The sequence below is a fragment of the Pinus tabuliformis genome, chromosome X (assembly GCF_031772625.1).
Source record: "Pinus tabuliformis cultivar Carrire ecotype Pingquan chromosome X, CPIR1, whole genome shotgun sequence".
NCBI lineage: Eukaryota > Viridiplantae > Streptophyta > Pinopsida > Pinales > Pinaceae > Pinus > Pinus tabuliformis.
In genome coordinates this window covers 1,148,775,952-1,148,848,040 of record NC_142308.1, presented here as the reverse complement: position 1 = coordinate 1,148,848,040, position 72,089 = coordinate 1,148,775,952, and the positions used below count along the sequence as shown (strand labels likewise).

At 37.6% G+C, this 72,089-nt stretch overlaps 1 pseudogene; it reads right to left on the bottom strand.

Moving 5' to 3' along the window:
- Positions 1 to 41,116: 41,116 nt before the first annotated feature.
- LOC149143962 (26S proteasome non-ATPase regulatory subunit 8 homolog A-like) lies at positions 41,117 to 45,380 on the bottom strand (annotated as a pseudogene).
- Positions 45,381 to 72,089: the final 26,709 nt, after the last annotated feature.

The following is a 72,089-nucleotide window of genomic DNA, read 5'->3' as shown; positions in this document are numbered from 1 at the left end:
TATTGAGTTATCCCACCAATAATTAAATCGTCTTGTTCTTGATACTCAAAGTCAATCCATGGTCAATTTGAGGGATCTTCTTCTACTGATATCACTGCAACATATTTTCATCTTGAATCCCCAAAATTCCACTGTGATTGAAATTTTCAATAAAACAAGTTCATTCCAATTTTTTACTCTGACATTGTTTAGGTTCCTATTCTTTCTCATAGACTTGAAACTCTTTCACCTTCACAAATAGATGTCATTATCAATTCTGATTGCATTATCTCGGCTAATACTTATGAAAAGGACCTTATTTCAAATAAATATCAATTGTCATGTAAAACTATCTGTAACACTAATGTAAATGATGACGTAATTTTACTTTACATTCTTCATTTATTTTGGTTTGTTTCATATTTTTATCTATCTTTTATTTTTCAATTTTTGGATATCTTATGTCAACATATTGAGCAATTAAGTGTTGAACACTCACCAAGTGCATTAATGGGCAAATGTGTAAATGAATTTCAAAGCCTAAATCACGACCATCAAGATCTTCTAATATTTCAATTTTATTTGATGTTCTTGTCATATCAACTCATTCTTTCTTCCTAAATACATTTTCCATAAGAATCAACACTTGAGAGTGTGACATCACAATTTGACCAACTATCTTATCTATCTCAAAATCTTCTCACAAATTCATTAAATTTCCATCCCTATTTTCATGATCCATTTGAAAGTTGTTTGGAAGGTTCAATTACACAAAATATTGCTAATATTTTGCATCATGTACATCATACTAACATTTTTTCACAAGATACAAAATCTAAAGGCATATCATTTGAATTTATATCTTGCCCTGTTCTTCTTGGAATCCTCTCCAACCATTATCAAATGTTCATCCATATTTTTATGATCCCATAGAAACCTGGTTGGAGAATAAGTTTCAAGAGCAGTTTATTGTAAATAAGTTTTTTTTCTTTAACTTTTTAGAAATTCATGTACATAACATGTTGAAGTTTTCTTTCAAAAGTTTAATAATATTTTTCCTTTTGGTACTAATTTTCTATGTTCATTTTCTTTTAGAGCTTAAGCTCGTGGAATGGCTCCATTGGAAGTATGATTTTACTTAGTTTTAGTCCACTCTATAGATTAAGATTAGGAATATGATTAGTTTAATCTCGATTGTTTTTCTTTTAATAATATAGGTAGAAAAATAAGCGAGCAATGAGTCTTTACTTCTTCTTAGCAAAATAATTGATTCAAAGCTATTCTATTTTTTTTTTCTCATGCACATGTTCAACTGAATCTTTGAGAATCATTAGGAAAAAATTAATCACAAAGATGAAGACATCGCTCATTGCTTGATCATATATTAGTTGGCAATAATTATCCTTGTCCATTGCCATGCTCATGTGCTTTTTAAAATTTCTTATTTGCTAAGGTTGTGCTGAGCCAAACCTTTTAACAATAGTCCTTGTCTTGTTATGGAGGTAATCAACCCGTATCTTTTCTTTTAGTTGCGCTCTTTTTATAAACCCCGGGATAATTGAGTGTCTACATGACCATCCATTCCACATGTTTCATACACATGGGCACCTCTTTCGCTTACAAGCTTTGTGTTTTAATCGGGAAATCATTTCTCACCTTTCACATAATCTCATAACCACGTCACCTAGGTTGTCCCTTAGAGCGTACTCTTTGTATCTTCCGAGCTTTAGTTTTCAGGTTGATGTAACCACGATGCGTAGGCCTGTGTCCACATGGCTTCCCTTCATAATCTCTCTCTCGTATTTGAATTGGCCCACATGCCACATCCCCCTGCTTGATCTTCCCTGACAATGTCTTTTGTATCCCTCTTCTGTTTCTTTCGGGATTTCGTCCTTCCTGGATGACATGCACAGGCAGACCACTTTCCTTCACTATCCTCCTTGCGTGCGTTATAGGTCACCTGTCCTTGCTATAACCATTGCTTTACTCTGCCACATATGTCAGGATCTAACCTAGAGCTTCTTACTAAACCAAATGTGTTATTCAATTTAATTACAATAATAAGAAAATAAAGTTTTATAGCTCTACATTTACTTGATAAAAACATACAAATAAAAGTTTATCAACAACGTATTAAACATGTAAAAAAATTCATTTTGCAACAATTTTCATAAATAAAACAAATAATGAAAGAATACATGTTCCAATGGCTTGGTTGGATGCTCTTGAATCTATTGGAATGCTCCTCCTGGCTACCCGACTGAATTTACCTCCCAGCCAACTAGGAATGATTTCCTAGCCCAGGGAACCTCCATAGGTTCCCTAGCCCTCTGAGCCCAAGTCCAACCAGTTGTAGTGTGTCTAAGTTAAAACCAACACTCTCCAATAGATCCAAGTTTGAGTTCTCTCATTTTTCTCTCATTCTCTCCCTTCTCCTTCTCCACATTCTTCCCCAAAATAAAATCCTCCAATGCCAAAATAAAGAACAAGGATCTTTCCCCCCTTCTCCTCTCATCCTCCTTCCCTTTATGTCTCTTCCTCTCATCCACCTCAACCACTTACCATTAATGCCATGAATACCCCCTCATCCTTTTAATTTAATATCATTGACTTTCCTTACCATATCTTATCCAAAAGTAGATTTGAGAAGACACCTTGGGAATAAAAATATGGATATTTAATTTAGAAATAAATTGGAGAACACCATATCTTATCCAAAAGTAGATTTGAAAATACACCTTGGGAATAGAAATATAGATATTTGATTTAGAAATAAATTGTAGAAGACCATATTTTATCCAAAAGTATATCTGAGAAGACACATTGGGAATAGAAATATGGATATAAAGTTTAGAAATAAATTGGAGAAGACCATATCTTATCCAAAAGTAGATTTGAGAAGACACATTGGGAATAGAATAATAACAAATAATACAAGTAATATTAGTAAAATAAAAGTACAGATTCACAAGTGTAGGTATATACAATTATTACTTAATAATTATAAGTCAATATTGTAAGTTAATTAAACACTAATCAAAACGATCCTGATAGGATCAAGTAGGGAATTACAACATAGCCTAGAGGTTCTTCCCCAAAAATTTCACAAGCTTCTCCTTTCCATCCTCTCGGATATCACCTTCTGGGGTAACGCAAGCATCCCTTGTCACGCCCTATCCCATTCTGTCAAGCGTTTGATTTTTAGTACTGATTTTCTCACGCATCATCACCCTTCTACGTCTTCCCAGGACAAGTTTCCCTAAAGATTTCACACACCCTTCCATTCAAAAGGATTAAGGATAAACTCCTGTAGCATATCAACATAGAATCTCTACTTGTAGGTCCTGCTCATACTTATGCTCTAGTTATCCTATTGGGTGCTTGTACCTTTCACATTCCATGTAATACTAGAGCTTATTTCCCTTGAGATTTTAAACACGTGATTCAAATGTTTTGTCTAGGTTCGCATTCACGGGATGAATCAATCTATATACATAAAATTTATGTTCATTCAAAATGCTTTCCATTCGATCAAGTGTATTACCCTCCACATCATCTCGGATCTAGTCACCTTGGTCATCTTCTTAGTGTGCACTCCTTGTTCTTCAAGGATTTAGTTCTCGGGCTTACATGAGGGGCCACGATGAATTCCAAGTCACATATCACTCAAATAAAGTCTTGCCACTTGTCACCCCTATGAAACTATCATATTTACATAGAAAATTAGCAATCACCCCCACATTTTTTTTGAAATTTATCATCAAGGTGATGTGGTCATCCACTACAATTTTTATGTGGGTCCTCTCCATTTACACATCACCATGCCATTTCAAAGTCTCTTATCCGTCAGCATTGATGCAGAGGTGACATGGTTGGGTTTCAATTTGTATTGGATTAGGAAATTCTCTTGTGATTTTATTATATATATAATTTTTTGCATTCTATCGTACACTATGAAAAGGCCCAAGTATTCTCTCTATGTATATATATAAACCACTACATAGGTTTGGACTTTGGCCTAATTCCATTGGGTTTAAAGAAACTTTCAGGGCTAATCTAATATCAGAATGCTTTCATCTAGCCTGCACATACAAATAACATGGTTCCAATCAAAATAAGAAAAGAGAATATTCACAGTTGCAATACAAAGCGAAGTAGTTTTTGGAAATGTTCATTGTTTTCATTCTTATTTCTGATGATTTTTATTTATTCCTAATCCCTTGACATGAACTATTCATTTCTAGATTAGTTCTCTCTAGTTTAGATTCATTAAATTCGATGATCATAGGCATATGAACTTCGATAGAGTTGCAACTTATTTATGCTATTTGATCTTAATCATCAAATGAAGTTTCTTCTTGAAAAAATGAATTTGGAGGAAATCAACATCTCTAAGGTAAATTATAACGATATTCTTCAAGGTAATTTCATATGCTTATTTTCATATTTTACTTTTTTCATCTTAATTTTAGTTTCAGATTTGTTTTAGTATTTTCTAATTTAAGCTTTGTTTTCACGAGTCCTCATTGGTTACATTGAAGGTTTGATGTTGCTAGTGAAATTTCTTAAAAAATCCTTCAATTTGCTTAACATCCTTTCTGGATCAGAGAAGAAGTTGTGATGATGATTAAATTGCAAATAAGTGACATCAAGTAGTCTCTTTACTTTACCTTGATTTCATTTAGTATATTGTTCTCTATTTTTCATGATTTATTTTCAAACAAGATATTTGCAACAAAAATGACATCTTGTTGCAGCTATTCATAATTTCTCATCAATTTTAGGAATATCTTTTAATAAAAACCCAATCCATTTCAACTTTGTGAGACATAACTTGTTAAGGTCTCAACTTAATTAAATCTCATATTCCTTCTTTAGTTGAAACATATTTTCATAAGTGGTCTTGTTGAAGTGTTCTACCAATCATGTTTTTTTTTTATTTGCCTTTTCTTTTCTTTTTGCATTCTTCATAGAATTTGATTTCACTTTTGCTTTGGATTGGATATCTTGATATTTCCAAAATATATATGGGAAATATTTCCTACCCAACAAAAGTTGGTCTACATGGGGAAATATTTACTCTATATTCTCAATAGGATTTCATTTATCTTAAGGTCATCCATACTAAGTTTTCACTTTCTCATGCATCCACCATAATCTATGGGGAACCTTGAGATATTATTTAATGGTATAAGTTCAACTTTATAATGGAACAAGTTGTCTACATTATTTACTTTGAATCTCTCCCATTTCCCTCCACTTTTAAATATCTTATACTTTGGTAGATGAAGAGAAGTCTAGTGCGGTTAAACTTAAAAAGTATCACATATGTTTCTTTAAGTAAAAAAATTCTCATCCCAACCTGCTCTCTTTGCTCCATTTCTAAAAGAAATTCTCCAAATAAGCTTATCAAAAGGGTGTCATATGAGAGGGTTGAAAGCACATATGTATGGGAAGTGTATGCAAACCCATCGAGGAACTAAACAGGCTCCTTGGAAGCAGGTCAATGCATACATGGTATCATGATACCTTCATCGGGGTACTGAACAAACTTGTTGGAAGCAAATAAACGTCGAGATAAAAAGGTAATTTCATATCTAATAAATGCATACTAATCCTCAAACCTCCTAGCTAACTTTTTTGTCCAATTGTAGAGGAAATTTTTTAAAATAATAATTATCCCCTATAATTGGATTTACTGACTTAGAACTAGACATTAAAGTAATTTTACCTTTACAAGGTTATCTTATTTTGATTTTGTCTTATGACAGACCCTTACTAAATGGTGCAATGTGCAAGAATTTTTTGGAAACTTTTCTTTCAATGTTTCATAAATTGAAGCCTATTATTCTAAGCCGGAGATAATTGTTTTGTCCACATGTGTTGTCAATTGTTGTGGCCACAACAACCCCTTAATTTCTGAGAAATTATGGGGCCTTCCATGTAAATTTTGGTCAAATCACTTCTTTTATTATTTAATTTTGTTAATTTTGTGAGATTTTCACTTTTCTTACATTTTTGTTTTTATTGCTTCATTGTGTACATTTTGTCGTCTTACTTCCAACATGTAACACCATCCTCCCACACTTACCCCAAGTTATCCGGTTCGCTGGGGTAAACATGTGATGAGAGGCTACAACAATATGATTCAACTCCCCATGTACAATTAAGGAAGTGGAACCAACACAACATAACCAATCTAACCTTCTACACATGTCACAGAACCTACAAGAGCCAACCAACACTTCCAGAGGATGATCCCCTGAGACAAATTGACACTTCACTACCCTAGAGCATCAGTAGATCCCATGAAATGAGCATGCATGCGATTGGGGTCATTCAAGCCCTCTCACAGCATGGGCATGCAAGAAACTGGGATCTTTTTCATCTATATCTAAGCCTGCAACCCCGATTCCATGCCACCTTTTCAGGGCCATGACTCGGGCCACTGCTCAGAACTCCATGCAACCTTCAGGAATGAAAATTAACATCGAGACAACAATACAAATGAAAATATTGAACAAATATTTGAATGGACCCCTACTATCCATGACATAACTTTCGTCAAACATGTCACCAATATGCACTCTATTGGTCATAACAATAGATCTTAGCATAGATGTTTCATACTTATCTGAGAATCACTAAGAAGCATTGATGCCTTATCACATTAGCTACATTATCATCTATTAGGCCATATATTCATTGTTCATTCATTTACAAATCAAAACATGATGAAATCCATGTATCATTACCGTTATAAAACATACTCATAACCAACATATAAACAACATAAATAATAGGGATACATCAGCCATAAATGCTACATATGAAGCAATACATTTTCTCATAAAATACCAAGGAAAGGAACTCTTATTAATGTCAATGAAAAATCCAACTAGGTATGGGACTTCCATGAACCGCCAGACCATAGATTGGTTGAACCATTTCTTTCTTTCAACCAATCACCCTTGTGCCATATTCCAAGCATGAATGTGGGATTCATAACCAAAACTCAACCAGGGATTCTTGAGGCCACACCACCTCACCCTCATCAATATAACCTTGCTTTACCACAAACCTCATCGGATCACCAGGCCAAAACAAGCATGGATGCCATCAACGTTTCTCCACCTACACCGCGAGGAATTTTCATGTATCTTGGTCTCTAAGATTTATCGCAATCCACATCGGATCACTAGGCCCTAACCGAGACTCCAGTTTCTGGGATTACTGTATATCTCATCTTGGGATTCCTAGGCCCAATCGAGACTCCACCCTCCAAGATTTATTGTATATCCCATCCCAGGATTCCTAGGTCTGATGGAGAGCACCCACCTCTAGGCTTTACCGTATATCCTTTCATTCACTGGTCGAGGATTCCTAGGCCCACCGAGGTAACATAAAATCTATCTTTACCGCAACCCACAGTCCGCTTCAGGGATCACTAGGCCATGTGTTCTTTTTTTAGAGATCCACCTCACTTAGTTTTGAATCTATCTAACAATCTCGATCAACCAAAAACATGAGAAACCATCACACCATGGCTATCCAGAAATGGCAAGGCAAGATTGAAGAACACTATCACACCTAGAAACACCCATTCCCATGAAAACAAAGAGAATCAAGAACACACATGCATAACCATGCATGCCAAAACTAGCAAGTAAATCACACATGCAAATAATCCCACTATAGTTGCTTGATCCTGCTCTTCCTTGCTTGATATTTGCTTCCTCTTTCCTTCTTTGCTTTCCTTGATCCAATGCTAAAGTGCTCCATGAAAACTCTAAGTGTCTAAGAGTGTGCGAGAGATATAATAAAGAGAGAGCTCCAAAACTGAACTGACAAATGGTACCAACTGATCCTCATAAGCCTTTTTATTAATGAGGCCTCTATTTTCTTCAATTTTCCAGTATTTTCCTTCTCACATGCAACTTGTGACCTTTCACCTTCCTTTTCTCATATTTTCCTTTATTTTCATAAATACAATGCCAATTAATGCCTCATGCCTTTCCAAATTATTTTCCTTTGCCATTTCCATTTTCCTTGGCCATAATAAACCAAATGAACACCCACACTATTTTTTTTTTCCTGACATTCATCTTGGAATACATGTCCCATAACCGTGGTTATTATTTTTCCTTTATTAAATTTTATTACATGGAATTTTTACAAGGTTTGTTACATAACCCCCCCCTTGGTGGAACATCGTCCTCCGTGTTCAATGACACCTACAACCAACAAGTCTACTGCAAGCAAAACATTCTGCCCATGCAGGTTTATAACTTAGCTCATTGTAGTATTTACAATGGTCAACCTGCTGAAAAGTAAACCAACATGACAACCATAATGACATGACACCCATACCGCTTATTGGAGCTTTATAACACATCTCATGGTGGTATTTACACCCACATACATATGTACATCTACCAAAACATATACCAAAAGCATTCGCTCAACCAACAAATAGAGAAGGATACATAGCCTGCATATGATCTGCCATCTCCCATGTAGCTTCATTGGGCCCAATGTGCTTCCACTACACTTTAACCTGCTCGATTGCTCAGTTTTAGAGCATGAGCATTTTTCTCTGCAATATACACTGAGGTTATGACTGAAATTCTCCATCCGGCTCCACCTACAATACAGACCAGTCAATCACATGATAAAGATATTTAACATATTTCTTAAGAAATGACACATGGAAAACATCATGGACTTTCATTGTTGGAGGTAGTGCAATTCGATAGGCTACTTACTGGTCCAATCCTTTAAAGAATCGTGAAAGGTCCAAAAAATTGAGGTGCCATCTTGGCACATGATCCAATCCGTAAGGAGCTCTTCTTCGACTTGATGCGCAAGTACACCTGTTCCCCAACCTAAAACTCCTTAAACAACCTGTTCTAGTCTGCATATTTTTTCTATCTGTCCTATGCTGCCTATAGATTCTTCTTGATTACCTACATTTCGTGTTCCATTTCCACCAACATGTCTGATCCAATCAACACCTTGTTAACTAGATCACTCCAACTAATGGGAGTATTACAACTCCGCCCATACAATGCCTCAAACAGACTCATCCTTAGAGATTCTTGATACCCATTTTTGTAAGTGAACTCAACTAGTGGAAGATACTCTTCCCACCTCTACTGCAGATGCATCACATACATCCTCAACATATCTTCCAATATCCCGTTGTCCCTCTATGTATGACAATTTTTTTGTGAATGATAAGATGTACTAAAGGATAAATCTATCCCTAAATCTGCAAAGAACTCCTTCCAAAACTTGGAAGTGAACTTAGCAATCATGTCTGACACAATCTTCTTTGGAACACCATGCAATTTAACCACATCTCTGATGAAGACATGCGCTACATCACTAGATGAATAAGTATACTTCATAGGAATGAAGTGTGCTACATTTGTCAACCTATCTACCACAACCATGATAGAATCATGTTGTTTAGATGTCCTCGGAAAACTTGTGATGAAATCCATGGAAATGACCTTCCATTTCCATTATGGAATTGTAATCTGTTGTAGTAGTCCACTTGGATGTACATTCTACCTTTACCTGTTGACAACCTAAGCATCTAGCCACAAACTCGGCCACATCCTTTTTCATATTCGGCCAAAAATAAAACTTCTTCACTATTGTCAACGTCTTTTGATAGCCCAGGTGACCTGAATATGACTTAGCATGACATTCCCTCACGATGAGCTTCTTGAGTTCACTGTTGTCTGGCACATATATCCTGTCCCTAAATCTGACCAATACATATGCTATAATACGATAGTCCACATCTTGATCACATGTACCCACACTTGTACCTATACCTGTACTTTGTTGTAACATGTGCATAAGCTTTGTGTACTTGTCATCTTGCTAACCTGCCTGTAAGATCTGATCCTATAACTATGTCCCATAAGAACTCATAGCTTCTATATGATTCACCTGTATCTGTCTACTAAGAGAATTTGCAACCATGTTATCCTTACCCTTGATGTACCCGATCTCAAATTCAAACTCACTAATCGTGGCCAACCATCTAGCTTACTTGGAATTCAAGTTCAGGTGATCGAATAAGTGACTCAACCCACTATGATCGCTCATCACTACAAACTTTCTGTTAAGAAGATAATGCCTCCACATTTTCAAAGCATGAATGGCCGCTGCCAGCGCAAGATAATGTTTTGGATAATTCTGATCGTTCTCATTCTGTTTATGTGATTCATAGCATACCACTTGTCCTTCCTGCATAAGAACTCCACCAAGTCCTCTCTTATAAGAATTTGTGCATACAACAAATTCTTTGTCCGGTTCTGTAATATTTAACACTAGATCATTTGTCAAAAACTTCTTTAACTACTCAAAACTAGCTGCACATTCCTTTGTGCATTCAAATTTCTTACCTTGCTTCTGCAATGACATAATAGGATATGCAATCGAAGAGAAGTTGCTGATGAACCTCCTATAATAACCTGCTAACCCCATAAATTATCTTACCTCTTCCACATTTCTAGGAGTTTCCCACTCCATGATAACTTTTATATTCTCTAGATCCACTACTATACCTTCCTTGGAGACCACATTCCCCAAGTAATGTGCCTCTATCTGAAAGAAACTAAATTTGCTAAGCTTAGCATACAACTGATGATCTCTCAACAATCTCAACAATGTTTGAAAATGCTCGACATGCTCTTCCTCATTTTTAGAATGTATCAAGATGTCATCAATGAACACAATAAAAAACTTGTCCAGATAAGGACGCAACACACTCTTCATCAAGCACATAAAGGTAGCTGGAGCATTAGTCAAACCAGGTGGAACTACAAAAAACTCACAATCCTCATGCGTAGTCTGGAAAGTTGTCTTGTATATGTCATATTACTTAATGTGTACTTGATGATATCCAAATCTCAAATCAGTCTTTGAGAACACTGTTTCTCCCTTCAATGGATCGAACAAGGCATCAATCATCGACAATAGATACATGTTATTGATGGTTACCATGTTCAACTGCTTGTAATCAATGCATAGCCTAGGAGTACCATCCTTCTGCTTCACAAAAAATATCGGTGCACCCCAAGGTGATACACTTGGCCTAATGTATCCCTTGCCAAGCATCTCCTTCAACTTCAACTCCACCAACTCTAGAGTGCTCATCTTATATGGTGCCTTTGATTTTGGTGTTGCCCTTGGTACCAACTCAATAGAAAAATCTACTTCCCTGTGAGGCAACAACTTTAAAATCTCTGCTAGAGATACATCCTGAAACTGGTTCAAGATCGGGTAGCTGCTCAATACCTCTGCATACTCAACATCCTTACCTTTGTCACTAGAAATATGCACTGCAAATAATACACACCATTTTCTGCGACTGCACTTTGCCTGCATAGTTGTAACCATTCTAACTAATGTTTCCTTCTTCTTAACCTGTAAGATTATCTGTTCTCCATTGTCATCCAAGCACTCAATGGTTTTGTCATAACAATCCACTTTGGTCATATGAAGTATAGCCAGTCCATACCCAATAGCATACTATATGACCCCATCAAAAATACATTGAAATGTGCTGATGTAGGTGTACCATTCAAGTCAAATGCACAAGCTCTTACCTAGTGATATACTCTCTTCCTTGTACTTGTAGCCAACTGCACTAACCAAGATTTTATATGCACTTCTTTATTCAAACCACACTTATCCACTAGGTAAGGACTCACATAACTATAATAAGATCCAAGGTCAATCAAAATGGTAACAACTTAATCACAAAGCTTACCATCCATCTCGATAACAATTTCTTGGTGCTCTGCTTGCTTGTTATCTAGTGCTGCATAAATACGAGGAATGCTCTGCCCAACATACCCAATAGTTTGTGCCTCTTGTGCACTATAGATCTGAGGCCTACCACACTGATTATACAGACACTCTCTCTTAAAATGTTCCTTACCACACATCCAACACTCCAACCATCATGTACCATCACCTCTATTCTACTGTTGTGACCCATGTCCCTGTCTAGCTACATTGAACTTCTTGTATGGTGCAACATTTTCTTTCTCTTTTGCGTTCTAAGGCCTTGTTCTTTTCGACTACCATTTATCTTTACCTTTTTCTTTTCCTTTCCATCCTTGTTGAGATTCATTCTTACGCATTGAGTGCTCATAGCAATGCTTCAATTTCCCAATAACTTCCTCAAGTGATTGAGGCTCATCATACTCAATCCAATCTATAGAATCTAATGGAAATCCACTAACAATTATCTGAACTTTAGCCTTCCCATCCTTAAGATATGATACATACCTCAACAGATCCAGGAACTTAGTCGTATACTCCTCAGCTGTCATTGATCCCATCTTTAGCTCGTAAAATTATTTGGCCTTATTGTCATGGTACCTTTCTGATAAGTACCTAAAAAGTCTTTTGAATTCATGCTAACTCAACTCCTTCGTCCTGATGTCTCTAACCCTCCTTACATCTTCCCACCAGATATTCACTTTACCTTTAAGACTGAATGTCACTATTCCAGCCTTCATGTTTTTTGAGTAATCATGCAGTTCAAAGAACTTATTCATCCCCAGTAACTAAGCCTCTTCATCCTCCATCTTCTTCAAATTTCCATCAAAATTAGGTGGCTTAGCTTTCTTAAACTCATCAGGAAAATATCCTCTGTCACTCCTCTTGTAAGGATGATAACGATGACAATCATAGTGCCTGCTGGAACTAGAACTAGAATAGTACCTGTGTCCATCACCTCTCCGATCCAGAGTACCCATGAACTTGCCATCTCTAATCGTGTCATCCCTATCTAACTTGTGCCCACCATGATATCTACTTATATATGCCACATTAGTTATGTCCTCCTATCCATGGATGATCCGAAGTGGTCCCTGTCTCTGCAATTCTGAAAAACTATGAAGGATTACTGCATTGACTTCTGCTTGTTTCTTATGTGCCTGCATGATTTTGTCATTATCTTCCTTGAAAATTCTTAATTATTCCTTCAAGCTTCTCAATGTGTCTGCTAAGTCAAAAGAGTGCCCAACACCACGTTGCTCATCTGATCCATAGGGAGAGTCTTGTGAACTGTAGTCTACCATCTTGATAGTCATCTTTGATCTTTTTCCTGCCAAACATACCATGTCAGCTAAACCAAAATATAAACATAATCAACATACCTCAGTGTAGCTCAAGGAGGATATCTCGTCTACAAGATCAACCAGATTATCAAAATACATGTATAAACATAATCATAACAGCATATAGATATCACCCTAACCATAGTCCAATCATCAATGCATGACCATATCAACCACACATCATGACCTCATGCATGACAACTACAACCATGTCAATGTACACATAATCAACATATGTACAACATGCATGCACACACGATACATACAAACATTGTCATGCACAACCAATGCATAACCGACCTATACTCATGATAAACACATCCAACAACACACCATCAACTTCCACATGGCGACACAAATGAAACCATGACCAATACTATGCATACATAACAAGTACGTAGACCACAAGTATAAGGAACACATATGAAACCAACATGAATGTAAGACCAACACACTGTCCATCCAGTCGAAGGGGTGAACCATGCTCTGATACCACTATATAACACCCTTCTCCCACATTTACCCAAGTTAACTAGTCTATTGGGGTAAACATGTGATGAGAGGCTACTATAATTTGATTCAACTCCCCATGTACAGTTAAGGAAGTTGAACCAACACAACACAACCAATCTGACCTTCTACACATGTCATAGAACTTACAGGAGTCAACCTACCCTTCCAGATGATCAACCCCTGAGACAACTTGACACTGCACTTCCCTATAGCCTTAGTCGCTCCCATGCCATGGGCATCCATGTGACTGGGGCCCTCCAGTTTTTGTCATAACATGGACATGCAAGTGACTGGGGTTTTTTCAACTAGTTCTGAGCCCGTGACCCCAGATTTTGTGCCACATTTTGAGGGCCAAGAGTTAGGACACTACCTAGAACTCCATGAAACCTTAAGGAATGAAAATTAACATCGAGACAATGATATAAATGCAAACATTTGAATAAAGACTTGATTGGAACCCTACTAGCCATGACAGGAATTTCGTCAAACATGTCACGAATATGAAATCTATAGGTCATAACAACATATGTGAGCATAAGGGTCTCCTACTTATTTGAGAATCGCTAAGAAGCATTGATGCCCTATCACATTAATTTCATTATCATTTATTAGGTAATATATTCGTTGTTCGTTCATTTACAAATCAAAACATGATGAAAGCTATACATCATTACTGTCATAAAACATACTCACAACTAGCATATAAACAACATAAATAATGAGGATACATCAATCGTAAATGCCACATATGAACCAATACATTTTCTCATAAAATACCAAGGAAATGAACTTTTATTAATGGATGAAAAAGCAAACCGGGTATGGGACTTCCACAAACCACCCAACCATAGATTGGTTGAACCAAATCTTTCTTTCAGCTAACCACCCTCGTGCCATATTCCAAGAATGAATCTGGGACTCATAACCAAAACTCAACCAGGGATTCTCAAGGCTACACCACCTCACACTCATCAATAGAACTAGGCTTTACCGCAATCCTCACTAGATCACTAGGCCAAAAAAAACATGGATGCCACTGAAATTTCTCCACCTACACTGTGAGGAATTTACATGTATCTTAGTCTCTAGTATTTACCACAATCCACATCAGATCACTAGGCCCTAATCGAGACTCTAGTCTCTGGGATTTACCGTATATCCCATCTCGGGATTCCTAGGCCCAATCGAGACTCCGCCCTCCAATATTTACCCTATATCCCATCCCAGGATTCCTAGGCCTAATGAAGAGCACCCACCTCTAGGCTTTACCGTATATCCCACCATTCACCGGTTAAGGATTCCTAGGCCCACCGAGGTAACAAAAAATATGTATTTACCACAATCCACAGATTGGTTCAGTGGTCACTAGGCCATGTGTTATTTTTTAAGAGATCCACCTCACTCAGTTTCGAATCCATCCAACAATCCAGCTCAATCAAAAACATGAGAACCCCACAACATGTCTATCCAGAAATGGAAAGGAAACGCTGAAGAACATTGTCACACCTGGAAAAACCATGCCCATGGTAGCAAGAGAACCAAGAACACACATGCATAACCATGCATGCAAAAACTAGCAAGGGAATCACACATGTAAATAGATACCTACAAATAATTATGTTGTAACTACTTGATCCTTATCTTCCTTGCTTGATCTTTGATTCAACTGTCCTTCTTTGTTTTCCTTGATCCAATGTTGAAGTGCTCAATGAAAAATCTGTGTCCAAGAGTGTGAGAGGGAGAGAATAGAGAGAGAGCTCCAAAATTGAACTGACAAAAGGTAAAACTGATAAAAGGTACCAACTGATCCTCATAAGACTTTTTTTATTAATGAGGCCTCTATTTTCTTCAATTTTCCATTATTTTACTTCATTTTCCTCTTCACATGCAACCTATGACCTTTCACCTTCCTTTTCTCCTAATTTCATTTGTTTTCATAAATAGAATGCCAATTAATGCCTCATGCCTTTACAAAGCCTTTGCCATTTTATTTATCCATAATAAACCAAATGAACACCCACACTAACATGTTTATTCCCAACTTCAGCTTGGAATACGTGTCCCATAACCATGGTTATTATTTTTCCTTTATTAACTTGTATTACATGGAATTTCACCAAGGTTGTAATAGAACCCTCCCCCTTGGTGGAACACCGTCTACGATGTTTAATGAAACCTACAAGCAACAAGCATGTTGCAAGCAAAACATACTGCCCATGGATATTTATAACTTAGCTCGTTGCAGTATTTACAGTGGTCAACCTATTGAAAATAAGACCAACATGACAACATAGCAACATCACACCCATACCACTTATTGAAGCTTTATAACATAACTCATGGTGGTATTTACATCCACATACATATGTACATATACTAGAACATCACACCAAAACATATACCAAAAACACTTTCTCAACCAGTGATTAGAGAAGGATACATAGCCCACATCTCATCCTCCATCTCCCATGTAGCTTCATCGGGCCCAAAGTGCTTCCGCTGCACTTTAACCTGATCGGTTCCGGAGCATGAGAATTTTTCTCTGTAATATACATTGAGGTTTTGGCTGGAGTTATCCATCTTGTGCCACCTGTAATACAGACAAACCAATCACATGATCAACATCTTTAACATATTTCTTAAGAAATGACACATGGAAAACATCATGGAATTTCATTGTTGGAGGCAGTGAAAGTCGATAGGCTACTGGTCCAATCCTTTCAATAATATTGAAAGGTACACAAAACTGAGGTGCCAACTTGGCACATGATCCAATCTGCAAGGAGCTCTTCTTCTACTTGATGCACAAGTACACTTGTTCCCCAACCCGAAACCCCTTAAACAACATGTTCCAGTTTGCATAACTTTTTTGTTTGTCCTGTGTTGCCTTTAGATTCTTCTTGATTACCTGCATTTCCTATTCCATTTCTGCCAACATGTTGAATCCAATTAACACCCCGTTAACTAGATCACTCCAACTGATGGGATTAACACAACTCTGCCCATACAATGCCTCAAATGGACTCATCCTCGCAGATTCATGATACCCATTGTTGTAAGTGAACTCAACCAGTGGAAGATACTCTTCCCACCTTCTTTGTTGATGCATCACATACATCCTAAACATATATTCTAATATCTTGTTGACCCTCTCTACTTGCCAATCTGTCTATGAACGATAAGTTGTATTGACGGCCAACTCTATACCTAAACCTGCAAACAAATCCTTCCAAAACTTGGAAGTGAACTTAGCATCCTTGTCTAACACAATCTTCTTCAGAACACCATGCAATCTGGCCACCTCCCATTTCCATTCTGGAATCGCAATCGGCTGTAGTGGTCCACATGGATGCTTACAATTTGACTTTACTTGCTGACAATCCAAGCTTATAACCACAAACTCTGCCACATCCTTCTTCAGATTCAGCTAATAATAAAACTTCTTCACTATTGTTAATGTCTTTTGATATCCTGGGCGACCTGAATACGACTTAACATGAAATTCCCTCAAGATGAGCTTATTGAGTTCACTGTTGTTTGGCACATATATCCTATCCTTAAATACGACCAAGACATCTATTGTTAGACGATATTTCAAATCTTGTACCTATACATGTACTTTGTTGTAACTTGTGCATAAGATTTGTGTACCTGTTATCCTGCTGACCTGCTTGTAAGATCTGATCTTGTAACTCCATCCCATAAGAACTCATAGCTGCTATATCATTCATATGTATCCGCCCACTAAGAGCATTTGCAACCTTGTTCTCCTTACCCTTGATGTACCTGATCTCAAAATCAAACTCACTAATCATGGCCAACCATCTAGTTTTCCTAGAATTCAAGTTCGATTGATCAAATAAGTATCTCAACCCACTGTGATCACTCATGAATACAAATCTCTTGCCAAGAAGATAATGCCTCCACATTTTCAATACATGAATGATCGCTGCCAGCTCAATATTTTGTGTTGTATAATTATTCTTGTATTCATTCAGTTTTCGTGATTCATAGCATACTACCTGTCCTTTTTACATAAGAACTCCACCAGGTCCTCTCTTGCAAGAATTTGTGCATACCACAAATTCTTTGTCCTAATCGGCAATATTTAACCCTGGAGCATTTGTCAACAACAACTTTAACTGATCAAAACTAGATGCACATTCCTCTGTCCATTCAAATTTCTTACCTTGCCTCTACAATGATGTAATAGGATATGCAATCTGAGAGAAGTCCTCATGAACCTCCTATAGTAACCTTCTATCCCCATAAATGATCTTACCTCTTCCACATTTTTAGGAGCTCCCACTCCAGGATAGCCCTTATCTTCTCTGGATCCACTGTTATACCTTCCTTGGACACCACATGCCCCAAGTAATGTACCTATGTCTGAAAGAAACTGCATTTGCTAAGCTTACCATACAACTGATTCTCTCTTAGCAATATCAACACTGCTGCTAAATGCTCGACATGCTCTTTCTCATTTTTAGAATATATCAAGATGTCATCAATGAACACAATAACGGACTTGTCCAGATAAGGACGCATCACACTATTCATCAAGCACATAAAGGTATCTGGAGCATTAGTTAAACCAAATGGAACCACAACAAAATCATAATTCATGTACCTGGTCCGAAAAGTTGTCTTGTATATTTCCTATTCTTTAATGCATACCTGATGATATCTGGATCTCAAATCAATATTTGAGAACATTGTTTCTCTGTTCAACTGATCGAACAAGTCATCAATCCTTGGCAACTGATATATGTTCTTGATGGTTACCTTGTTAAACTGCTTGTAATCAATGCCTATCCTAAGAGTACCATACTTCTTCACAAAAAATATCGATGCACCCCAAGGAGATACACTTGGCCTAATGTATCCATTGTCAAGCATCTCCTTCAACTGCAACTTCAACTCCACCAACTCTGGAGTGTTCATCCTATACAGTGCCTTTGATGTTGGTGTTTCCCCTGGTACCAACTCAATAGAAAAGTCTACTTCTCTATGAGGTGGCAACATTGAAATCTTTGTTGGAAAAACATATTGAAACTAATGCAAGATCGGGTACCTGCTCAATACCTCTACATCCTCAGCATCCTTACCTTTATCACTAGAAATATGCACTGTAAATAACACACACTATTTTCTGCGACCACACTTTTACTACATAGTTGTAACAATTCTAACTGATGTTGCCTTCTTCTTGCCTTGTAAGATTCTTTGTTCTCCATTTTCATCCAAGCACTCAATGGATTTTTCATAACAATCCACTTTGGTCCTATGAAGATATAACCATTCCATACCCAATAGCATACTATATGACCCCAATGGAAATGCAATCAAATGTGTTGATGTAGGCATACCATTCAAATCAAATTCACAAGATCTTACCCAGTGATATACTCTCTTCTTTGTACATGTATCCAACTACACTAACCATGATTCTGCATACACTTCTTTATTCAAACCACACTTATCCGCCAAGTCAAGACTAACATAACTATAATTAGATCCATGGTCAATAAAAATGGAAACAACTTGATCACAAATCTTACCATCCATCTCGATAACAGTTTCTTGGTGCTCTACTTGCTTGTTATCCAACGCTGCATAAATACAAGGAATGCTCTGCCCAACATCCCCAATAGCCTATGCCTCTTGTGAACTATATATCTGAGGCCTACCACCCTTATTCAATGAACAATCTCTATTAATATGTTCCTTACCAGATGTCCAACACTCCAACCATCTTGTACCATCACCTCTATTATATTGTTGTGACCCATGTGCCTATCTAGCTACATTGAAATTCTTGTATGGTGCAACATTTTCTTTTATCTTTTGTATTCTAAGGCCTTATTCTTTTTAGCTGCCATTTACCTTTACCTTTATCTTTCCTTTCCCATCCTTGCTAAGATTCATTCTTATGCTTTGACTTCCCATAGAAATGCTTCAATTTCCCAATAATTTCCTCAAGTAATCGAGGCTCATCATACTCAATCTGATCTCTAAAATCTAATGGAAATCCACTAACAAATATCTGAACTTTAGCCTTCTCATCCTTAAGATACAATACATACCTCAATGGCTCCAAGAACTAGTTGTATACTCCTCATTTATCATCAATCCCATCTTTAGCTCGTAAAATTATTTGGCCTTACTATCGTGGTAACTTTCTGACAAGTACGTCTTCCTGAAAAGTCTTTTGAATTCATGCCAACTCAACTCCTTCATCCTGATGTCTTTAACCCGCCTTACATATTCCTATCAGATATCCGCTTTACTTTTAAGACTGAATGCCGCTATTTTGGCCTTCATTTTTTTTTTAGTAATCATGTAGTTCAAAGAACTTCTTCATCATAAGTAACCAAGCCTATGCATCCTTCGGCTTCTTAAAATCTCCATTAAAAGTAGGTGGATTATCTTTCTTAAACTCATCTAGAAAATATCCCATGTCAGTCCTCCTGTAAGGATGATTACAATGATGATCATAGTGTCTGTCAGAACCAGAACTAGAATAGTACCTGTATCCATCACCTCTCCGAGTATCCAAGAACCTTCCATCTTTAATTGTGTCATCCCTATCTGACTTGTGCCTACCATGAGATCTATTTCCATATTCCCTATTAGTTATGTCCTCTTGTCCATGGTTGATCCAAAGTGGTCCCTATCTCTGCAATTCTGACAACCTCTAAAGGATTACTGCATTGGATTCTGCTTGTTTCTCTTGTGCCTGCATGATTTTGTCATTATCTTCCTTGCAACTTCTTAATTCTTCCTTCAAGTTTCTCAATGTGTCTGCTAAGTCAAAAACGTATCCAACACCATGCTTCTCATCTAATCCATAGGGAGAGTCTTGTGAACTATATTCTACCATCTTGTTCTTCATCTTTTATATTTTTCCTGCCAAACATACCATGTCAGCTAAACCAAAATATAAACATAATCAACATACCTCAGTGTAGCTCAGGGAGGATATCTCATCTGCAAGATCAACTAGATTAGAAAAATACATGTATAAACATAATCATAACATCATATAGATATCACCCTAACCATAGTCCAGTCATCAATGCATGACCATATCAACCACACATCATGACCTCATGCATGAAAACTACAACCATGTCAATGTATGCATAATCAACATGCATATAACATGCATGCACACACAATACATACAAACATTGTCATGCATAACCAGTGAATAAACGACCTATACTCATGATAAACACATCCAAAAACACACCATCAACTTCCACATGACAACAAAACGCAACCATGACCAACACCATGCATACACAACAAGTACATAGACCACAAGTATAAGGAACACATATGCAACCAACATGAATGCATGACCAACACACCACCCATCTAGTCCAAGGGGTGAACCATGCTCTGATACCACTCTGTAACACCTTCCTCCCATATTTACCCAAGTTAACTAGTCTGTTGGGGTAAAAATGTGACGAGAGGCTACTACAATTTGATTCAACTCCCCATGTGTAGTTAATGAAATGGAACCAACACAACACAACCAATCTGATCTTTTACAAGTCATAGAACCTATAGGATCCAACCAACCCTTCCAAGTGTTCAACCCTTGAGACAACTTGACACTTCACTTCCCTAGAGCCTCAGTCACTCCCATGATATGGGCTTGCATGCGACTGGGCCCCTCCGTTCTCTCTCACAGCATGGGCATGCAAGTGACGGGAATCTTTTACAGCTAATTCTGAGCCTACAACACTGAATTATGTGCCACCTTTTCAGGTCCATGACTTAGGCCACAACGAAAAACTCCATGAAACCTTTAGAATGAAAAGTAACATCGAGACAATGATACAAATGCAAATATTTGAACAAAGACTTGAATGGACCCCTACTAGCCATGACAGGAATTCGCCAAACATGTCATGAATATGCAATCTACAAGTCATAACAATAGATCTGAGCATAGGGGTCTCATACTTATCTGAGAATCGCTAAGAAGCATTGATACCTTATCACATTAGTTTCATTATCATCTATTAGGTCATATATTCCTTGTTCATTTACAAATCAAAACTTGATGAAATCCATACATCATTATTGTCATAAAACATACCCATAACCAACATATAAACAACATAAATAATAGGGATACATCAACCATAAATGCCACATATGAACGAGTATTTTTTCTCATAAAATACCAAGGAAGTGAATTCTTAATAATGGATGCAAAATACAAATGGGTATGGGACTTCCATGAATCACCCACCATAGATTGGTTGAACCAAATCTTTCTTTCAGCCAATCACCCTCATGCCATATTCCAAGCATGAATGTGAGACTCATAACCAAAACTCAACCATGGCTTCCTTAGGCTACACCACCTCACCCTCATCAATAGAACTAGGATTTAGCGCAATCCTCACCAGATCACTAAGCCAAAAAAAGCATGGATTCCACTGGAGTTTCTCCACCTACACTGTGAGGAATTTGCCTGTCTCCTAGTCTCTAGGTTTTACCGCAATCCACACCGAATCACTAGGCCCTAACCAAGACTCTAGTCTCTAGGCTTTACCGTATATCCCATCCCTGGATTCCTAGGCCCAATCGAGACTTCACTCTCTAAGATTTACCGTATATCCCATCTTGGGATTCGTAGGCCTGATGGAGAGCACCCACCTTTAGGATTTATCGTACATCCCACCATTCATTGGTTGAGGATTCCTAATCCCACAGAGGTAACACAAAATCTGGCTTTACTGCAACCCACAGTGTGGTTCAGAGGTCACTAGGCCATGTGTTTTTTCCAGAGATCCACCTCACCCAGTTTCAAATGCATCCGACAATATAGCTCAACCAAAAACATGAGAACCCATCACACCATGGCTATTCGGAAATGTTAAGACAATGCTGAAGAACACTGTCACACCTGGAAAAACCCATGCTCATGACAGAAAGAGAACCAAGAACACACATGCATAACCATGCATGTCAAAACTAGCAAGGAAATCACACATGCAAATCGATACCTGCAAATAATCTCGTTGTAGTTGCTTGATCCTGCTCTTCCTTCTTGATCTTTGATTCCTCTTGTCTTCTTTGATTTCCTTGATCCAATGCTGAAGTGCTCCAAGAAAACTCTAAGTGTCAAAGAGTGTGAGAGAGAGATAATAGAGAGAGAGCTCCAAAACTAAACTGACAAAAGATACCAACTGATCCTCATAAGCCTTTTTATTAATGAGGCCTTTATTTTATTCAATTTTCCATTATTTTCCTCCTTACATGAAACTTGTGACCTTTCACTTTCATTTTCTCCTAATTTCCTTTATTTTCATAAATAAAATGTCAATTAATGTCTCATGCCTTTCCAAAGCCTTTTCCATTGCCTTTGTCATTTTCCTTAGCCTTAATAAACTAAATGAACACCTACACTATAATGTTTTTGCCCAACATTCAGCTTGGAATACATGTCCGATAACCATGGTTATTATTTTTCCCTTATTAACTTTTATTACATGGAATTTTCACGATAGATGTTACACAACAGTTCAAGTTTCACTTCATTCTAACTTACGATTTAGAAAATATCCTTAATCAAATTTTGTTATCCGAACCTTGAAATATATAAATTTGTATTTTATAAATCTGTACAATTTAAATATATAAATAAGATTTATTTATTTTTTAATTTAATTCATTAAAATTCAAGTTAAGCTAATTTATAAATATTTAATAATTTTTTTATTATTAAGTATCACTGGATTCATATATATATATATAATTTTAAAAACTATATATTAAAAAAACCTTATTGTAAATATTAATAAAATTAAATTATACTAAAAGAATTAATAATAAAAGATGGGCAGGGGATTATTTTTCCCCGGTTACCTAGCTCCTCAGTTTCCCGGAAGTATTGCAATTTCATTTTTTGGAGCTTACTCGGGTTGACCTATGCCACCGGGTGACGTGAAGAAGCACGAAGGGTCCCACTCTCCACTTAGCCCCCTCTCCCATACGCTGTTGTCTCCATAAGCTTACCTACACTATGAAATGTTTAAAGTCCCTCTTTTTAATTTGGATTGTATAGGGTTAATTTTATGTATTTTACTTTTATTATATTTAATTTGTTTTTTCTTTTCTTTTTTTTTTTTTTTTTCGAAGGTGGCAAAACCTATCAAACTCAGGTGTCAAACCAACAGTGAGGACAACCATCTCGGGCTGCTATCCGCGAATGTCGGTTTGACTCATCACTGTTATCAAGGAAAACCACGCCACCTGTAATAACCCGCTGGTGGTCCGTAAGGGAGCAGGCTTTCACTCCTGCCAGATGCCTCTGGGTCTTGGGCCGTTAACCTGTTTCCTTACGTCCGAGGAAGACGAGCTCTTAGCCAAGCAGAAGCAGTTTTACGGCATACTCCAGGCCGATTCTTTTCTTTTATTTTATTTTAAACATTATGTAATTTAATTATAATTTATTCTAAATTTTAAAATTTTGAATTTATTTATAAAAAAAAACAAAAACAAAAAAAAGTTAAATAAAATAAAAACTTTAATAAAAGACTTACCACCGTCAATTTTCTAACTTGCAAACATTTTTTTGATGATTCAACTTTGACTAGTAATATCTTGAGTTTTACTCCACGAAATTGAGTAAATGAGATCTCGTTGGAAAGATGATTCCGTGGAGAAATATATGGAAGTCGTTTCATGACCATATTTGGGAATTTACCACTCAAAAAAACTCGCAGAATTGAAGGCTATGAAATTGCAACAAAAACAAATTACTTGAGTTTGAATTGGAAAAAATTATTTGGCTAGAAAGATTTGTTATAGCTAACTCATTAAAAAATTATTCGATTTCCAATATTCTCTTCATAGGAAAGCAAGGGAAAGCTTGGATCTAGTTTTATTAATTTATCAAATTAGATTTGAATTTGTTAATTTGTTTTTCATAATTTTAAAAATCTAAGTTTTTCTTTTGAATTTTAATTGATTTTAAATTTTATTTTTGATTGGTTTTTTGCAGAGTTGGTTGGAGAAGATAAGACCAGGAATCTTGGAGCAATAGAATGGCACCAACAAAAGGAAAAAAGGGATTTGTTTTCCATCTCTAAAATCATATATCAAATATGCCTTTCAACGTCTCTCTTTATTGAAATTTTTGTAAATTATAAATAAGATTTTGAGAGAAGGATTAGAGGTTCCTCTTTTCTACAAATTATAGACTCTTAGCACTTTTGTGAGGAATATTTTTGTTGTAGGTTGAAAGGAACAATTAGATATGAGCTTTGGGGGTTTTCCTTTCAAGATCCATTTTTTGTTAGAGAAACAGATCTTGCACTTTTGCAGCTCTTTCCTTCCTAGCAGAGCTGATGATTTTGGGAGGATTATTGGAAATTCCTTGTAAACATAGAAAGATATCCATGTTTAAATATTGTATTTTTAAATACTTTTATTTTTTAATAAAAATCATATTCATTTAATGACATATTCGCATCAATAGTTCCATGTTTTGCACTTTTGTTTAATATGTGAATTTTTGTCTACTAGATTAGCTATATGATCTAATAGTTTTACAGATTTTTTATTTACTCACGATTTTATCTTGCATTCTAATAAATTTATGAGTAACTATTTTCTCTAAAAAATTTAATTATAAATGATTTAATTATCGTTGAATTGTGTGAACTTTTTCCAAGTTTTAATGGATCATCTTTCATTGTTCTAAATCTCTAAATAAAGCAGGTACTTCAATTATAATATCAATTGTTAGAACTTCTTCAATAGTTTGATCTTTATTGTAAAAATCATGTTAATTCCCCACCATATTTAATCTTTTCACTTGGTATTTAGGAGATACCTCCTATTGTACCGAGTTAGATTGGTTCTTTTTTTTTTTTTTGCTTTAGTAAGTAGTCCTGCATTTAGATTTAGCTTTAAATTCAATTGCCATTTTTAAAGGTCTCCTTAAACAGAAGAAACCTCATTGGTGGCTTGGTTGAGCCCTTGTGTTAGCGTAAGGACGGCTTTCTTGCAAGCTAGCTACAAGAGGGTAAGTTTGATTTCCTCTTTTTGTTGATAAGTATTCAAAAACATCACAAACCAGCAAGGAGAGAGAGGGTAATTGGACCCATTTTAACCAATCAGAATCACGATCCCAATTGGATAAGGGCTTAACTGGGACCCTGACCGGGTGATCTCCCTATTGTTAATTTTGGTTATTTTTTGCCATCAACATGTATATTTCAAGGGTTGTTGATGTTTGGTGGGAGAAACACTCTATGGGAAGTTAGGGATTTTAGAGGTGTTATGGTGGTAGATGACATTTACTATAACAAAGGTCCCCAATAGTTAGACTAGAGGGATATTATGAGTTGGTACCCTATCAAATGGAAAACTTATGGGATATTACTTCTAACTAGGGGTACAACACAATTGGAGTGTTCGTTCATTGGGGATGCTACATTCCCTCTTTGGAAATGAGATTCAAGAATTGGTCCTAGCATACAGATTATGGTTTCCATCTCAATAATACAACAGGGGTTCTTCAGACTTGTTTGGGACCCTAGTATAGGTGTATTGCTTGAGGACAAGCAATTTTGGGAAGGGAGGACTGTAATGTCTATTTTTTCGAACATTGGGAAAGGAGAGTATCTCAGTAACTTGGATTAAAAATTAAAATTAATTGTTGCCTATGAGAGAATTATTTAACTAAAAAGTGATTAAAGAAAAAGAAATATTACAAGTCACTTTAATAAAAGAAGAAAAGATCCACAATATTCACATGATCAATAGTATTTATCCATGGTATTTTGATAGTCCAAGATTCTTAAAGGAGATGGGAGCTCACTCCTTAGGCACGCATTTGGAATTATTTGTTTGTTCATTGTTGAGTTGATCTCTTGGATATTTTCTAGGTGAGGGCCCACATAATGTAGAGGGTTAATTTTGCAGGTTGGTGGTCCACCCTAGCTGATCTATTGAGGAGGAGTTTCGGTATTGAAAGATATACCCTATCCACTTAGAAAAGGAGGGATCAAATCAGATCCGCTCATTGGTCCTAACATACATATCGTGGGGGAGAGGTCAACAATATCTCTAACACGTGTATAATGTTGGAGGTGTCATTTCAGCCATACAGATATTTGTTAGTGTTTTTTTCATGTTCATAGAACCTGTTGGTGAGGGAAAATGTACCATAAAAAGTAAGGGGATCTCCCTGGTGTGAGATCCTAATTATACCTCACACGTTTGAGATAAGAGTCCCATCTGGTATGTGGACCTGATTGCCACCATGTTTTTGAATTTTATCTTAGGTCTTAAATGAAGCTATCTTAGTGTGAGGCGAGTGTGAAATACCCAAAGAGTAAGGACGAATCAACCCACAAATTATAAACTCACAAAACAAGGTACAAGAACATGACAACATAACAATAAGATAAATTATATCTCAAGAGGAGTTAGTTAGCTAAAACCATCCAAGACACACAAGAATAAGGAGGGATCCAACAACTAATTTCAAAGTAGTTCACAACTAATAACTAGTGTAATGTGTGGAATGAAAGAGCAAATATCCATTAGTAAGCATACGAGTTATAAGCCATGAATTAGTTCATCAACATACCTCTCATGTGAAATCAAACATGCACACACAATAGAAGTATTGTATATCCATTACAACCACCATGAAAGTGCACGAGAATCTATTCCAAGAGTGAATAAGTTATTCATTCTTCTCATTGATAATGCTACAATTTCATATACACCACAAGCCTATAAAAATCCAATAGTGGAAAGCAGATTGCTCATATCATATCCAAAGTAAATCTTTTGCCTCACCACAACTCAATGTTAGTTTTTGTAGCATCGGATGGTGTTCTAGCCTCAATAGTTATCAAAGGCTAAGAAACACTAGGACTCTAGAACCCAAAAAAAGTTTGAGGAAAATCCACCAAGAAATGCCTTAATTAAGTTAATTAGTAAGTAATTAAATTATTCCTAAGTCTAACTCAAGGAAATTGATTAATTAACAACAATTAATTAAGGAAGGTAACATTTCTCTAGAAACTCACACAGATCAACTCAAAAATGATCTCAGCCATCAATAAGGATTTAATCATGGTTGTTGGTGATCCAAATAGAGATTATAAGAGGAGGTCAGAAAGGTTGGATCAAAATACACAGGAAGAGTGAGTTCCTTGGCAGATCGAGCTATCTAGTAGTTGCAGGAAGAAGAGTTCGAGCTAGAAAGGAATGTGGGAGTAAGAGGGAGCAGAGACAACAAATCCATAGGATATTTCCAGTTTCTGAGAGTCAACAACAGGAGGTCAAGTTATTCCTCAGTGAAGTTACACATGGCCTACGTAGGTAGCTTCATAGGAGGAGTTTGGTTTAGCTGCAACAAAGGTTGATTTAGGTGCTAATGTCTCAGAGAGATTCCAAGAGGCCAAGTGAGTCGCCTCCAATGGATGAGTTGAGACGAATGATAATATCATATCAGTTCTCAAGGTAGTGAAAATTGGCCTGCATAGGGGCAGCACAGAGGCTCATGCAGTAGCAGAATGAGAAGCCATTTTTTCCAAATTCGGATCTAAGATCAGTGTCGAGTGAGACAAATTATCTCACTAATAATTTTAGACATATAATCTTGTTAAGGATAGCCAATTTAGCATCAAAATTTGTACTCAAAATTTTGTTTTTGCTATAATAATAAAACCCTCATTTGTTGTATTGGTTTTCCCACATTTAGTTTTTCGGGGGACAATTCTCCAAAAATAATTGTGTCATTTTTATGTGTGTGTGATAGCATTTTCTCAGTTTCTAATTTATTTTCCGCAATGTTTTATTGGTTAAAATTGTAGTTGTGATTTACTCGTTATTTGTCGTAGCAAATAAACTGCATCATTAAATTTACAGTTAGAAGATTAAATTTCCAGTTGCTGCAATTAGACTTGTAAAATTTCACACTCAACCCAAAATTGCCAAGATAAAGAGTTCTCACAACTATCTAAGTGCTAAAAACTATCTCAACGCTAAAAGACTCAGGTGCTAAAAGCCCCTCCCTTAGAGACATGAGGATATATTTATAAAAATGAGAGGTGAATCTTCACCTTTCCATGACCTTTCAATTTTCTCACAACTAAATTTCCATATTCTTATAAACTCCTACATGACTTTTAGCATTTACTACTTTAAGAATTATGTCAAAAAAATATTTAAAACAAGACAAATGAGAAATTATGAGGAGAAATAAAGATTGATGTTGGAGATTCTGAGATGGTCATTGGTTGTGTTGTTGCTATTGCAATTTCATGGAAGTTTGTATGGGATGCTAAATAAGGATTTTTCCATCGAGTTTTTGTAACGGATGTCCATTTTCTTTTTGTTGCATTGGTTGTTGAGTAGATTGATCCTTGATCACCATCTGCACCCCACATCTTAGCTGATATGGTGAGCTATGTAAAACTTCCCTGTCAAATCCTACCCAACTATTTCATAAATAGGCTAGTCGTCGTTGTGAACTCATTTGGAAAACGAACAATAAATTATTGCTTTATTTTCAAGATCATGTTATTACAGGCAATTTAAATAGTAAACAAGAGAGGTTTTACAAATACTTGTTTCTAAGGCTTTAATTTCCTTCTTGATTGTAACCTCAATCCTTCAACATGAAACAAGAAATCACCTCTGCAAGTAACACCCTTGATATTTCCATAATTGTAGCCTTAGTCACTCCATCAAACATTACATTAAAATTAAAGTATTTGTCTTTGTATTGCTAATGAATATCAATGAAAGCCATGACTTCTTCATTCTCGATCCAATACTCATCCCTTCCAATTGGTTCAATTTTTGGTAATCCAAGAAATAATTAATGATAAAGGGAGCTAAGGAGAAGGTATGGTGCTTGAAAAGCTCCAAATTCAATTTTTTTGTAACAACCCCATGTTAAATTTCATGTAATAAAGTTAATACATGCAAACTAAGACCAAGGTCATGTGACACGTATTCCAAGTTGAATGTTGGGAAAAACATCCTAGTGGGTGTTCATTTGGTTATTATGGCTAAGGGAAATTGGAAAAGGCTTTGAAAAGGAAAATAGGCATTAATTGGTATTTTATTTATGAAAATAAAGGAAAATAGGAGAAAAGAGAGATGAAAGGTCACAGATTTGCATGAGAAGGAAATTGAAGGAAAATTAGGGGAAATTGAAGAAAATGGAGGCCTCAATGATAAAAAGGCTTCTGAGGATCAGTTCACAACCTTTTGACATTTTTGGGTTGGAGCTCTCTTTATTCTCTCATACTCTTTTACACATAGAGTATTCTTGGAGCGCTCTAGCATTGGAGAAATGAAGGAAAAGGAAAGACAAGGAAGCAAAGGAAAGTAAAGGACAAGCAAGGAAAAGTTGGATCAAGCAGCTTTAGTAGGAAAACTTGCAGGTAACAGGTTGCATGTATGATTTCCTAACTAGTTTGTGAATGCATGGTACATGCACGTATGTATTTGTTTCTCTTGTTTTCATTGGCATAAGTTTTTCTAGGTGTGATAGTGGTTTCAGCCTTGCCTTTCCATTTCTGGATAGCCATGGTGTGATGGGGTTCTTTGATTTGGTTGAGCTTTGGATTGTCAAAGGGTTTTGGAACCGGGTGAGGTGGTCTTGGAAAAATTCTCAAGGGCATAGGAATTCCTTGACCTGTTTTGTTGGGATTGCGTTAAATCTTGAGGGTGGAGATGGTAAAATTCCTCAAGGTATGGGTAAATAAATTATGAGGCATCCAAGCTTGTTTTAGGCCTAGTGATCCCTTGATCAATTTTGGCAGGATTGTGGGAAATCCTGATGTTGGAGGTGGTTCAATCTCCAGGAAGCCCTGGTTATTTATGTTCTTGTTTTGGGCCTAGTGATCCCTTGACCAGTTTTTGTGGGATTGCGGTAAAGCCTTAGGGTGGAGGTGGTTTAATCTCATGGAAGCCCTGGTTGTTTTTTCTTGAGTCCCACATTCATGCTTGGAATATGGCATGGGGGTGATTGGCTGACGGAAATATTTGATTCAGCCCAATCTATGGTCATGTGGTACATGGAAGTCCCTGACTTGGGTAGTTTTTGCATATGTTAATAAGAGATATTTCCTTTTGTGTTTCATGAGTATTTGTATTTTTTATTATATGGCTTTGATGGTTGTTATATCATGGTTATTATTATGGTTATATGTTGGTTATAAGCATGGTTTCATAACAAGTTCTAGTTATGTCTCTTGACATGTTTTCATCAGTTGATGAATGGTTGATGAATGCATGAGCTAAAAAAATGTTATTGAAGCTATTGTGAGAGGTAGTTAGACCTTATTGATGATTCTAAGATAAGTATCATACCCCTATGTTTATATATGCATTCATGACCTATAGATTACATGTTCTCAATATGTTTGACGAAATGTTTGTCATGTTCTAGGAAGTCTAGGTCAAGTTCTGCCTTCAAATTTGTATCTCTAGCATTGTTGTCATGTCATTATTGAATCTGAGAAGTTATAGGAAGTTTTGGGCAGTTGTCTAGAGGCTGACCTGGAATTTAGGCTCATAATTCGGGATTGCTTTCTCCTAACTGTAAAGTTTGGGTTGCAATTGCATGGATATAATTTTGTGCATGTGGTTGGAGGCTTCCAACCACATGGAGGCCTTGTTATGGGTGTGGTTGAGGACCCAAGGAAGAGAAGGAGGGGTTTAGCTCAGGGTTTGGCCACCTGGGATAGTTTCTCATCCCCTCAGTGTCATGTATCCCCTGTAGGATGTTGTTAAAGGTCAATTTGTCATTAGTAGTCGTCCCCACTTCCTTAATGGGACATAGGAGGTCGGGTCATGTCATAGTAGCCATCAACTCATGTTTACCTTGGAAGGTTGATGAAAGTGAGTAAATGTGGGAGGGGTGGTTACATATTGGTATCAAAGCATGGTTGAAAGACTTGGAATGGATGGGAAGAATGTGTTTGTCAAGCATGAATGTAAGTGTCTATATGGTTGATTATGCATGCATTTTCATGGTTATGGTTGTCGTGCATGAGGTCATGGTATGCAGTTCGTTTTATCATGCATGATGTCGGTATATTGATATGAATATGTATATGCATGTATCATGCTAATATGGACTGATTTTGCGGACGAGAGAGCCTCCCTTGAAATTCACTGAGGTATGTTGATTATGTTTACATTTGGTTATCTGACATGGTATGCTTAAAGGAAGAAGGGGATCAAATATGACTAGAAAAATGGTGGATTACAGTTCATGAGACTCACCTTACAGATCAGATGAGTACTCTCTATACATAGCAGACACTTTGAGAAGTTTAAAGGCAGAAATCAAAAGTTGCAAAGCAGATAACGATAGGATCATTCAATCACAGGAAATACTTTACAGGGCGTAGGAAAAAAAACAGAGGTCAATGCAATCATCCTTCATAGTTTTCCATACTTGCAGAGGCATGGATACCCACGGATTAGGTATGGACAGGAAGATAGAACTAATGGGGCATATGGTAGTAGGTCTCATGGTGGGAACATGTCAAACAGGGATGGCACAATAAGAGATGGTAGGTTTTTTGATACACTTGATAGGAGATGCAGTGGATATGGGTTCTACTCTAGTTTTCGTTTAGACAGGTATCAGGGTCACCATTTCTATCATCCTTACAGGAGGAGTGATAGGGGATATTTATCAAATCAGTTCAATAAATACAAGCCACCTACATTCAGTGGAGAGTTGAAGAAACCAAAGAATGCATAGGAATGGTTACTTGGAATGAAGAAGTTCTTTGAATTGCATGATTACACAAAGAACATGAAGGCCAAGATAGTTGTTTGTAGTCTCAAAGGGAAAGCATACATCTGGTGGGAAGATGTAAAGAGTGTCAAAGATATCAGGACAGAGGAGTTGAGTTGGCATGAATTTAAGAGACCCTTTAGGAAGAAGTATGTGTTAGAGAGGTACTATGACAATAAGACCAAGGATTTCTATGAGTTGAATACAGGATCGATGATAGATGAGGAGTACATGACTAAGTTCCTGGAGTTGTTGAGGTATGTGGCATATCTTAAGGATAAGAAAACCAAAGTTAAGATATTTATTTCCATTAGCATTTAAGGATCATATTGATTATGATGAGACTTTTCCGTTGGAGGAAGTCATTGGGAATTTGAAGCATTGTTATGAGAAATTGAAGTGTATGACTAAGTCTAACCAGGGTTGGAAAGGGAATGACAAGACTAAAGGTAAATGGAAACTAAAGTGAACAAGACCTCAGGATGCAAGTGAGGAGGAAAATGTTGCTCCTTACAAGAAGTTTAATGAAGTTGAGAAGGGACATGGATCTCAGCTTGGATAGAAGAAAAATAGAGGTGATGGTAGGAGACAATTGTAGTGTTGGATATGCACCAAGGAGCATATCAAGAAGGATTGTTTGTCATATCAAGGTGGTAGGCCTCATATCTACAATGCTCAAGAGGCACAGACAATTGGGGATGTTGGACAGATCATTCCTCGAATTTATGTAGCATTGGATAATAGGCAGGCATATCACCAAGCATCCATCATTGAGATGGAAGGTAAGCTCTATGATTGAGTTTTTTCTATTTTTATTGACCTTGGATATAATTATAGTTATGTTAACCTTAACCTGGTGGATAAGTGTGGTTTGAGAAGATAAATGCATGCAGAGCCTTGGTTGGTGTAATTGGATACAGGTACTAAGAAAATAGTTCATCAATGGGTAAGAGCTTATGCATTTGAGTAGAATGGTATGCCTACATCAGCGCCTCTGAATGTGCTTCCTTTGGGTTCATATTATATGCTTCTAGGTATGGATTGGTTGTACCTTCATAGGACTAAGGTGGATTGTTATGAAAAGGCTATTGAGTGCTTGGATGACAATTGAGAACAAAGAATCTTGTGGGGTAAGAAGAAGCCTACATCAATGAGAATGGTTACATATATGCAGGCAAAGCGCAGTTGTAGGAAAGGGTGTGTGTTGTTTGCAATGCATTTTTCTAGTGATAAAGGTAAGGATGTTGAGGATGCAAAAGTCTTGAAGAGGTATCTGGTTTTGTAGTAGTTTTAGGATGTATTTCTAGCATATATTTCAGATACACCACCTCATAGGGAAGTGGACTTTTCTATTGAGTTGGTGCTAGGAGAAACACCAGCATCAAAGGAACCATATAGGATGAGCATGCCAGAGTTAGTGGAACTGAAGTTGTTGTTGAAGGAAATGCTTGACAAATGATATATTAGGCCAAGTGTATTGCCTTGAGGTGCACCAATATTTTTTGTGAAGAAGAAGGATGGTACTCTTAGGTTGTGTATTCATTACAAGCAGATCAACAAGGTAACCATCAAGAATAGGTATATGTTGTTGAGGATCGGTGACTTGTTTGATCAATTGAAGGGAGCAATAGTGTTCTTGAAGATTGGTTTGAGATCTGGATATCATCGGGTATGTATCAAATAAGAGGACATCTACAAGATTGATTTCTGGACCAGGTATGGGCATTATGACTTTGTTTTGGTTCCTTTTGGTTTAACTAATGCTCCAACTACTTTCATGTGCTTGATGAATAGTGTGTTGTGTCCTTATCTAAACAAGTTTGTTATTGTATTCATTGATAATATATTCATATATTATAAGAATGATGAAGAACATGTCGAGCACTTAGCAACAGTATTGATATTACTAAGAAAGCATCATCTGTATTCCAATCTTAGTAAGTGCAGTTTCTTTTAGACATAGGTACATTACTTAGGGCATGTTGCCCCCAAGAAAGGCATAGCAGTGAATCTGGAAAATATAAGAGCTATAATGGAATGGGCAACCCCTAGGAATTTTGATGAGGTCAAATCACTCATGGGTTAGAAGGTTACTACAAGAGATTCATCAGTAACTTCTCATGGATTTCCTATCCTATTACATCATTGCAAAGGAAAGGAAAGAAATTCCAATGGACAAAGGAATGTGTCGTGAGTTTTGAGCAGTTGAAGCAATTGCTTACAAATGCTCCAGTTCTAAAGACTACAGATCCAGATAAAGAGTTTGTGGTGTGTACAGATGCTTGCAATAGAGTACTTGGTTGATTCCTGATGCAGGAGGGACAAGTGGTATGCTACGAGTCAAGGAAAATTAATGAGCTCGAGCAGAACTATGTGATGCATGATCTTGAGTTGGAAATGATCATTCATGTATTGAATATATGGAGGCACTATCTTCTTGGCAGGATATTTGTATTAATGAATGATCATAGTGGGTTGAGATACTTGTTTGACCAACCTAATATGAATGTCAAGCAAGCTATATGGTTGGCCACGCCTAGTGAGATTAACTTCGAGATCAAGTACATTAAGGAAAGGAGAACAAGGTTGTATATGCTCTTAGTGGAAGAGTGTAGGTAAATCACATAGAAATTATGAGTTCATATGGGATAGATTTACAGTATTGGATCTTACAGGAAGGAAAACAGGATGACAGTTACCAACAACTTAAGCACAGGTTACAGCAATAGGGTACAAGTGATCATGATGTGGATTATCATCTCACGGTAGATGGTTTGGTAATATTTAGGGACATGATCTATGTGTTGGATAACAGTGAGCTCAAGAAGCTTATCTTGAGGGAATTTCATGTCAAGTTGTATTCAAGTCATTCAAGATATCGGAAGACTCTAACAGTTGAGGAAATTCTACTATTGGAAAAATATAAAGAAAAATTTAGTTGAGTTCGTTGTAAGGTGTTTGGATTGTCAACAGGGAAAAGCAAAATGTAAGCATATAGGTGGGTTATTACAGCCAATTTTGATTCCAAATTGGAAATGGGAGATCATTTCTATGGATTTCATTACAAGTTTTCTGAGGACATCTAGAAAACATGATTCCATTATCATTTTGGTTGACAGGTTGACAAAGATAGATCTCTGCATTCTAAGGAAGTCTACTAATTCAGTTAGTGAGGTAGCATAGGTCTTCATCAGGGATATAGAGAGATTGCATGGTCTTCCTAAGAAGATCATATTAGACAAAGATGCCAAGTTCACTTCCAAGTTTTGGAAGGAGTTGTTTGCAGGTTTGGGTATAGAGTTGGATTTCATTATAGCTTACCATCCACAGACAGATGGATGGATAGAGACGGTTAACAAGATTATAGAGGACATGCTAAGGATGCATGTTATGCACCAACAGAGGAAGAGGGAGGAGTATCTTCCACTGGTTGATTTTTCTTACAACCATGGGTATCAGGAATCATTGAGGATGAGTTAGTTTGAGGCACTTTATGGGCGGATTTGTAATACTCCCATTAGCTGAAGTGATCCAGTGAATAGGGTACTGATCAGATCGGACATGTTGGCAGAGATGGAATAAGAAATTTAGGTTATCAAGAAGAATTTAAAGGCAGCACAAGACAGGCAGAATATTTATGGAGATCAGCATAGGTCATTTAAAGAGTTTCGGGATGGGGAGCATGTGTACTTATGCATCAAGCCTAAGAAGAGCTCCTTGAGGATTAGACAATGTGACAAGTTTGCATCTCGGTATTACGGGCCTTTTGAGATCCCTGAGAGGATTGGACCAGTGGATTACATACTTGCACTGCAGCCAACAGTGAAATTCCATGATGTTTTCCATGTTTCATTACTTAAAAGATATGTGAAGGATGTTGGTCATGTGTGGTCGGTATTGTAGGTGGAGTTAAATGGAAAATTTCATCCAGAACCTCAGTGCATATTGCAGTGGAAACAACTCATGCTTCAGAACCTTGCAATCGAGCAAGTTAAAGTGCAGTGGAAGCACTTTGGGCTCGATGAAGCTACATGGGAGATGGTTGATCAGATGTGGGTTATGTATCCTTCATTTTTTTGGTTGAGGCAAAGGATTTTTGGTATATGTACATATTTATGTATGGTTGTTATTATAAATACCACAATGAGTTGTGTTATAAAGCTCTAATAAGCAGTATGGTTGTCATGTTGTCATGTTTGTCATGTTGGTTTTGCTTTTCAGTAGGTTGTTCATTGTAAATATTGCATCGAGCTAAGTTATAAAGCTCCATGGGCAGTATGTTTTGGTTTTCAGTGGGTTTTCTAGTTATAGGTGTCATAGAACATTGAGGACGATGCTCCCCTAAGGGGGATGGGTTTGTAACAACCCCAGGTTAAATTTCATGTAATAAAGTTAATAAAGGAAAACTAATACCAAGGTCATAGGATACGTATTCCAAGCTGAATGTTGAGAAAAACATCCTAATGGGTGTTCATTTGGTTATTATGGCTAAGGGAAATTAGAAAAGTCATTAGCAAAGGCTTTAAAAAGGAAAAGAGGAATTAATTAGTATTTATTTATGAAAATAAAAGAAAATAGGACAAAAAGGATATGAAAGGTCACATATTTGCATGAGAAGGAAATTGAAGAAAATAGAAGCCTCAATGATAAAAAGGCTTCCAAGGATTAGTTCACATCCTTTTGACATTTTTGGGTTGGAGCTCTCTTTATTCTCTCATACTCTTGCAACCCTAGAGCATTCTTGAAGCACTCTAGCCTTAGAGAAATGAAGGCAAAGGAAGGACAAGGAATCAAATGAAAGTAAAGGATAAGCAAGGAAAAGTTGGATCAAGAAGCTTCAGCAGGAATACTTGTAGGTAATAGGCTACATGTGTGATTTCCTAGCTGGTTTGTGAATTCATGGTACATGCATGTATGTATTTAGTTCTCTTGTTGTCATTGGCATGGGTTTTTCCAGGTATGACAGTGGTTTCATCCTTTCCTTCCCATTTCTGGATCACCATGGTGTGATGGGGTTCTTTGATTTAGTTGAGCTTTAGATTTTCAAATGGTTTTGGAACTGGATGAGGTGGTCTCGGGAAAATTCCCAAGGGCCTATGAATCCCTTGATTGGTTTTGGCAGGATTGTTGTAAAGCCTCAGGGTGGAGATGGGAAAATTCCTCAAGGTATCGGTGAATAAATTTTGAGGCATCCAAGCTTGTTTTGGGCCTAGTGATCCATTGACCAGTTTTGGCGGGATTGTGGTAAATCCTAAGGTTGGAGTTGGTTCAATCTCAAGTAAGCCCTGGTTATTTATGTTCTTGTTTTGGGCCTAGTGATCCCTTGACCGGTTTTGGTGGGATTGTTGTAAAGCCTAAGGGTGGAGGTGGTTTAATCTCCAAGAAGCATTGGTTGTTTTTTCTTAAGTCCAACATTCATGCCTGGAATATGGCACAGGGGTGATTGGTTGAAAGAAAGATTTGGTTCAACCTAATCTATGGTCGGGTGGTACGTGGAAGTCCCTGACTTTGTTGGTTTTTGCATATGTTAATAAGATCTCTTTCCTCTTGTGTTACATGAGTATTTTTACTTATTATTATATGACTTTGATGGTTTTTCTATCATGGGTATTGTTTTTTTATATGTTGGTTATAAGCATGGCTTCATAACAGGTTCTAATTATGGCTCTTGACATGTTTTGATTAGTTGATGAATGCATGAGCTAACAAATGTTATTGCAACTATTGTGAGAGGGAATTAGACCTTCTTGATGATTCGCAAATAAGTATCAGACCCCTATGTTCAGGTATGCATTCATGACCTATAGATTACATGTTCTCAATATGTTTGACGAAATGTCTATCATGTTCTAGGTAAGCTAGGTCAAGTTCTACCTTCAAATTTATATCTCTAGCATTGTTGTCATGTCATTATTGAATCTGAGAAATTATAGGAAGCTTTGGGTAGTGGTCTGGAGCCTAACCTGGAATTTAGGCTCAAAATTTGGGACTGCTTGCTCCTAACTGGAAAGTTTGGGTTGCAACTGCATGGATGTAAGCTTGTGCATGTGGTTGGAGACTTCCAACCACATGAAGGCCTTGTTGTGGTGTAATTGAGGGCCAAAGGAAAAGAAGGAGGGGCCCAGCTCAAGGTTTGGTCACCTGGGATGGTTCTCATCCCCTGAGTGTCATGTATCCTCTGTAGGAAGTTGTGAAAGGTCAGTTTGTTGTCAATAGTCGGCCCCACTTCCTTAATGGGACCTATCAAGCTAGGTCATCTCATAGTAGCCCTCATCTCATGTTTACCCCAGCTGAATGGTGAAAGTTGGTAACCGTAGGAGAGGTGGTTACATTTTCCACTCTTTGCAAGATTAATGTAAATTTCATCAAGTTGTTGCTACAGAATATTGCACATATTGTAAAGAAACCAGTCCATGTTGAATCCCAAAAATGTTCTAGCCTATCACTATATTACAGTGGTCGAAGCCTCCTTAAACAGAACTACCAAATTGTGTCCCATGCATTTCTCTTGCGAGGCCACTAAAACCTGGGAGATACAATACCATATTTTATCCTCACAAATTGTCTAACTACGAAAAATTCATCCATTTGGACATCAAAAAAACTTCTCGTACAAAGAGTCTCATGCCAGGCGAAAAACACTTCAGCTTTCTCATCATGGCTAATTGAATTTGAAATACCGACATTGGATTGTTTTTGCCCGTAATTCAAACATGAACTTTATCCATGCAGTTGAACCCAATCTCCATTAGAAAAGCTTAGAGGAACTCTCTCTAAATTAGAAGAATGTATCCTTAATGAGTCATGCAAGCCATGTACCCTCACAAGTGCATACATATCACTATTTGTTCCCACTATTTATCCCTCCACGACACTCATATTCTTCATATTATTCAAAGTTGGAACTTTACATGACCACACATAATCCCCAACTTGAAGTTGATCCTTCAAAATCAATCAATTCCATTTAAAAGCATCATTTTCTTCAATCTTGTCTATAAAACAAACCCAACCACTTTCTCCAAAAATTGCATGTGGGTTTTGAAGTGCAAACAGTATATATACAAATGAGGGGTGATTTCTAAAACAATATTCAAAGCATCCTTTTATGATACTTTCAACAACACAAGGAAATCAACTTGGAACTTTAGGCTATTCATGCCTAATAACAACTGCGTTATAAATTTTAACTGTCGATTTACCATACCAAGGGTTTATTATTGTAAGAGTTTATATAATGCTACAACAAAATCCCCAACTATTTATTTCATATAAATTTGGACCTATAACATCTTCCCCCCATTATTCAGGTGTCATGTAACTTGGTGTGCCCAATCTTAATATCAAATTAGAACTTCACAATGGGATTCCTAGTAAGAACATTGGTATACCACAGTCTCTTATAAATTATACATCATGTTCATAAAGTAGGAAATTAAAAGGTTTACAATTAAGAACTAGGATTCCTTTATACTGCATCTCCATTACATGAGGAATTTGAAGTGCTTCACTTTCCCGTTAATCTGTCATCCTGTGATGTAGCGCAAGAAATTTGTTCAGCTAGTTTTGCGACGCAAGTAATGCGATGATTCAACGTTGTAGCACAAAGATTATGATTAGTGTTGTGGCGAAGTTTATAATAGTTTGAAAGGGGATACTACAATCCCTTGTGTCACTGATACAGTGTGAGGATGGTGATTAGTCAACACTGAGGCAGAAAGTAAATGGTTAGCCAATGTCGTGACAGAAAGATCATGAGTAGTTAGCATTGTCTTGGTCGATTCCAGATCCTATTGAAGAACATAAAGCATGTATCCCTCTATGGAAATGAAATATAATCATGTGTCTCTCCATGAGGTCAAAAGAGTTTTGGAATTGCAGTTCGTCCATAGATTGGGACCTCTAGCATGGTTGTAAAACGTTTTATGTGGTCTTCAAAAAACTATAAAGGGTGTTGTTTCCAAGTCATTATGCCTTGACTCATGTCCTTCAACTTGAAGTATTCCCACCACAAATACATTCTTTTATCGTCTTCCACTTTCATCTTTAACCAAATTTGTGTCATCGTGACCAATCCTCTTTTGATAATTGTATTTGAAGTGTTTTGGAATTAGATAGAACATGGAACCTCATTGATAGTTCTAGAATATGGGTGTGGATTTCCACTAGATGGAAAACTAGTTGTTACAACATCTGGCAAGTTTTCCTTTGATCCTGAAAATGATGAGAGCCCCAAACTAGATTCAATCATCTCATGTTGATGTGGGGAAGATTGAATCCATCACCATCTGATTCATTACATCTCTGGCCAATGTTAAGCTCATTCTCATTACTTGGAAAACTTTGCCTTGCTCTTGAAGAGGAAAAATATTTAAATAAAAAAAATCCAAACTCCTTTTCACAATTTCTTCTCTTCTGGATCAACAAAACAAAATTTATGCCCCTCAAATAATTAACACCATTAGCTTGAAATACAAAATCTAACTCATTAGCAAAGAATAAATATTTCTTAGATGGTTACATGGCATTGGTATTGGAAAAATTAAAATATTTTAAAATCAAAATTAAAACTTCATTTTGACACCAAGCACAAGTTCAGGTACACATTTCCCAGGGAGAAAGATAAAATCTAAGGTAAGAACCATTCCAATCTTTACACAATGTGTTCCAATTCACATACATACTCCAATGTTTGATTAATGATTTGCAATGAAGGAATCTCTTTACTTGGAGCAGACTCTTTCACTTTTTGGAAATACATAGCCATTCCTTATCTTCTGATGTAGATGCTCCTCATAGATGTATTCTTCTAATTCCAAATTAGAGGAGAACATCAATATTTTCATAGCATCTTGAAGTGACAAATAATCATATGCCTTCTCATTATAAAATGAAATTTTGTCTCTAACAATTTTTTGCAACAAGGTCCATAAAATAAACATAAGTTTCATGTGGTATTGCATGTCGAGCACTAAGAACATGGTTACAGGCATCTTCCATGAATGATTTATCTAACTCCACAGCATTCTTAATGCATGAATTCTAAATTACCTCGAGTGAAAGGAGCTCCAGCTCTATGTGAAATTCTACAATTATATTTTTCACCAAAATACGATGTAAATTGAACCCTAGGTTTGGATATTCCTAAGAAGATGGTCAAATAAGATCCCTTGCATATGTGTAATATGGATTCAACTGCAATAAATCCCTCTCAAAGGCATCTTGATCTTTAGTTTTTACACTGAGAACAACAACATTCTCAAAAATATCCCTTTCTAGCATCAGTTCATTAATTTTTGTAGGTGATTCACAATATAAGGGAGGAAGGCTTGGAAATCCTGCCAACATAACCTCTGAATCAAGGCGATACTTTTGTGCGAGATCATCTGATGAAGGAATCATTTGAGCATATGTTGTAATAGGTGTAACTTCACTAATAAAAAACTTCACATATTGAAGAAATGTGCCATGTCACCTATCAAACTACTTGCTAACCATATTTATATGTGATGCATTAGCCTCGATGACAACAATTGATCGATGCTAAGATATAAGACATAATAGAGGCAGTGGAAATTTTGGCTCATCTTTTGGGAGTATAGCATCTCTTAATCTACTCGTTGAATTGATTAGGGCCTTGTTATTTCTCGTAAGACCAAAAGATGTGGCTTGATATTGAAGAGTTTCACCACCAACCATTGCGTCTAATTGTTCATGTATCATTTTATTTGTCTACTAGCCATTTTCCATTTGTTGGATTATTTCTTGTGAGAGAACAATCTCGATACCTTCTCCTCTCTTAAGTTGATTAACCAGATATTGCAATGGACTCTCAACTCCATTGATGGACATTTCTTCTGCCACGATGTCAATATTATCATTGTGTCCAGTTGATACAAATTATTGTTTGCATATGCACTTGGAGATGATGATTTGCTAAATTCCTATTGATACAGAAGTATCAACATTCCTTTAAGGACAATGCCTAATAATGGAAAGATTTCTAGTCCAATTGCAACATTTCCCAAACCATGGACATATAAAGACGTGAATAAGTACAAGGTGAATGTGTACTATATGTTCTCACTAACTTCCTAAATTACAGTACTTGCATTGAAATGGATGTCCAATGATGAATAAGAGTTCTATATTTTATATAGGTTCGAGAATACAAGAACGAAGCATCAAAAGATAATGCACACAAATCGGACAAACAAAAGAACCTATTATGACCATGGTTAATTCGTGAATAGCATTCAATGATGATTAGGACATTTTGAAGAGTATGTCTAAAAAATTCAATTGAAATATCCATGAAGATTTGTAAAAGCAAAAGGGACCCAAAATTTTGAATGAACGGGGTGAAAATCTTGTGGGGGGGTTGTAGTTGCTACAACAGAACCATATTTGGCATGTATCTCCATATTTAAATTTAATATACTAAAGCTGAGATTTGTTGCATATGTCTCATGTTTATTTTGAGTTGTTGCATTTTTGGGTTTTCATATTGCCAAAATTTACTTGTTGCGTCGATAATTGAATGGTGTAAAATGTGCAATTTAATTGGGTTTTAAATAAAAAAGTGTTGAAAATAGCAACAAGAAATGCTAAAAATAGAATTACTAAAAATAGCACTGCTATAAATAGCATTTCGGGATACATTCCAATTTTAGTTAGTCCCTGAACTAAAATTGAGAATTAAAATTCGAATTTGATCTTAGCAGCTTTTTGAAAAATAATTAATTAATTCATATTGAGTTAATTAGTTGTAGGAAATCAAACATGAAGTCTATGTGAAGACATGCAACAATTTCTCTACTGATTGAGGAAGTTATCCCTTGATTAAGGAGATCAGGATGAGTTGTACTTTGAGTTGTAATTAGTTGGCTCAATTAACTGAGTTAAGTCCAATTAGATTAGTTCCAACAGTTTGTGGAACTGATTGTGAGTTCAGTTAGTTAATGCATGCATGCATATAACTGTTGCACTTCAGATAACTGAATATTCTCTCATAAATAACTCATGCATGTCAGTTTAGTCAAAGACCCAGTTGAGATTAGGTGATGGGACAGTGTACTATTAGTTGCAGGAATATTCCATTGAGGATATCTCTTGCATGCAGAAGGAATTCATTCCTTGGAGATTGTGCAGTTACTTTTGAGTTTGATGATTGTGTGATGAGGCCAATTCACACACGTGTCAGCATTGGACCCCAGGAGAAACTGCGGAAGGAAATAGGAGGCTTGAAGGGCTAAGGGAAGGCATATGTTGTGTCTATTCAGTCTGTGAGCTGCATTGTAGTATTGTATTGAGAGCTGGATAGCTTGTGAGCTAAAGCTTTGTGTAATTCAGACATATTTCCACTTGTATGATATTACAGAGATCGGGGTTTTTAGCTAAGGATTTCCCCAGAGTATTCTTCTGTGTTCATGTGTGATTGATTTCTCATTCTGAGTTATATGTGTTCTAATTGATCTTGCTCAAAATTGATTAAGCTTCCGCAAGTTTGTTGTAGAAGTAGATCTTGTATTTTGCTTTAGTATATTGCATAATCTGTTGATCTACAGTGGGAAATTCCACATGGTATCAGAGGAAAGGTGATCAAAGGAGAGACCAGTATACAAAGAAGGGAGAAGTTCGAAGTTTGAATTTCCTGATTGTAGAATTCAAATTCTTATCACGTCTCAAATTTCACCAATGGTGTTCAACGGTTTAAGACTCGAGTATGCCCTTGATGGCAACTCGAATTATATAGCCTGGAAGGATCGCATGGAAGCAGTATTAGAGGACAACAGTTTGAAGGACTTCATTGATCAAGAAGTCCCCAAGCCAGCAGCAGCTAATGCTACAGAATTGGCAGAATGGAAGAAATGTGTGGCTAGAGCAAGGAGAATCCTTCTGGAGGGAGTTCAGGACCGCATAATCTCGAGTCTCCATGGGAAGGAGACACCGTTTTCAATGTGGAAAACATTGAAAGATCTATATCAGAACAACAACGATCAGAGGAAGTTGGCGCTGAAAGACAAGCTTCGGAAAATCAAGTGTGAAAAGGGTGACACAATCTCTACATATCTGAACAAGCTCACCACCTGCAGGGATGAGCTTGGAAATGTAGGGATCATGACAGACGATGATGACATGGTGAGTCTTTCTCTCCTCGGTCTTCCTAAGAGTTGGCATAGCTACCAAGACTCGGTAAATGGAAGAGAGAAACTGCCAAATTGGGAATGACTTTGCTCGAATCTGATGCAGGAGGAGATAAGAAGAAGCACCAAAGATGGATCTTCATCAAAGCAAGATGATGAAGAAAATCTAGCCTTAGCGAGTAAGGCGAGGAAAGGGAAAGGGAAGGCATCCCATTCCAAATCCAGTTCTTCCCATGGTGGGAAGAAGATTGACAAATCGAAAGTGCAATGCTTTCATTGTCATGAGGTGGACCATTATGCTACGAATTGTCCACAAAAGAAATCCTCGAAGGGATCAGATGGTGAGGCACTAGCCTCATAGTTTGAGTTGGATTTCTCTCTCATCACATGCATGGTTTCATCCATGGTGGGATATGTTTGGTACCTGGATAGTGGAGCTTCATTCCACATGACCAGCGACAAGAATCTTTTTAGTACCTTGGAGGAGAAGGATCTCTAGATGCGGATCGAGATGGGCGATGATGGAAAGTACCATGTTTCAGGTGACCGTCCTCGTACAAACAAGGAATCACCATTCTGGCTCTCCATATTTTTTCGTCTCATTTCCTTCGTCAGCAAGGATGATACTATTTCATCAAACTGCAAGGCAGTTGCATTGCTACCTATTGAAATAACCAGACTATCCCACGAATCTAGTAGAGAACGCAACAAACTGATGCACTTATCTTCATCTGAAATTTTAATATCAACAGATGATAACTGACTTACCATAGTATTAAACGTGTTTAGATGCTCAGTCACCGAGTCACCATCTTTCATCCTCAGGTTATACAAATTTTTATGTAGGAACAGTTTATTCACCAGAGACTTATATTGGTACAAAGTCCCTAACTTGTCCCACAAAGCCTTCATCGTAGCTTCCCCTGATACATTCAGCAATACAAAACCTGAGACACACAATCGTATTATGCTCTTTGCCTTCCGATCCAACTTCTTCCATTCTTCATCGGACACCTCCATTGGTTTAGTTCCCGGATCTACCACAATCCACTAATCCTTATCCACCAACAGATCCTCCATCTTGAGTTTCCACAACTCAAAACTCTAACCATTAAATTTCTCGATCTCTATCTTTCCATTGCTCGCCATCTTCTTACATCACTAGAATCGATCCCGTAGATCTTCCACTGAACAGGGTCTACCGTAGGCCCGAGCGAAACCCTTCAGCAACAAAGGCATCCCCTTGAAGCCAAAACAACTCTGATACCAAATGTAAGTTTCAACCCGGTACAGAAATTACCTGCATACGGAATTCTAAAACACAGAAAATAAACAATGTGAGAGCATAACACATAAAACACATATACATAGAGATTTTCCCCTGGATCCCAAAACCGGGACTGCCAGCTTGATTTTTCATTATATTCCTTTCAGTGTTACAATACATATTTATACATGCCGAAGAATCCAATACCATGTACAGAAAAACTATCACATCCAAAACCATGGACCGAAAACCATCGCGTCCAAAACCATGGACCGAAAACCATAGGTAGGTCCGCCAAACCTAATATAGGGTCCAAAAAAAAATTTTCCCGGGGCGCTGCCTCTAACCCCGTAGAGGGGGGCTACCCGCCCCCCTCAAACCCCCCAGACAGGGGGGGTTGCCACCCACCCACTGCATAATCGGTGCAACGAAGGGGGGGCTTTGCCCCCCCTCTAACCCCCTGGTTCACTACATGGGCTAGTCGTGGAAAGAATATAACACAACCCAACATTCTCCCACTTGTTGTTTTCTTTCCACAAGGGGCCACAGGAGAGCTTAGTCATTTATCCAGCCCTGAAACACCCATTGTTTCTCTACACCAAGAGAAATTCTTAGAGCTCACAAAGTTTGTCAATGCATCTGCAGTATTCTTCAAAGTGTCCACCTTTACCAGCAACACCTTTCTATCTTCTATAATATCCCTCACAAAGTGATACTGAACATCAATGTGCTTTGTCTTTGAATGATAAGAAGGGTTCTTTGCCAGGAAAATTGCACTTTGGCTGCCACAGTCTATCCTTATAGCTCCCTGTACTAACCCCATACTTGAGCACAATCTCTGCAACCAAACTGCTTCTTTGCTTGCATGAGTGGCTACCATGTATTCTGCCTCTGTAGTTGATAGTTCCACTATAGATTGTTTCTTACTCATCCAAATGACTGCACCTCCAAACAGGTTAAAAACATACCCACTTGTAGATCTTCTCTGATGCAAATCTCCAGCCCAGTCCGCATCAACAAAGCCACGAATATCCAACACTCTGTCCAATCCTGGTCTTCCTTGGTAGCACAAACCATCACTAGTGCCATGCAAATACTTGAAAACCCACTTCACTGTTGTCCAATGCTCCTTCCCTGGTTTTGACATAATCCTGCTCAATACTCCCATTGCATGTGCAATTTCTGGTCTAGTACAGACCATTGCATACATTAGGCTACCGACTGCACTTGCATATGGAACACGAGACATGTCCTCTTCCTCTTCTTGTGTCTTGGGACATTGTTTAGTAGATAACTTTACACCTACAGGAATAGGAACCTTCACTGGTTTACTATCCTGCATATTAAACCCCTGCAATATTGTCTCGACATACTTCCTCTGGTTTAACCAGAGCTTCCCCTTTGTTTGATCTCTTTTAATTTCCATGCCCAAAATATAGTTTGTAGCACCAAGATCTTTCATGTCAAATTTGGAAGACAAATGGGTCTTCAAATCCTGGATAATTTCTTTGTCATTTCCAACCAAAAACATATCATCCACATACAAGACCAGATAAATAACACAGTCACCAATTAATTTAAAATACACACAGTGATCTGCTTTGCTTCTTGTGAAGCCAAGTCCCCGTATAAATGTATCAAATTTCTGATACCACATCCTTGGTGACTGTTTTAACCCATACATAGACTTCTTTAACTTGCATACCAGTTCTTTCTTACCCTTCACCGTAAAGCCTTCAGGTTGCCTCATGTAGATATCCTCTTCTAGATCCCCATGAAGAAATGTTGTCTTCACATCCATCTATTCTACCTCAAAATCAAAAGCAACAACAACAGATAAAAGTAATCTAATAGAAGCTACCTTCGCAGCAGGAGAAAAAATATCACCAAAATCAATTCCCGGCACCTGGAATGAAGCTTTGTATTTCTCTACCTTTCCTTCTGCATTTGTCTTCTTCTTGAACACCCATTTGCTGCCAATGGGTTTCCTTCTAGCTGGCAACTCCACCAAATCCCAAGCCTCATTTTTGTGCAAAGATGCCATTTCATCAACCATGGCCTCTTTCCAGAGTTTTCCATCCTCTGAATCTACTACTTCCTTCACAGTTCTGGGATCATCATTAGTAATCGATAAAGAAAAATTTGAACAGAAAGCAGATGGACTATACCTTTCTGGTTGCCTTCTTTCTCGAACTGATCTTCTCACACCCGGAGTTTGTGGCTCTTCATCTTCTGATTCTTCCTCTGCTGTAGAGTCTGATTCTTCCTCCTTAAGCTCAAACTCTATCTTCTCAGGTTCCTTTGGTTGGACTTCATGTTTAATAACATCTTTCACCTCTCTGAACACCACGTATCGGTTGTACACAACCTTCCTTGTTACCGGGTTCCAAAGCTTATAACCCTTTAAACCATCCTTATACCCAATAAAGACGCACTTTTCAGATTTACTATCAAACTTTGTTCTTTTCTCCTTTGGAACATGTACATATGCATCACATCCAAATACCCTCATATGTCAAAGAGAGGGTTTCTTACCAGTCCATACCTCTTGTGGATTCTTATCCTCCAACGCTGATGAAGGTGATCTGTTGACCAAGTAACATGCAGTCTTCACCTCCTCTGCCCAAAATTCTTGTCCTAACCCAGCACCACTGAGCATGCTTCTTGCCCTTTCCATCAACGTCTTGTTCATTCTTTCTAAAACTCCATTTTGCTGAGGTGTGTATGGAGTAGTCTTCTGTCGTGTTATACCACACTTCTTACAGAATTCTTCAAATTCCTTACTGCAAAACTCTCCACCTTTATCTGTCCTCAACACCTTTATCTTCTCCTTTATCTGGTTTTCCACCAGAGCCTTAAATTCTTAAAACTTGTCAAAGACTTCAGATTTCTTCTTAAGGAAATATATCCATGTATTCCTTGAGAAGTCATCTATAAATGATACATAGTACACAGACTTACCCAGTGATGGAACCTTCACAGGGCCAAACACATCACTGTGCACAATTTCTAATATCTGTTTCGCCCTCTTACCACCAAAGGTGAAACTCACCTGATTCTACTTTCCATACACACAATTTTCATAGAAATCAAAATCCAAAGAACTATTACTCATACCTTCTACCATACCTTTACCATGAAGTATTCGAAGGCCCTTCTCTCCAATATGTCCAAGCCTTTGATGCCACAGCATGGTCTTCTCTCTAAAGACCACTATATTTTCTGCTCCACTTTCAAGAACCATAGAACTGTTGTACCCATCAATAACAGTGCTACCTTGCAGCTTGTATAGAGTTCCAATCTGAACTCCCCGCACCAATACCAGTGCTCCCCGAACCATTTTGTAGGTATCCCTCTCGAACACTGTTTTTACACCTGCATCATCTAGCTTGCTTACAAAAATCAGATTTCTGGCTAATGCAAGAATATGCAGAACACCTAGAACTGTTCTAACCCTTCCACCTTGCAACTTCAACTTTACTTTTCCACGACCAACGATTCTAGCTTTCCTGTCATCCCCCAAGAAGATATCACCACCATCATATTTCTCATACTCGCAGAACCACTCTCTATGGGGAGTGAAGTGAAAGGATGCACCTGAGTTAATCAACCATGCCATATGATCTACATGTGTACTTGAAGAAGCCAAGTATACATCCCCACCTTCACTTGAGGTGGTTTTCGCCTCTGCAGAAGGACCATCATCAGATCCCTTTCCTTTATCAGGAGCTTTAGATTTACAGTCCCTTTTGTAGTGCCCTTCCTTTCCGCATTTCCAGCACACCACCTTTACAAGATTTCCTAGAGATTTCGATCTCCCTCTAGATTTAGACCTCCCACTTGATGACTTATTTTTGTTTCTGTTCTGGGGCCATCCTCGTACAGACAAGGCATCACCATTCTAGCTCTCCATATTTTTCTGTCTCATTTCCTCCGTTAGCAAGGATGAGACTATTGCATCAAACTGCAAGGCAGTTGCATTGCTACCTATTGCAATAACCAGACTATCCCACGAATCTGGTAGAGAACACAACAAATTGATGCACTTATCTTCATCTGAAATTTTAATATCAACAGATGATAACTGACTTACCATAGTATTAAATGCGTTCAAATGCTCTATCACCGAGTCTCCATCTTTCATTCTCAGGTTATACAACTTTTTCCGTAGGAACAGTTTATTCACCAGAGACTTAGATTGGTACAAAGTCCCTAACTTGTCCCACAAAGCCTTTGCCATAGCTTCCCTTGATACATTCAGCAATACTGAATCTGAGACACATAATCATATTATGCTCTTTTCCCTCCGATCCAACTTCTTCCATTCTTCATCGGACACTCCCGTTGGTTTAGTACCCGGATCTAATGCAATCCACTGATCTTTATCCACCAACAGATCCTCCATATTGAGTTTCCACAACTCAAAACTCTGACCATTAAATTTCTCGATCTCTATCTTTCCACTGCTCGCCATCTTCTTTCACTACCAGAATCGATCCTTCAGATCTCCCACTAAATGGGGTCTACCACAGGCCCGAGCGAAACCCCTCAGCAACAAAGGCATCCCCTTGAAGCCAAAACAGCTCTGATACCAAATGTAGGTTTTAACCCCATACATAAATTACCTACATACGAATTCTAAAACACAGAAAATAAACAATGCGAGAGCATAACACATAAAACACATATACACAGAGATTTTCTCCTGGATCCCAAAACTGGGACTACCAGCTTGATTTTTCATTATATTCCTTTCAATGTTACAATACATATTTATACATGCCGAAGCATCCAATACCATGGACCGAAAAACCATCGCGTCCAAAACCATGGACCGAAAACCATAGGTAGGTCCGCCCAACCTAATATAGGGTCCAAAAAAAAATTTCTCGGGGCGCTGCCCTGAACCCCATAGAGGGGGGCTACCCACCCCCCGCTACGCAATCAGCGCAACAAAGGGGGGCTCCGCCCCCCCTCTAACCCCCCGGTTCACTACATGGGCTAGTCGTGGAAAGAATATAACACAACCCAATAGGAAGAAGTTTGACAAATCGAAAGTGCGATGCTTTCATTGTCATGAGGTGGGCCATTATGCTACAAATTGTCCACAGAAGAAATCCAAGAAGGGATCCTCGAAGGGATCAGATGGTGAGGCACTGGCCTCACAGTTTGAGTTGGATTTCTCTCTCATCGCATGCATGGTTTCATCCATGGTGGGATGTGTTTGGTACCTGGACAATGGAGCTTCATTCCACATGACCGGCGACAAGAATCTTTTCAGTACCTTGGAGGAGAAGGATCTCCAAATGTGGATCGAGATGGGTGATGATGGAAAGTACCATGTTTCAGGTGAAGGTACGGTTGTGTTTCAGAGGGAGCATGGAGCTCCTCTCACCCTCACTGATGTAAAGTATGTACCAGGTCTGAAGAAGAATCTTGTGTCCGTTGCTATGCTAGAAGATAAAGGCTATGATGTAGTCTTTAGTAAAGGAAAGGTATTCCTGAGGCATATCGGCACTGGACATACCAAGAGGATTGGGATTCGAGTAAAGAATCTCTACAAGTTGGAGGTAGACGATTGTGCTACATTGAGTTCCAAGGTAGAGTTGGTGCAGAGCCAAGATGTTGGCAAGCTATGGCATAGAAGATTGGGCCACTTGCACCATGGAGCCTTGAAGATCATGTAGCAGATTTCTACCAGACTTCCCAAGGGAAAACTGGAGCAGACGGATACATGCAAAGGTTGTACCTTGGGTAAGTATGTGAAATCTTCCTTTCAGGATCGAGACAGTAGAGCTGGAGAAATCCTGGAGCGAGTTCACACAGATGTTTGTGGACCATTCTCTACAGCCTCCACTACTAAACAAAGGTACTATGTTATTTTTATTGATGATTTTTCTCGTAGATGTTGGATCTACTTTATGCAAAAGAAGGATTATACCTTCTTGAGGTTTTGTGAGTTCAAAGCCTTGGCAGAGAAAGAATCTGGAAAGAAAATAAGGGCCTTGCGTAGCGACAATGGTGGATAGTATGTCTCTCAACAGTTTAAGGACTTCTGCGTTGCAGAAGGAATTAAACGAGAGTTGACGGCACCCCATAACCCATAGCAGAATGGGGTGGCTGAAAGGAAGAACGGATCGATTGTGGGAGCAGCTCGAGCAATGTTGTGTGACCAAAGCCTACCACTTCATTTGTGGGTTGAGGCATGCAATACAGCATTATACTTGCAGAATAGAAGCTCGCACCGTATACTGGGAATGAAGACACCTATGGAGGCCTTTTCCAAGAAGTGACCAGATGTGAGTCACTTCAGGATATTTGGATCAACAGTTTATTTCCATATGACCAAAGATGCCCGGAAGAAGCTAGATCCAACAGCTAAGTTGGGAATACTTTTGGGGTACATTGATACACCCCACAACTATTGGGTGTTCCTGCCTACCAGTCAGAGGACAGTGGTATGCAAAGATATGAAGTTTGACAAGCAGAAAGCCATGCGAGTATCACTTGAGAGGGAGCTCAAGTTGCATGCAGAGGAGGAACTTTTAGTTCCTAAGGAGGAGGAGCCTCAGACTGATGCGGAGCAGCCACATGCAGAGGATCCGGGAGTGGAGACATCCACTCATGCTGAGTCTTCCAGAGATGGGCAGAAACTCTCAAGGGAAGCTGATAGGTTGATGCTGGATGTGCGAGAGAATGTGGGACAACCATCTTCTCAGCGCAGACAGAGGAGATCACCCGAGCGGTACACTGGTTACATGGCCCTGGTTGGGGAGTGTGTAGAGTCCGAACCTTCTTCATTCGAGGAGGCAATGCAGCAACTAGTCTGGATTAATGCTATGGTAGAGGAGTACGACTCCATCGTTCGGAACTATGTTTGGGATGCTCTCCCAAGACCTCAGGACAAGTCAATGGTGAGTTCCAGATGACTTTACAAGGTAAAGCAGGCAGCTGATCGCAGTGTTGAGAAACATAAGGCAAGGTTTGTTGCCCGTGGTTTCTCACAGGTTGAGGGGATCGACTGCGATGAGACTTTTTCTCCTGTAGCAAGGTACTCATCTATCAGATAGATGCTGGCACTATCAGCTCAGATAGGTTGGAAGATCCATTAGATGGATGTGAAGACTGTGTTCCTCAATGGGAAGATTGAGGAAGAGGTGTACATTGAACAGCCGGAAGGTTTTGAGACCTTTGATCGTGAGTTGCATGTGTGCCGACTCAAGAGGGCTTTGTACGGGTTGAAGCAAGCACCTCATGCTTGGTACACCAGGATCAACAACTATTTCACCAGGTTGGGCTTCCCCAAGAGTGAAGTAGATGCGAACCTTTACCACATCATGGTAGAAGGTAAGCCATTAATCATTGTTCTTTATGTGGATGATTTGATTTTGACAGGTGATGATCAGTTGATCAAGTCTTGCAAGGAGTACCTTGCAAGAGAGTTCGAGATGAAATACATGGGTCTTATGCACTACTTTCTAGGCATGGAAGTGTGGCAGAGATATGGGGAAGTGTTTGTGTCTCAAAGCAAGTATGCCAATGAGATACTCAGGCGGTTCCACATGGATAAATGCAAGACCATGCAGACTCCTCTAGCTGGTGACTGGAGGAAGAAGGATGCTACTTCAGGTGAGGTATTAGCTGCGACTGTTTATCGGCAGCTTGTGGGTTCACTGATGTATCTAGTGAACACACGACTAGACTTATACTTTGCGGTGAAATAGCTGAGTCAAGCTATGGTTCAGCCTACCAAGCTGTTTTGGAAGGTAGCGACGCATGCACTGAGATACCTTAGAGGCACAGCTCAGTATGGATTGTGGTACAGACGGACAGAATGAGTGAAGCTTCAGGGCTTCACAGATGCAAATTAGGCAGGGAGCCCATCAAACCGAAAGAGAACTTATGGAGGAGTCTTCAACCTTGGTTCAGCTGCAGTTTCCTGGTATAGCAGGAAACAGAGGTCAGTTGCACTTAGCTCAGCAGAGGCTGAATACATGGCTGCCAGTCAGGCAACATGCGAGGCCATTTGGATGCGGAAGATTCTAGTGGGATTGTTTGGTCAGAGGATGGATCCAACTATGATCTACTATGATAATTAGAGTTGTATCAAACTCTCTGAGAATCCAGTTTTTCATGACAGGTCCAAGCACATTGATATCCGGTATCATCATCTTCGAGACTGTGTGGTGAAGAGGATCATGTTGTTGCTGTATGTTTCGATCGAGGAACAGGATGCAGATATTTTGACTAAGGCATTGTCAAAATGCAAGTTCGAGTTCCACAGAGACAGGATTGGGGTGACTAATAATCCCTTTCTTGTTGAGAGGGAGTGTTGAAAATAGAAATAAGAAATGCTAAAAATAGAAGTGCTAAAAATATCACTGCTATAAATAGCATTTCGGGATACATTCCAATTTTAGTTAGTCCCTGAACTAAAATTGAGAATTAAAATACGAATTTGATCTTAGCAGTTGTTTGAAGAATAATTAATTAATTCATCTTGAGTTAATTAGTTGTAGGAAATCAAACATGAAGTCTATGTGAAGACATGCAATAGTTTCTCCACTGATTGAGGAAGTTATCCCTTGATTAAGGAGATCAGGATGAGTTGTACTTTGAGTTGTAATTAGTTAGCTCAGTTAACTGAGTTAAGTCTAGTTAGATTAGTTCCAACAGTTTGTGGAACTGATTGTGAGTTCAGTTAGTTAATGCATGCATGCATGTAACTGCTGCACTTCAAATAACTGAATATTCTCTCATAAATAACTCATGCATGTCAGTTCAGTCAGAGACCCATTTGAGATCAGGTGATGGGACAGTGTACTATCAGTTGCAGGAATATTTCATTGAGGATATCTCTTGCATGCAGAAGGAATTCATTCCTTGGAGATTGTGCAGTTATTTTTGAGTTTGATGAGTGTCTGATGAGGCCAATTCACATAGGTGGAAGCATTGGACCCCAGGAGAAACTACGCAAGGAAATAGGAGGCTTGAAGGGTTGAGGGAAGGCATATGTTGTGTCTATTCAGTCTGTGAGCTGCATTGTAGGATTGTACTGAGAGCTAGATAGCTTGGGAGCTAGAGCTTTGTGTAACCCGAACATATTTCCACTTGTATGATATTACAGAGATCAAGGTTTTTAGCTAAGGCTTTCCCCAGAGTATTCTTCTGTGTTCATGTGTGATTTCTTTCTCATTCTCAGTTATAGGTGTTCTAATTGATCTTGCTCAAAATCGATTAAGCTTCCGCAAGTTTGTTGTAGAAGTAGATCTTGTATTTTGCTTTAGTATATTGCATAATCTGTTGATCTATAGTGGGAAATTCTACAAAAAGTAATGGTGAAAATTTTTGGAAATTTAGTCATTTCAATTTCGGATATTACATAATGGCTCACCATAGTATTATAATTAATGAGGGGATGGATCAAATGTAAGGTTTAAAGTGAACCATACAAGTTTTTTGTTTCTTTTCTAATTGATCGTGAGGAACTTTATGGGATTCAAAATCCAAGCCTAGAGATGTTTTCTTTTGCATATCGTTCATATTGCGGAGTAGAAATCATTTTGGGGACACTTAAGGAAGCTTACATTGGGGATAATTTATATATATAAAAAAATTCTACCATTTGTTTTCATCCTTCATAATTGTCTTTGTCATTCTTCTGTGGGATGATCTCCATATATTTCTTGGTATTTTGTGGAAATATTACACTCGCCTATGGGCATTGACTAGCATTTCCTTGGTAGTTACCTTATGATTCTTCATAGTAGGTTTTTTTTTTTTTCGTAGAAAAAATGACGTGTAATTTTTTTCATCGGAGATTAAAGAAGTTACATATTTCATATGTCAGTCACATTCCAAAGATACATACCTAGGGAAGAGAAAAAACCATCCAAAAAAATACCAAGAAGGTCAGCCTGCAAAATCCTGCCCATATGTAAATAGCTACCTATTTAACAATACAAGACCCTACCAAAACAGGGGCAAGGAAAGAAACCCAAAAAATCTAACTATAAATAGTCCAAAAATACAAATAGAGCACTACGATTTGCATACAATACCCTAGCAGGAAAGAAATGCAAGGCACGGGGAGCCCGTGAAGCCCAAAAACATTCAGCCTAAAAACAAGCGCCCAAATAAAGTATGCAAGGCAAAAAAGACCATACCAAATGGAACATTGTCATTGTCATATGGGTTTTTTTCTCTATGTGAGATGAAAGAGTTACATTATGACATCAAGTGGTGTTATAAGGAAATCATAGAAGCATAATGCAACATGGTGAATTGGAATATCATGTGGAACCATTGGAAGGACAAGTTTTCCTAACATTTCTTAAAAGATAATAAAGTTTGGGATAGTTTCATAATCGATGTAGAAAGAAGCATAGTTAAACTTTAGGAATGGAAGAAGAAAGTAGATGCTTTCATGAGCATATGTAAATGGAAAAAAATGGAGCATAATTTAATTATTCATACTCTTTAAAAGTAGGTTGGTTGGTCGATTATTTTCCCTTCTTGGGCTTCTTTGGATTAAAATTATGTCTTAGAGCTATTAAGTACTTGTTTTGTGGGTGACTCGTTGTATCAAGGGAAATCCATGACCTCTTTTGGAAATTGAGAACTTCAATATCCTTCAACATAGTCATTATATTAAAGAGTAGGTGTCAACATCCCTTGAAACTACAATCAAGAGGGAGATGCCATGAAGGGAGGATGATACAGTCACACCTTGTGTGTCTTGCAAAGATGTAATGCAAGATGGGCCTAATTATTAATATTTTATGTTTATATCTCTATATGTCTTGATATTCAATATTTTTGTTTCTATATTTGATAAGGCAACATAACAAACATCATACAATGGGCTTGTTTAGAAAGGAGAATGCTAATATTTTTATGATTCAAATATATTATTAAAAGGCTATAGGAACTCTAGGCAAGGATGCTTATGCATTCACAAAAAAAAAAAAAAAAAAAAATACGAAGGTTACCTATAGGCAATAGGGTTTTAGAGATTTTATATGATTGTTAGCATACAATATGAAAAAGATTGCATGAATAACAAGTTGTAATGTAACTCTAAATACAAAAAACTAGAGGTTTTGATACAGTGCTTAATTACAAAAGGGGCACATAGATGAGTTGAAGGGAACTCAATAAACATAAATGCTAAAAAAGCATGGACATCTATGCAAGAATTGACAAAATTGTCATGCTCACTTACTTTGAGCCAACTACTTCAACTCTTCAACAATTATAAGACTTTTCGAACATTTTCATAATATCAATTGGTGGGTAAGTGCTATTCTTAAGAAGGAAATGATAAAGGTGGTTTTCAACAAGCTACGACAAAAAAATCTAATGAATTGCAAGTCAATGAAAAGAATGACAAAAATTTATGAACATTCAAATGGGAAAAAATTGCATAATCCCACCTTCGACCCTCTTCGATGTTGAATTGTCTTGATGATATTTACAAAAAAATATCCCATTTCTTAAATAAAAATGAAACTCAAATGATTAGCATAGCATGCTTAAAGGCATAATCATGTTCTTAATCATGCCACATGCAACTAGTTATCTACAAATGACTTATGCCTTCTCTCACCTAAATATTCTATAATGAGAACATAAGAAGAAGTATTGGGAACCAATGGAGGATAATTTTGCTCAGAGTAAAACCAAAAGGGGATTTTTAATGGGAAAATTATTCAATAAAATATATAGAATTACACCAATGATTGAGACGACTAATAACAAATTAAAATAAATCATGACATGCTAGGAACTTGTGAGGATTTATGTCATGATGTTCACTATTGTATGCACATATGTGGGTTGTGGGATCTTTAGCACATATTTAGAATGACAAAAATAAAACAAATGATAGATGGATGGTGGTTGAGGGGAAGGTAAATGATTGGTATGATGAGGGCATGGATAAGAACCCTAATTACATCTTCAAATGCATGTACATCACTTTAATACAAGGTAGAGTAAATTTTGTATGGAATATATTGTTTGAGATGATTTTCTCCCATTATTTTACATTGATGGTGATTATTAGAGTAAATTTGGGTTTAAATTGGGCCTCTTAACTAAAATTAAAATAGTAAGAGTATATGTCATATCACACTAGGTTAAAAGGTGTTATCTAGTGAAGCTTAATCCATCTTGTCTCATTAGTCATAGTTTCCAAGTAAGTTGGCTTAATGTTAAGATTAAAAAATAATAATTTAAAATTAGAACTTTGTGCACACAATAAATGATGCAATAATAAAAGATGTAATTTTTTTTTTGTAAGCAAATATATCTACATTATATTAACAAGCGGGAAATTACATAATTTACATCCAAGAGTGCATTCTCTGCCTCAGAGAGAGGAAACCAGAGATAGAAAATTGTACGGATTTTCTCCAGGAAGGAGAAACTAGAGCCCAGTGGTTTTATAGTTTACAAAAACAACTGACAATTAACAAAAATAATGCTTCTAAGATCTAGCATCACATAAATGTTTCATGAAGATCCAAATCGGTGTGCATCAAGCCACAAGATTCCAAGACATAGGACCACCAACATTCCAAAAGAAGAAAACTCGAGAGGCTTGTTGAGAGACCAAATTGGGTTGAGAAAACTAACCTAAAAGTCGCCATACTGTTGAGTAGCTAAATTATGTTGCATTGAAATTTCATTGTTGCCACGTTGGTGCCACATTGTGCTTGGGTACTGCCTTAAGCTTGCATACTGCCAGTGTCTATCAGAAGCTCCTCGAGAATGTAGCATCCATAGGGACTTGGATGAGGAGGGGAGGAGGGCACGTCTACCACCGAGGGGACAGGAGAATGGGAGGGAGGGGGATGGGCTACAGGGGTGCAATGAATGGGAAGGGAGGAGGATCCAACCGACAGAGAATGTGAAGGGGATGGAGCTGGGGAGGAGGAGGAGGGAATGTTAGGTGGGAACTCAATGCAGAGGAATTTGGCAAGTCACCTGAACGAGGAGGCAGAGTGACTTTTGTGAGCAGAGAGCTATGCAATCCAACCAGAGGCTTGCAGCCTCTATTGTACCCTTTCCTTGAGTTGACGTGTGAGGATTTTGCTAAGCATCGAGAGCGTCAGGCGACCTTTGTGGATTTCCACCTCCTCCATGATCAGGACCTCCCTGTGAATGGACTTAGGAATTCCATGATCAAACATCACGGAAATGGTGGCATTATCGAAGGTGGTGGGAATATGCCCCTGACCTCTCCCTTTGTTGGGGCTCCAACCCCTACCTCTGTAATGGTTCATGTTCATATGACAACAGAGCATGGTCAGAGCGAAGAAGCCAGAGAAAGCATCAAGGAGAATGACAGGGGTGAATAGAGCTGGGAGAATGGAATGTGCATGGTTATAAACATTTTAATGGAGGGGTGTGGGAGAAGAGGAGTTGGGTACTGTGACAGCTGGAGCCCAGTACGGTGACAACTGGGCCTTAGGAAATGTGCCAGAGGTTGTGGGGTCACCCAGATCTAGAGAAAAATATGTAAAATTATATTAAATTTTATTTAGAACAATTAATAATTTACTAAATTTACTATTACCTTTTCTATATGCTTAGTAATAAATGTAAAACTAAAAGTATAATTAAATTATACCAGAAATTAAAATTTATATATATAGATATATAGATATAGATATATATATATATATTTTATAATACATAATGTTTTGTTATATATAATATAATTAATTATATATTATATATCATATATAATGTAATTGGTTAGTTGCTAATTATTATATAATATATAATATAATTTGTTATATTATATGATATATAACAGCTAAATAATTATAATATATTATGTTGTTAATTGGGTTTGGCTTGGGTGGTTGAGAGAATTGTTGTTATCCCCCCCACCTAGGTTTAATTCTTCCTTGGAACATATTCAACTCATAATGAGTATTTCTAGTAATCACTTTGAGCCTTGTTGTTTGAGTATTCCTCTGAGGATCAAAACATATATATTCCTTATATGGAATATAAAGTTATTTATTATAGAAAGAAAGAAAATATATATATATATATAGTATACTATGTTAAATTATATATAACATAATTTGTTAGCTTTTATTGCTAAGGTCAATTATTTCATTAGAAATTTGAAGCATAATAAGGTACACATGGATAAATATATTATTTAGTATTTTGAAATTGGTAGACATACATATTAACATAACCTAGAAAATCAAATAGAGAAATGTTGATGCATGGTGGACCTAGGAAAAAACATCATATGGAACTTCCTATAAAAGAAAACTAAGCCTAAGAGTTCAAATGAAAAAATGACAAACATTCAGGACTTGCCTTATAGGAAACTAGGCCTATAATACCAAGTAGTTTGTCAACCAAAATTAGATATAAAAGATAGAATTGTTTTGAAAGAAGAAAAACCATAAAACATAGAAATGAAAAAGGAGTGTTGCAACTTGCCTCATCTAAGGAGGAATTATGGATAATTGGAGTGTCCTTGGAATATCTAGGAGCTTCAACTTGTATTTTTCCACCACACTTATTGACTAAAAATGAGACCATAGTAAGAGAGATATTATTTTTTTTTCTATCAGTGCCATACAATCATAGATATCCTTCCAATCTTTTTCCCGAAATGATAAATCATGTGCCACAAAATATTTTGTCTGTCGATATAGTTCATTTTTGTAATGGAATTTTATTTCCATAATCCAAATTGAACCTAGGTCAATGAGGAAGTCAAAAATCATGGCATCAACCTCGCCCTTCGCTAGTAAAGATCTTAAAAATCTTTTTTTTTCCTTAACAACATTCCCACATGTACGAGAGATGAGTAGAGTGGTTTAGAGGTAAGTTGAAGTAGAAACGACCACATTTGTATCAACCGTGGTTCAACACAGAGGATTTTTTCATTTGCATACACACCAAGGGACTATACTGCCTAGCTAACAACAAACTAAGTCCAAATTTTGAGACTAGAGGTTAGCTGGAGAAATTAGATAAGCAAGAAAAAGATTAGGGAGCAGAAATGGAAATTTAACTCATAGGTATCCTTTAAGCCACATTTTGTTGTTATTATGAATTGACACTATCGTATAGAGGAGCCAAAACTACAGGTTGATCTCACACACTAAAATCCAATGGCATCCAAAATAGTTCATCATTCTCATCACTATGGTTTACTTCATTTCCCTTGATGTGCCATGAATGTGCCATAAATGTATAGATTTTGATCCTTTCATCCAAGCTAATATGATAGTGTTCAATGCTTGATATAGGGGCATCTTCAAATGATCGTTCATTGAACCACATGGCATCTAGCGACGAGGAATGTGTGTCGTCCCTATATTCTTCATAGTGACTCCATACCACCATGTGTGGGTAGCTTTGATTCGTAGAAGCTAAGTTATGACAAATGGTTTTGATGGAATGTAGGTTTAGACTATACCAACTAGAAGAAATATTAATTTCTATAAGTGTGATGCCTTCATTAGAAATATGGTCAATAGCCTTGTTGGTGAATCTTCGAAAATTTGAGGGGATCAAACCAGGCATGTTGAGAAAGAGAGATTGGAGGAGATCTAAATTTTCTTCTAGACATCGAGAGATAGAGATTTTACTAGGTTCAAAACCATTCTAAATCTCAATAAACATTCAAATTACTAGTTGGGAGTCTCCTTCCATTATTAGTTGATTAAATATTTCTTGTTTAACAATTCAAAGTCCATAATTAATGGCCCATAGTTCAATTGGATTATTGGAGGCATCACCTAAATGAATAACATACAAGAAGATAATTTTTCCATAAGGGTCCCTAAGGACCCTTCTAAATCCTACAAGTGCATGATTTCCTTTAGAGGCATTTCTAAAGTTGAGCTCGTAGAAATTTTCAAGTAGAGGGGACCATAAAGCAAGAGAAGTGGAGGAGGTGAAAGGAGGGTTAGAGGAGAACAATAAAACGGATAGGTGAACATCCAAGTTGGTGAGGACATGTAGCTCCAAGGGATTACATTTGAGATACTCTTCTATCCATTTTTAAGGAAGAAGAGTTTTGAGGATGTTGCAATTAATTCTCTTATAAACCGAAGTGGTGGGAAGTTAAAGGTTTTTAAAGATGTCCATGTTTATTTCTTTCTAGACCTCTCATAATATGAATCCAAGGAATAGTTTCCCTATCCTATTCAAGATAGATTGTGAAAAGTGTGCTACCTTCAGCTATAGAGAGGGAGACAAATATTTGATTGATCTTTATCTGAATGATGAAACATAAGGCACATTGATCCCATATATTGTTGCCTAAGGGACATGAGTTGAGAAGATGTTCTAATGATTCTTTTGTTTGTTTAAACATGATGCAATAGGTTGGTATAGAGAAGCCTCTTCTACATAGATGATCCCAAGTAAGAATTTTGTGGTTGGTTCTAGCTAGAGGAAGATAGAGATTTTGGGCCCGATGTTAGATTTCCATAGTTTCTCCCAAATTAGATCTTCTAGGATCACCATATGATTAGAAATATGGTTGTAAGATTCTAAAATATTAAAGATACCATTTATTCCATATCCCCATTTGAGTTTTTTAGCTTTGGAGGAGAGACTAATTCGACATTAATCAAGTTCATTAGTTAGGGCATGTAGAGTACCTCAATGATAAAGAGGAAGATGATTCAGATAAAGAAACCAAATTTGCAACTCTTGGTGTTCCAAATGAGTATCCAATATTACATTATTGATCCAAAATGGATCCTAAAAACCTTCTAAGTCTTCAAAGATCAAAAATATCACAATGGAAGAACTTTTAGAAATGGCGGTTACACTATCGGGCCTAAAAAAACATGAAGAAATAGTAAAAAATAGAGCTATCGGAGGCTTGGACAGCGATGCACAGGAGCCGTCGGATCTAGCCGATCAACGGTCCAGATCCGATCGGCATATTGCAATTGGAGATGGAAAGCGGAGGCTATCGGAGGCTACCCTATGAAAGTTGCGACTGTTATCAGCGCGAGTCAATGAGGACTGTCGATCAAGCACGCAGATCAACGGCCCAGGTTAACTCACAATATCGCATCGGCAACATACAAGGGAGCGCTTACCGAGGCCCAAGGACTATGCGATATGCGATAGCAATATGTCACATCGCAAAATCGCATCACGACAATACAGAGGAGCGGGGCCAATACATATGCGACTTGCGATAAAGCCGGACTCGACAGATCTTATGGGTACAAATATATATATATTTTGAGTTCTGGAAGGAAATGGTTTTTCTATGTAAATTTGCATTTTCGTAAAATAAACGAAAAACAAAGGAAATGCGAATGGAGTGATAAGCCAGACCCGAAAGGGTTTATAAACGCAGCTGTGTATCATTTGAAGTCCGGCATAAAGCCCTTCGTAAGGATTTTAGTGTTTTAATGTATTTTTTCAAATACAAAGGAAACCACGACACATGGGCACTGCAACTTGCGATAGCGATCAAAGGTGGACCTGATAAGAGTCTAGGGTGGATTCAATGATTTTTGAAGTCCGGTAAATGGCAGATTGGCAGAGTTTCCTGTGTTTTAGTGTATTTCTCTGTGTAAATAGAGAAACACCATTATGGGGATTTCAAGGGCGCCATGGTCCCTTCCATTACAAAAAAGGTGGCCACCATCCCTGAAGACGTTTAGCAATGATTTCTTAACTCTAAGAGGGGATTTGAGCAGACAGAGGCCAGGAGCCAGAGAGCCCAGAAGAGGAAACGAACAGACAACGCCAATTGGCTTAAAAGCCACAGAATGACAGAGACAGAGACAAGAAGTGTTGAGACAGAGAAGAAGACAGAGACAGAAAGCGAGAGGGAGAGTCTGTGTACTCAGAGAGACTTGAGGGATTCAAGTTGACCCTGTTGTTTTGTATCTGTTGTATTGAGACTCAAATTGAGCTCATTTTTGTAAAACTCTGCTCTTGAAGACATAATAGAGAGGTCACCACTGAAGGCTGGACCAGGAGATGTAGCCCAGGAGTTTTGGGTGAACTCCTTGATTATTTTGTTGTGTTATGTGTGTGTATCTATTATGTTTCTCTAACTGCTCATTGTCTATATTATTCACAATCTTATCGATCCGTTGCACTAAGTAATATAGGCAAATCCATGCACATGAGTTTGTAATACCTTGATAATAATCTAAGATCTCATTTTCAGATCAAGTGGTATCAGAGCTTTTGGTTTTTGGTTTGTTAAGGTTAGATGAGCTTGTGTTGGATTCTTTTTGAATGCTAACTAGGTCAAAGCTCAAACTGGGAAAAGGAGAACTTGTTGAGGCCAACCCAGAAATTGGAAGAGTCCATCCTAGGAGGAGAATGGCAGAAGAAACTTCATTAGAATCAGAATCCCAGTTCATGGACAGTTTTATGGCCATGAGGGCCATGGTGGAAGAGATGTATCGGGAATTTAAGAAGGGTCAAGGTGAGAGCACTTTGACACCCAAACAAGACAAAGGAGTAGACGAACCTTCTCTAGATGCCCCTCTAGAGCGAAAAGGGAAAGGGGAAATGCCTCCTCCACCATCTCCTTCATCATCCTCATCTCCTAGCCCTAATAAGAAGAAGAAGAAGACTTCTTTGATTAAATTAGATGTAAAGTTTGATTTTCCAATTTATCATCGAGAATTAAATGTAGAAAAGCTAGATAACTGGATTAGACAGATTGATGTATATTGCAGGGTGCAGAACATTGATTCAGAAAGGAGAAAGATTCAGCTGGCTAGCCTTCGCCTCGGAGGAACTGCCCTATTGTGGTGGGAAGGCAGGACACAAGATGATTTGAAGAAGCATGGTAAAATTCTTTCTACTTGGACTGAATTTGTTTCTGCCATTAAAAAATAATTATATCCACTAGCTTATATGCACCAAGCAATGATGAGTTGGAAAATTCTTCGCCAATTAAAGGGCCAAAGTAGAGCTTTAACCCTAGGCATTTCTCTAGACTCACCTGAAACTTTGTTGAAGTATATAGGTGGTCTGCATAGCTATTTAAGGCACACTATTCTCATGTTTAACCCCACTAACCTAGATGATGTATCAGTTCAGGCTACACATCTAGAGGCTAGAGGCAATAATGTGAACCCAGAGATTGGGGGATCATAAAAACCCTCTGCAAGCAAGAACAAGGAAAAGAAGAAGCAGAAATGGAAGGAGAGGAAGACAAATGCTGTATAGAAAGACAAACCTTCATGCACTCACTGCAAGAAGGATGGGAACGATGATGAACATTGCTGGTCTTTGCATCCAGAGCTGAAACCCAAGAAGTTCGGTGGTAAGAAGAAGAAGATTGCTGCTGCTATTCAGAAAGATTTGGGGTCAGAATCAGGTGATGAAACAACAGCCACAGCCACAGATATAAAAGGTAAAAATTCTGAAGCATCTACAAGTAATTCTGCACAATCTATTGATAATGAAGAAAATGAGAGGAAAAGACATGAGATTTTTCATATTAGAGTTATTTCCAAGGATCAAAATATTGATACTTTATTTGATAGTGGATCACAAGTAAACTTGATTTCTGAAGCAATTGTAAAGAAGTTGGGATTACTAAGCACGCCTCACATGAATCCATATCCATTAGGTTGGGTATTAGATAAAGCAAAGCTACAAGTGACAAGACAATGTAAACTTGGGTTTTCTATTGGGTCAACATTTGTAGATGAGGTTGAGTTAGATATAGTTCCCTTGGATATATGTGGTATTGTTTTAGGAAGTCCTTACTTGTATGATAGAAAAGCCATTTTCTATAGAGCTGAAAATAAGTATCAACTCACTAAAGATGGAATAGAATATATTGTAAGAGCTCATAAACTCAAAAATAACTATTCTCTCATAAACTTAGGGCAGATGAAAAGAATTGTAAATTCATGCAAGCAATTTTTACTAATGGTTGTAAAGGAAAAGAACCCTGATAAAACCAATATATTTGAAGGTTGTGATGCTAAACAGAAAGCTGATTTAGATAAAGTTGTTTCAGAATATGATATCCTATTTCAAGAACCTAAAGGTCTGCCATCCAAAAGGGAAATAGTACATGATATTCATTTGCAGCAAGTTGCTCCATTGCCTAACATCGGAATGTACAAGTTATCCGCTTTAGAGAATGCAAAGATCAAGAAGCAGGTACAGGAGATGCTCGATAAAGGGTTCATAAGACCAAGCACATCACTATGTGGATCTCCAATCGTGTTGGTGAGAAAGAAAGATGGTTCGTGGAGGATGTGCATTGATTATAGAGCATTGAATAAAATAACGATCAAGAATCGTTATCCTCTTCCTCGCATTGATGATCTATTAGATTAGCTAAAAGAAGTAGTTTACTTTTCCAAGTTGGACTTGCGTAGTGGCTATCATCAGGTCAAAGTAGCAGAACAAGATGCATGGAAGACTGCTTTCAAAACAAAGCAAGGCTGTATGAATGGCTGGTTATGCCTTTTGGCTTAACTAATGCTCCTGCCACTTTCATGAGAGTTATGAATGATGTACTCCGACCTTTTATTGATGATTTTGTAATGGTGTATTTAGATGAAATTCTTGTTTTTAGTAAAACATGGGAAGAACATTTGAAGCAAGTAAAGCAGACTTTAGATGTTTTGAAAAGAGAAAATATCTATATGAAGTTATCAAAATGTGAATTTGGCAAAACATCTTTAAATTATTTGGGTCATATTGTAGGGGGTGGTGAATTGAAGATAGATCCCTCTAAGGTTGAAGTCATTATGAACTGGCCTAAACCCAAATCTGCTACAGAAATTAGGAGTTTCCTAGGAGCAGCACAACATTGGAGAATTGCATTGCTAACTTTTCCTTGATTGCAGCTCCCTTACATGCTTTAACAGGATTGAACAAGGTGTTTCAGCAAGGAGGCAAACAACAAAAAGCCTTCGACGCCTTAAAAGAAAAAATTAGTACAGCATCAATACTAGCACTGCCAGATCTTCAACGTCCATTTGAGATTGAAACAGATGCCAGTGACTATGCCATGGGAGAAGTGTTGATGCAACATGGTAAACCCATATGCTATCATTCTGAGACATTTAATTCTTCAGTAGTTAATTATCCCACATATGATAAAGAATTGTATGCATTAGTATAGAGTGTGAAAAAGTGGAAACATTACCTAATGGGCAAAGAAACAATTATACATATAGATCATCAACCACTTCAATATTTGCACTCACAAACTAAATTGCAGAAATCAAGACACTATAGGTGGATGGGTTTTCTACAGTAGTTTCATCTTGTCATCAGATATAAGAAGGGCATACACAATAAGGTTGCAAATATGTTATCTAGACCAATCGTAAATGCATCTACTATACTTAAGCATAACTCAGTAATGCATGAAAGCTACATTGAACAATATGCTCAAGATATAGATTTTAAAGATGTATATGCAACTTTACGTCATGGCAAACAAGTAGAAGAATGGGATTTTTATGTTAAGGACCAACTCTTGTATCATTTGGGAAAGTTATGCATTCCCCAAACTGAAAGAGTTAACATAATCTGGGAAGCACATACTTCCCTTATATTAGGTCATTTTGGTGTAAGTAAAACAGTTGCATAGTTGCAAAGGTTTTGTTATTAGCCAAGAATGCATGAAACCGTTTCTAGATATATTGAAGGGTGTACCATGTGTGCTAAAAGCAAGCCCAACAATAGAAAATTAGGCTTGTACACTCCACTTCCAGTTCCTTCTCGTCCTTGGGAAAGTGTTTCCATGGAATTTGTTGGGGGATTTCCAAAATCTAGAAAAGGTCATGATTATTTATATGTTATTGTGGACAGGTCAAAATGTGTATTTTAATACCTTGTAACAAGCAGATTACAACTGAACAAATAACGAAGTTGTTCTTTCAGCATGTATGGGTTCATTTTGGGTTACCCACTTCCATTGTATCTGATCGAGATTCCTGATTTGTTGGGAAGTTTTGGTCAAGTATGTGGGAATTGATGGACACCAGATTGAAGAAGAGCACAGCATTTCATCCACAAACAGATGGCCAAACAGAGGTGGTCAACAGGACAGTGATCCAGTTGCTTAGGGGATATTGCAGCTAGCATCCCAAGCTTTGGGATGAACATTTGTGTTATGTGCATCATGCTTAAAACCGTGCCAAGCACTCTTCTACACAAAGATCTCCTTTTGAGACTTGTTTTGGTTTTACACCAAAATCTCCCTTAGATTTTATCTTTGGAAAAGACATAGCAGTTGATGGACACAGTGATGTGGATAAAGCAACCATGTTCATTGAACAGATCCAAGAAATTCACCATGCAGTGCAGGAACAACTGGAAAGAAGCCAGGCCAAGTACAAGGCAAGGCATGACAAGCATCGAATTGAGCATAGCTTCCAAGTTGGTGATAAAGTCTGCCTGTACATCAGCAAAGACAGAATGCAAGGTGAAGGTAAGAAGCTGAAGCCAATAAGGTATGGGCCTTTCAAGATACTTGAAAAAATTGGTGAAAATGCTTTTCGCCTTGATTTTCCAGCTTACATGCACATATATTCAGTGTTTAATGCAGAAAACTTGAGACTGTTTGAACCTTCATTGATTGAGGATCACGAAGAGAAAAGTCAAATGCCTTCTATTGATGATCTGTTGCCTGAATATCTCAATGAGTTGCAAGAAGATACAGTTCTGGACAAGAAGGTGAGAACTACACACACAGGGGATGTTGAGTACCTCAGAATTGGACTCAAAGGTTCAAAACCAAGCAGTGCACGATGGATAGAAATTGGACAAGTGAGGAAGCTATATCCTCACTTGATCGATGCTTAAAAACCAACTTTTGGTGGTCCTAAAGCTTTTCAGTGGGAAGGCGTGATCCAAAATGGATCCTAAAAACCCTCTAAATCTTCAAAGATCAAAACTATTGCAAAGGAAGAAATTTTAGAAATGGTGGATTACACTATCAGGCCTAAAAAAACATGAAGAAACAGTGAAAAATAGAGCTATTAGAGGCTTGGACAGCGATGCACAGGAGCCGTCGGATCTGGCCGATCAATAGTCCAAATCCAATCAGCATATCGCAATCAGAGATGGCAAGCGGAGGCTATCGGAGGCTACCCTATGAAAGTTACGACCGCAATCAACGCGAGTCAACAAGGACCGTCGATCAAGTGCTCAGATCGACGGCCCAGGTTAACTCACAATATCGCATCGGCAACATACAAGGGTGCGCTTACCAGGGCCCGAGGACTATGCGATATGCCATCGCGATATGTCGCATCGCGACAATACATAGGAGCAGGGCCAAAACATATGCGACTTGCGATAAAGTCGGACCCGACGGGTCTTATGGGTACAAAAATATATATTTTGAGTTCCGAAAGAAAACGGTTTTTCTATGTAAATTTGCATTTTCGTTAAATAAACAAAAAGCAAATGAAATGCGAATGGAGCAAAAAGCTGGACCCGAAAGGGTTTATAAATGCAGTTGTGTATCATTTGAAGTCCGGCATAAAGCCCTTCGTCGGGATTTTAGTGTTTTAATGTATTTTTTCAAATACAAAGGAAACCATGGCACATGGGCACTGCGACTTGCGATAGCGATCAAAGGCGGACCCGATAGGAGTCTAGGGCGGATTCAATGATTTTTGAAGTCCAATAAATTGCAGATTGGTGAATTTTCTTGTGTTTTAGTGTATTTCTCTGTGTAAACAGAGAACGACCATTTAGGGGATTTCAAGGGCGTCGATGGTCCCTTCCGTTACTGAACAAGTGGCCACCATCCCTGAAGATGTTTAGCAATGATTGCTTAACGCTCATAGGGGATTTGAGTGGACAGAGGCCGAGAGCTAAAGAGCCTAGAAGAGGAAACGAATAGAGAACGTTGATTGGCTTAAAAGCCACATAATGATAGAGACAGAGACAAGCAGTGCTGAGACAGAGAAGAAGACAGAGACAGAAAGCGAGAGGGAGAGTCTGTGTACTCAGAGAGACTTGAGGGATTCAAGTTGACCCTGATGTTTTGTATCTGTTGTATTGAGACTAAAATTGAGCTCATTTTTGTAAAACTATGCTCTTGAAGACATAATAGAGAGGTCACCTCTGAAGGCTGGACCAGGAGATGTAGCCCAGGATTTTTGGGTGAAATCCTTGATTATTTTGTTGTGTTATGTGTGTGTATCTATTATGTTTCTCTAACTTCTCATTGTCTATATTATTCGCAATCTTATCAATCTGTTGCACTAAGTAATATAGGCAAATCCATGCACATGAGTTTGTAATACCTTGATAATAATCTAAGATATCATTTTCAGATCACTTATATTTTGTCCTTATTGATTTGTGTAAAAAACTATAGTGGAGCATATTGAGGAGAGTATTCAATAAATTAATGAGTCAGTAAGAATAAATTCATTACGCATCCAATATTGGAGAGCTTGGTTATTTTCATATTTATGTCTCCATATGTTATTTGAAATTCCACCTTATCCTATTAACCATTTCCACAAGATTTTTGCTCTAAGAACTTGACTGAAAATATCTAGGTCCCTCAAGCCTAGTCCACCTTTAAGCTTGGGAATACAAAGTGTGTTACAGTTTACCAAGTGCCCATTTTTTGGTTGCTTGAGCCCCTCTCCTCTCCACAAAAACAATCTTTGGATGTTACAAACAATTTTGATGATACACTTGGGATTACTGTCAGAGGGCTTAGTTGACTTAGTCGACTGGCGCGGTCAAGTTGGAAAAATCGTAGTGTAAGTGGGTCGACAGCTATGTTAAACCGAAAACTAAGTTGGGTTAAGTTAAGTCGAGTCGGAAAGTTAAATTGTTGTAACTTTTTGAAAAGATATATGTATATATATCCATGAATGTGTCAATGTAATGGTTCCATTCGTATTTAAGAGATTTATAATAAAAGTGTGCCTCAGTTGGTTCTCCACTACTTGTGTCTCTTCTCTTCTCTATTTTTTCATGGGCTTTGCTATGTAATTGCTTGATGTCCTTACTATTGGTAACTATGCATACTTTTACCTAGATTACAATATTGGTTATGTTGTCGGTATTATTGGACTTGAGTCTCAAATAATATGCAAGCATAAATGTTAATGTTATGGTGGGAGACAAAAGTTAACAATTACCTGAAGAACTATGTGAGAAGAAACAGATTTTCATTAGCAAAAGTGAGGGATAACTTTTTCACAGAAGTGCACAAATGTTTTATTGAAGGAGCTCCGACCGACATCAAAAAATTCCTTGACCAAGGTTCTCATGAAAAAACCATAAGTTCATACTTCACTATTAGTGAAATTGTCAAATGATGGTCGAACTAATTTGCATGAGTGGCTCAAGTCGATTTTCGATGACTTATGTGAGGAACGAGCAATTGAAGAAAGAACCTCCATTGAACATATTAAAGTAAGGTTCTTTGATAACCTTCACAATAATTTTTTCTACATTATCCCTACCCTATTGCATAATTTCCTCCTTGATAAGGGTGTCAAACATATCATCAAATACCGACACCTATGGAGAATTCGATAAACACTGACTGCCAACAAAGGCAAACCTACTAGAAAAAGTTACTTGACACATAGTGTAAGGATATGAAATAAGCATGGAACTACTTCCTAAGTAAATATACATGTATGTTGGGTATTACCTCGTCACTTGAAAGTAGGTCGAGACAACATGGGGGGGTAACAACTCGTGAGAAATAAAGGAAGAAAAAGAAAAATACAAGAAGTAAAATTGGAGAAGTAAAGAAATTATAAACAGTGAAAATGGAAGGGAGGAGTTTGATTGTAAAGAAACAACAAGGAGAAAGTATATTAAGGAAGAATTCAGACAATATTTGACAATATAAGTAGTTTACCACTATTCAAAAAATAACATAGGACAAAAGACAAAAATGACATGAAGCGATAAGAGAAAAGTACCATAGGAATAAAATGCAACTTCGGGAGCGTGAGAGAGAAGATGCATGGGACTCCATATATGAGTTGAGAGGCGTAGCATTGCTCGTTCCAATAGAGAATAATGGTATTCAAATAAGTCCTAGAAGGAAAGTAAACGAGATAGAAATTGATGACTCTAGTTTTGTAATACCGCAAGCATCACTTGTATCAATATAAAGTCCCGCCTTTAAAGAATTCCCTCAACAAAGATCACATATTTATTCAGTAACTCTTACTATTTGGCACAATGAGGATGAACTAATA